Source organism: Clavelina lepadiformis, chromosome 7, assembly GCF_947623445.1.
Source record: "Clavelina lepadiformis chromosome 7, kaClaLepa1.1, whole genome shotgun sequence".
NCBI lineage: Eukaryota > Metazoa > Chordata > Ascidiacea > Aplousobranchia > Clavelinidae > Clavelina > Clavelina lepadiformis.
Window position 1 is genome coordinate 15,806,167 of NC_135246.1, and position 68,706 is coordinate 15,874,872.

The 68,706-nt window shown below is 35.0% G+C and overlaps 8 protein-coding genes and 1 long non-coding RNA gene across 12 annotated transcripts in view; 1 reads left to right on the forward strand and 8 right to left on the reverse strand.

Moving 5' to 3' along the window:
- Positions 1–610: 610 nt before the first annotated feature.
- Positions 611–20,405, reverse strand: LOC143465375 (multidrug resistance-associated protein 1-like). 3 transcript variants are annotated; one of them, XM_076963612.1, is made up of 44 exons: positions 20,266–20,405; positions 19,868–20,044; positions 19,637–19,726; positions 19,249–19,345; positions 18,990–19,154; positions 18,541–18,643; positions 15,001–16,729; positions 14,641–14,817; positions 14,335–14,460; positions 14,003–14,143; positions 13,175–13,291; positions 12,378–12,505; positions 12,127–12,255; positions 11,705–11,775; positions 11,319–11,442; positions 10,121–10,295; positions 9,230–9,350; positions 9,012–9,145; positions 8,751–8,852; positions 8,341–8,442; positions 8,102–8,248; positions 7,709–7,860; positions 7,464–7,590; positions 7,179–7,355; positions 7,045–7,113; positions 6,821–6,919; positions 6,640–6,723; positions 6,436–6,556; positions 6,070–6,172; positions 5,805–5,967; positions 5,592–5,712; positions 5,402–5,491; positions 4,990–5,140; positions 4,507–4,666; positions 4,309–4,399; positions 4,041–4,149; positions 3,715–3,841; positions 3,510–3,611; positions 3,251–3,397; positions 2,884–3,042; positions 2,454–2,620; positions 2,229–2,343; positions 2,009–2,088; positions 611–1,754 (listed from the first exon to the last, which is right to left on the reverse strand). In XM_076963612.1, the coding sequence occupies exons 7-44, from the start codon at positions 15,037–15,039 to the stop codon at positions 1,643–1,645; spliced, it is 4,659 nt and encodes a 1,552-aa protein (XP_076819727.1). In that variant the 5' UTR covers positions 15,040–16,729; positions 18,541–18,643; positions 18,990–19,154; positions 19,249–19,345; positions 19,637–19,726; positions 19,868–20,044; positions 20,266–20,405; the 3' UTR covers positions 611–1,642. The 3 variants fall into 3 exon arrangements, with proteins under 3 accessions (XP_076819727.1, XP_076819726.1, XP_076819728.1); XM_076963611.1 differs by having other exon boundaries at positions 3,996–4,149; XM_076963613.1 differs by lacking the exon at positions 15,001–16,729 and having other exon boundaries at positions 3,996–4,149.
- LOC143465379 (multidrug resistance-associated protein 1-like) lies at positions 20,401–35,869 on the reverse strand. Its single transcript, XM_076963619.1, has 38 exons — positions 35,685–35,869; positions 35,264–35,440; positions 34,976–35,101; positions 34,643–34,783; positions 34,369–34,485; positions 33,009–33,142; positions 32,780–32,908; positions 31,024–31,109; positions 30,499–30,622; positions 30,187–30,361; positions 29,500–29,620; positions 29,282–29,415; positions 29,000–29,101; positions 28,710–28,811; positions 28,456–28,602; positions 28,111–28,262; positions 27,865–27,991; positions 27,571–27,747; positions 27,406–27,474; positions 27,188–27,286; positions 27,000–27,083; positions 26,794–26,908; positions 25,978–26,080; positions 25,707–25,869; positions 25,494–25,614; positions 25,288–25,377; positions 24,910–25,060; positions 24,593–24,752; positions 24,417–24,507; positions 24,140–24,248; positions 23,882–24,008; positions 23,680–23,781; positions 23,414–23,560; positions 23,051–23,209; positions 22,653–22,819; positions 22,426–22,540; positions 22,239–22,318; positions 20,401–21,905 (listed from the first exon to the last, which is right to left on the reverse strand). The coding sequence occupies exons 1-38, from the start codon at positions 35,721–35,723 to the stop codon at positions 21,794–21,796; spliced, it is 4,674 nt and encodes a 1,557-aa protein (XP_076819734.1). The 5' UTR covers positions 35,724–35,869; the 3' UTR covers positions 20,401–21,793.
- Positions 35,870–38,730: 2,861 nt separating this feature from the next.
- LOC143464968 (uncharacterized) lies at positions 38,731–39,999 on the reverse strand. The gene is made up of 2 exons (XR_013118562.1): positions 39,855–39,999; positions 38,731–39,313 (listed from the first exon to the last, which is right to left on the reverse strand). It is a non-coding gene; the product is annotated as an uncharacterized LOC143464968 (long non-coding RNA).
- LOC143464967 (NADH dehydrogenase [ubiquinone] 1 beta subcomplex subunit 10-like) lies at positions 39,981–41,058 on the forward strand. The gene is made up of 2 exons (XM_076963055.1): positions 39,981–40,219; positions 40,345–41,058. Exon 2 carries the CDS (start codon positions 40,384–40,386, stop codon positions 40,984–40,986), a length of 603 nt encoding a protein of 200 aa, XP_076819170.1. The 5' UTR covers positions 39,981–40,219; positions 40,345–40,383; the 3' UTR covers positions 40,987–41,058.
- Positions 41,006–46,662, reverse strand: LOC143464966 (cytochrome P450 2C28-like). The gene is made up of 9 exons (XM_076963054.1): positions 45,325–46,662; positions 45,035–45,180; positions 44,803–44,905; positions 44,567–44,676; positions 43,973–44,094; positions 43,323–43,447; positions 43,037–43,181; positions 42,105–42,268; positions 41,006–41,994 (listed from the first exon to the last, which is right to left on the reverse strand). Exons 1-9 carry the CDS (start codon positions 45,613–45,615, stop codon positions 41,686–41,688), a joined length of 1,515 nt encoding a protein of 504 aa, XP_076819169.1. The 5' UTR covers positions 45,616–46,662; the 3' UTR covers positions 41,006–41,685.
- Positions 46,663–47,611: 949 nt separating this feature from the next.
- On the reverse strand, positions 47,612–49,376 carry LOC143465469 (uncharacterized). Its single transcript, XM_076963788.1, has 4 exons — positions 49,005–49,376; positions 48,569–48,663; positions 48,144–48,281; positions 47,612–47,949 (listed from the first exon to the last, which is right to left on the reverse strand). Exons 1-4 carry the CDS (start codon positions 49,063–49,065, stop codon positions 47,842–47,844), a joined length of 402 nt encoding a protein of 133 aa, XP_076819903.1. The 5' UTR covers positions 49,066–49,376; the 3' UTR covers positions 47,612–47,841.
- A 1,064-nt stretch (positions 49,377–50,440) lies between these two features.
- On the reverse strand, positions 50,441–58,285 carry LOC143466072 (uncharacterized). Of its 2 annotated transcripts, none has more exons than XM_076964676.1 (5): positions 57,738–58,285; positions 52,475–52,570; positions 52,153–52,308; positions 51,546–51,680; positions 50,441–51,366 (listed from the first exon to the last, which is right to left on the reverse strand). In XM_076964676.1, exons 2-5 carry the CDS (start codon positions 52,565–52,567, stop codon positions 50,818–50,820), a joined length of 933 nt encoding a protein of 310 aa, XP_076820791.1. In that variant the 5' UTR covers positions 52,568–52,570; positions 57,738–58,285; the 3' UTR covers positions 50,441–50,817. The 2 variants fall into 2 exon arrangements, with proteins under 2 accessions (XP_076820791.1, XP_076820790.1); XM_076964675.1 differs by lacking the exon at positions 57,738–58,285 and adding an exon at positions 53,177–53,610.
- Positions 58,286–60,473: 2,188 nt separating this feature from the next.
- On the reverse strand, positions 60,474–66,023 carry LOC143466169 (kelch-like protein 41). Its single transcript, XM_076964801.1, has 10 exons — positions 65,783–66,023; positions 65,505–65,703; positions 64,878–65,102; positions 64,481–64,627; positions 63,718–64,315; positions 63,302–63,457; positions 63,052–63,218; positions 62,630–62,824; positions 62,039–62,163; positions 60,474–61,112 (listed from the first exon to the last, which is right to left on the reverse strand). The coding sequence occupies exons 1-10, from the start codon at positions 65,935–65,937 to the stop codon at positions 60,863–60,865; spliced, it is 2,217 nt and encodes a 738-aa protein (XP_076820916.1). The 5' UTR covers positions 65,938–66,023; the 3' UTR covers positions 60,474–60,862.
- Positions 66,024–68,192: 2,169 nt separating this feature from the next.
- The window catches only part of LOC143465852 (carbohydrate sulfotransferase 5-like), a 3,924-nt gene continuing 3,410 nt past the window's right edge, over positions 68,193–68,706 (reverse strand). The window contains exon 7 of the mRNA XM_076964362.1: positions 68,193–68,706. This exon is cut by the window's right edge and continues 271 nt beyond it. Within this exon, the coding sequence (XP_076820477.1) occupies positions 68,665–68,706 (42 nt within the window). The 3' untranslated portion in view covers positions 68,193–68,664.

Consider the following 68,706-nt stretch of genomic DNA (forward strand, 5'->3'; position numbering starts at 1 on the left):
ATTTCGCCAATACAAAAGCAAAATCTTTGCACACATTCTACAATCAATGTGTTTCAAGTTGATTCATATTTCAATTACCATTATTGCTTTGAAGAACGGTGAAGGATTGATATATGATAGATAGGATTTTCGGTAAAGTAAAAAGTAGATTGTTCAAATATTAGCATATGAGCGCATGGTGTCAAATCGAGAACAGTATGTTCAAAGCACTTGCATAATTGTGGGTCTGTGGTATGGAAGATCCTTTCTATATTCTGCAAATCAAATGGAAAAACGCTAATTTTGTGTCTGAAACAACATCTGAAATATTTATTATGTTTGTGCATTACATTAGGGCAACTACGTTTGTAAATATGGACTTATCACGCTTAATATGCGGTATCCTAAAGCCAAATATCAGTGAATCCTAATCTTATACAACTCCCTAAAATAAAGTTATTAAAAATTATGACATCAGAAATGTTAGACTTACAAAGAAATCTTCACCACCACAGAAATCTTTTCAATCCATTTTGAGACAGAAAACTTGTACTTCAGCAGAAGCAGGTTTAACCCAAATTTTTAATTTTTAAACATCATTCTTAGCATAAACATGACTATTATCGAAGACCTGATTGCAAGGGAAAAAAAAACAATTTTATAACACAGATTTTGGTGTAATAACAGCGTTCACTGAATTTTATCACACATGCACAACAATAGTTCACAGCAAACAAGGCACATGGATGTTAGCCAAGTACAAGAACTGCATAACTTTAAAACACTTGTTTGACATTATTTCAAATTTAAATTAATTTACAGGCAGAACAGGTTGTAACCATTTAAAAGCCCATGAGAAAATATTCTCAGGTAGAATATATTACAGATAATACATATGTCTTTGTGGAGGACTAACAATAAATACTATAACCAACACCAATTCCTAGGCCCACCTCTTGAAAACAGTAAGATAAATTTTAGGCCTAGGTACAATAGATTCTAACCATAAAATACTAAACTTCAGCGACACATGTATAGTTTAATCTAAATATTGGTTTAACTGTGATAGCTTGCGTAGATTACATGTTATTTTCTAACTGTGCAACAAAAAAGTTTTCAGCATGAAAGGTAACTCAGTTTCTTAGTGATAAAACAGTGCATTACTTGGTGGAAATAGTTAGTACAGATTGTATAGATATGTTAGAAAAACAATTATCTTGGTCTTACATTAAGTAGAATATGAGTGTGCAATAGAATATATCAAGTATACGGTTGGCACAAATATGATTAGCAACACAAATAGTCAAGTGCAGTTGTTATTTATTATAACTTAAGACATACGATTGCAGCACTAGCACTAATAATAAACAGGAATACAGGCATAGGTGTTAGCAAACCAGCACGAAAGGTACAAAAATAGGAAAATCCAAACAGAATTTAGCTCATTAAAATAATGTATGTGTTTAAAGAAAGCAGCAAACATTGTTGCAGTGTAATAATAATCCTACGAACCTGGCAAAAAAATTAACTTCAGTGTATGGCTAGTATTAACACATACTTCACAGAATATGCCAAGAAATACAAATAATCTACAAACAAAACAACTACAACCATCCAATGCAAGCTCTATCATCATACAGATGTTCAAAATCAGAAATAAAAGTTAACTGGCCAGACCAGCAGTTTTTGCCATGGAGTAGAACATGCCTTTAGATTTCAAAAGATTCTGAGGAGTATCATATTCTGTTACTTTTCCTGCATTCAGTACCAAGACCCTGATAATTGAAAAAACAAAAACGAGTGTGACGAAATATAAAAAGGGGCCAATAAATAATAATCAGCATTTGCATGATGCTAGGTCCACTTAGAAATTTAACACAATCGGATTTGATGTTTTTGTAACTTTGTCGAGCATATGAAACTTGGCTAAGCTAAATAAATGTAAAACACGATTGTGAGAAATTTTCGTGTACCCAGCTAAAGACTCTCACGGTGTTCACTAAATCTTAACAATTCCTGTAACTTATACCTTGTGCTATCCATAATAGTATTAAGACGATGAGCAATTGTAACTGTTGTGGAATCCGCAAATTCTGAACGAATGGTGGCCTGAAAATTTCAAACATCATGCTACTGAGTTATAGCAGTTTCACTATCATTTGTTTTGATAAACACTTGACAAATTGCAAAATACAAATGAGCAGCAAGAAATGAATACAGTTGGTGATTATTTCTGTGTGACCATAAACCTGAATAAGATCATCAGTCTCCAGATCAACTGCAGCTGTAGCTTCATCAAGAACCAATATCTTGGATTTTCGCAGAAGAGCTCTCGCTAAGCAGACCAGTTGTCGCTGTCCAACACTAAGAATACAAGAATTTGGTAAAACATAGAAACTAATACATTACATGGTCTGGACCTAGATTTAGGATAACAGTAGAACAATATTTTTTGTTGACAAACGATCACAGACCTTAGATTTTCTCCGCCTCCAGCAATGTCATGTTCAAGTTTCTTTGGCAAAGTCAAAACAAAATTCTTCAGATGGGAATGTTCCAAAGCATCCCATAATTCTTCATCTGAATAACCATCAAAAGGGTCAAGATTCATCCGTAAGGTCCCACAAAACAAAACTGGATCCTGCAGCAAAAAAACATCCACTTTAATCTTTGATACAGTGAAGACCTCCCTTGTAATTAATAAAGCTGTCCTTGCTACCAGTAAAAAATAAAACATCTAAGTTTTCTCAATTAAGTGGTTAATACGCTTTCACTTAGTAAACGTAAACCAAATGTGAAATTTTGTGGAAAGAAAGCAACAACAACTTGTCCATATCCATTAACCACAGCTTGTCCTCTTACTAAAACAAATTTAGCAAGTTTAATGAAGTATCTAATTTTTACCTGTGGAATAATGGACAGCTTGGATCTGAGTGAATGCAAACCCATCTTTCCTATGTCAAGTCCATCGATAGTGATCATGCCTTCTGCTGCTTCAATGATGCGGAACAAAGCCAATGTCAGGGAAGACTTGCCTGCTCCAGTTCGACCAACTACACCGATCTTAGTTAAGCAAATCAGTAAAACTTGTGGTACCATCCAAAGAAGGTGCCATCTTCATTGTAATTAACATTACATTTAAAACCAAATGCTCCATAACTCTAAACTGCTAATTCCTTGCTTACAAATACGTATCAGCTGAAATGAGTTAAGATAACAAAAAGTTTAAAATTATTGAATTGCATCTGGAATGACTTTCAAGATGTCTTACTTTTTCACCGCCTTTGATGTCAACATTGATGCCTCGAACAACAAGATCCAGCTCATCACGATACCTTGTGCTATAGTTTACAAATTTAATTCTACCACGATCAGGCCAGCCGCTGTTTGGAAGACTGTGTTCAATTTCAAGTGGGGCCTAAATAAATTTAAGGTTTCCTATTCGCCTAGACGTAATTATTCGATCTGGCCAGTTCAGCAGTGATTGTATTGTATATAATCTCAAAAATTACCTTAAGCCACTATCTTACCTCCTGTTGTACATTTGTATACTCTTCGACTCTCTCAACAGCGACAATGTTTGTTTCAACCTCGCTGGCTGTTCTCACCATCCAATTTAATACAGATGTAATCTTCAATGACAACAAAAACTTGTTGATGACGTAAATACTCATGAAACACATTTTTTTGTAAATAGGTATTATTCATCTCCAGTAAAACGAGCATAAGGTTTACCTGCAATGAATAGGAGATGGAAAGACCAACGATACCAGCTTCGATATGCTTTCGTTGTACAACAGCAAATATGGCAGCAAACAGCACAATAAGGTTTCCAACCACTTCAAGGTGCAGAGCAAGCCACCTGAGAATTGTATATCATAAAGTGAGATTGGTCAAGCAAACTTGGCACTGTTTGAGTGCTCATGTTCAAAGGGATGTAATGTTGTGAATTAGTGAGACAGTTCAGTTAATGCAGAAAATACAAGAAAACAACTTATTATTAATGCTGCTAGTACTTCATTGCTGGAGTGTAGAAAATTGAAGAAAGAAATCTGACTTGCCGATTTGAAACAATGTTGGAATAATATGATATCTGATTTGTGTCCACTTTTGCTTCATTTTGTCTTATGAAACTTTTTTCCAATCCATAGGCTCTGATGGTGCTAGCTCCTGTTTATTACAAATCACCTTTTAAATCAGAAATAATATCCAAGTCTCCACAAATAACACCTAATTTGAGCTCACATCAACATGGGTAGTGTCAAAAGTTGTAAAACACAGGTATGGTATCAAGCAACTTGTAAGTCAAAATAATGCAAATTAGGACACCTGCGAGAGTTTCACTGAAATGCGAATAGATAGGAGATCTGCTGATCGATTCCAACCTTCTGAGCTGTCTCGATGTTCGAACGTAAAAGCGCTGCAATAAAAGTGACCACACAAGCTTCAGTTACAATAAAAGACCTAAAAAGAGATAAATAACAACGCTAAGGTATAAAAATTCAAGCTGCAGCAAATAACACAAACCTGCACAAACCAGTAGAGAATGACAACAGGAAGGGCAACAGTTGCAAATATTGGTGTGCTGTAGATAATGACAACAAAGATGGACAAAGTCATGAAAAATGTTCTTAAGAAACTACTCAAACCTCGTGGTATAACTTCATCGATTACATAAATGTCCTTGCTGTAAAAAAGTTTTTTATTAAAATAATAATTAAAATGGTTTTATACAATACAATCTTATACAATAAAAAAATAAAATAAAACCAATCAGTCCTTTGGTATGGCTGAGAGTCTACAACAACAACAACAAACGCAAACTACAACATGAGACCAGAAGTGCATAAGACGATGATCGCTTTTGCTGCAAAAAACTTTTTTTTTTGAAACAATAAGAAATGTATATAATACAAAGTAAAACAAAACATTCAAACGGTTAACAGTCTACAGCAGTAGCAAACTACAACATAATATCAGAAGAGCATCCGAAAAAGAAAATTCTATAACCTGAAACGATTCAAAATTCTACCAAGTGGAGTGGTGTCAAAAAATGACATTGGTGCTTTGAGCAAATTGTTCAGCAATTTTGAATGAAGCAAGGTTGATGCAGCAACTGATCCGTAAGTTCCAGCAAATGATGATGACAAAACAAATATGGCTGACAAAATATTCCATGCGTCAAATAATGAGTTAAATCAGACTATAGTAACTACCAGGAAAATCATTTTCGTACTATAGGTTAGCTATAACAATAAATATTCATTATTCATAGTCATCAGTCATCACACTACATTTTCTTTAGTTTATTTTGTCCCTATTATACTGTAAAATGATTCTAAACTAAAATCAGTGAAAACTTACATAGCCAAAAACAGGTCAATATACACACTGATTACCAATACTGGGTAAAACAACCTACTTTTTGATGCACCAATAACCCCATATATAGCAAGTCGGAATGAAGTTGAGTTTTGTGCTTTTGCAGAATCCTTGGCATCGTTTGTCCAGTCTAAATACAAAAAAGTCAGTTGGAAAAAAACAAAAAAGTTATTGTAAATGTTTAAATTTAAAAATGCAACATATAATACAGCAACGAATGAATTAATCACCTGCTAGCCATATACTAGAACCTATAGAAGAAGCAGTCGATAGCATGTAGGATGCAATGATGACAAATATTGAAAAAAATCCAATCGAACACATGTAAGATGTAAACACCGACGCTTTTATCTGGCAGAAAAGCGAAATTATCAAAACTGGTTCCTTTATTTATGAATACTACAGTAATTTACAAAATACAACAAGATAAACTAGAAACATACATTTCCTGTTTCTGCTGTCTCTGTGTTGATTAATTTGTTCTCAGCTTGTTTCTTCTGATCCGGCGATTTGCAAACTTGGTTTGTGTCATTCTTTATAATTGGACGATATTTGCATGTGGGTCCATAAATGGCTTGCACTGTTACTAACTTTTGGCTTAGATCTCTGCAGAAGCATTTAAAGCAAAGCAATGGAGGTATAGTTGATTGCAATATTGATTTTCTCCTTAAAATGCACAAAATGGCAAAAAAAAACCTCAAAATATACCTCTGAAATTGTCTGCTAGCTATAACAACAGCTGATCCTTCTGACCCAACAATTGGTTCTGGATCTTCATCGTCAGGCATTGTGCTTGTTGGTGAATTGGGAACTAAGATTTAAGATATTAAAAAATAATTCATATAAGTCCAAAACGAACAATAAAAACAAGAACAATGTCAATTAAAGTTTGACCAAAGAGTTTTGATGTTTAAAAAACTATTTAGCGACTGTTGGTTTAGATTTACTATTACGGTATATATTGGATATATAACAGCACATAAATAACATAGAAGTATCTATCAGTTTTATTAAAATTGAAACTGTGCTAAGTTTAAGACAGTTTTTTGGAAAGATAAAAAAACAATCACCTACCCGAAAATTTATCATCAATATCTTCATCTTCCTGTTTTTGTTTTTCTTCATTGTTTGCGTAGTTTTTCAAAAACTCAGAAAAAACACCATTTTTTTCTAACAACTCATCATAATGACCAATCTATATCCAGAATTACAAGATAGTAAATTTTGTGATAAATTATAACACCTAATAAGTAAAACAAGGCATGAAGAAAACTTTACCTCTGATATTTTTCCATCTACAAGCACAACAATAATGTCAACTTGTGGCAAGAATGAAATTCCATTTGTCACTAAAAGACGAGTCTAAACAAAAGAGCGACTTCAGGTAGAAATTACAACGATACAAATAACTTGCAGCATGACAAAACATATTTTGAAAAATTAACAAGATATATCTCACTTTTCTTTGAAGACATCCACCAGGTCCAAGAACATTGTCAAAGAGATTCTTTCCAACATGAGCATCAACAGCACTGAGTGGATCATCGAACAAGTATACCTGAAATATTGAATCAACAATATTGGTTGCTGTTGCAACTCAAGCAACTAAACTGTGTGGCAAATTACTGTAACTAATTTAACTGTAACTAATTACGTTTCAATATTAACTGTTTAAAAATATACATCTGAGTCCTGATATACAGCTCTTGCGATTGAAATCCTTTGCTTTTGACCTCCAGATAAATTGATACCCTATCAAAAACAGAAGTTACAGCCATTTTCATATGGATCCAAAAATTCTTAGAAAAAGTAGTTACCCTTTCTCCAATTTCAGTCTGGTCACTGGCTGGCAACATTTCAAAATCTTCTTTCAGTTCACAAGCTTCAACGGTATCTTGATACTTGCAAACGTCAAATGGCTTGCCAAAGAGAATGTTTTCACGCACAGTGAGATTTTGAATCCAAGCTTGTTGTGCTACATATGCTACTGAACCCTGTCGAGATAAGGACACCAAAGTTAGGGATAAAATAGCACCAGAATTGATATCATAATTTAATTTATATAGAAAAAAAGCACGTGTTATAATAGTTCGTATTCCAACCTTCACTGATACTCTTCCATTCAATTTCACCATATCTCCGAGCAAACAGTTAACCAAAGATGACTTTCCACTTCCAACTTGTCCAACAACTGCAACCAGAGATCCTTTGGGCACAGACAGATTAATGCTGAAAGTAAAGCTTTTGAGTAAAGGCACAATTTATTTTCAAGTTACATATATTGGAAAATGGACTAATATAGTACAGAATATGAGCATAAATTTAGCCTTAAAACACTCTTTTGTACTTTTTTAAAGCAGGTTCGTCATCTTTATCCCAGGTGAAGGTGCCATTTTCGATGGAAATTACAGGACCACAGGATGGTATTCTGTCCACATTATCCAGATCTAACTCTTCGTTGCATAGAAAGCGCTGGAGACGTTTTAAGCTTACATTTGCCTGTGATGCACAGTAATTGCAATAAATACTTTTTGTATCAAGGTTATGTGTTTGTCTTAACTTTGATAACAACTGTTAAACAGTAACTCAAACTTAATCATTCAAATATTAGGAAGAAAGTGAGTTAAACGATTATTTACTCATTTTAATTTAAAGAGCAATATGAACTCATCGCATATTGGTAAGATACTACTTAATATGCTAACTGAAATGAACCCTTGTTATATCAAGATTGAATCACCTGTACTAAAGATGAGATCATGATGGGAAGCATAGTCAAAGGAAATTGAAGAATGTTGAAAAGGGAAATTGACACAAAAGCTTTCTGAGCATCCAGAATATTGCCAGGGTCAGACAGGGTGTACACAGCAAATGTTGTCAACGAAACCTGAAAAAAATTCAATGGGGTTACAGAAAACAAGATTTATGATGCATTTGGAGTTAGAATCTTCATACTGTGAGAAACCAAGTGACACCTACGAGAAATGGAGCACAAGTCCACGTGAACATGGCTGCTGCATTGAGATATGCAGCACGTTTCAAAACGTTTATTTCTTTACCACGAATTGCATAAACTTTGTCCTGTAATTAAAATACAGAACTGTTTACAGCGGTTGCTTGGGAATTAGGGTTGGTTCGATAGGAACTCAAACCTAAATAGATATAGAGCCTGTGTGGAAAACGATAATTTTTGGTAAAAGCAATGTAAACAGTAACTTCGTTATGCTATGAGTTTAAACTTAGTAGAAGGCTGTTTTGAAACCTATGTTCGGCATAGTACAATAAACCAGAGCGCATACAGTTAGAAAGAAATCTGTCCTGAGTGATATTACAAATTGAAAGGAATTATTACAAAGAAAGCAAAAGAAGAAATACAAGCAAAAAGTCACCCTAAAAGAAAGCTCCCAAGCATACATTTTTAGCACTTTGATACCATTCAAGATTTCATTCATAACTTTGATTCGTTCGTCCTTGTGTTTCATTTGTTCAATCTGTAAAATAAACCAATATATCAATTAATTGTTCTTAAGCCAGCAAGTTTTAAAATTAACATTGGTAAGTAATATAAAAAGATTTGGAGAGATTTTTACATAAGACTTTTAGAAGAATTTTTATAATAGATACAACAGACGTTGAACATTTATAATTACCTGAAAGTTGTGAGCTCGGCTTGCAATGTAAGCATTAATTGGGATAAGCAGTACCATAACACCAAGCCCAGCAAGTGTGGAGGGACCCATTGTTTGCCATAGGAAATACATTGCCAGAATAATTTGGAAGGGACCTGCAAAAATGAAAACATTGACATTTCAGGAATAACGCTACAATCCCAGCTAATTGGCCGAGTTGGAAATGCACTACAACGCACCTGACCATAAAATGTTTACATATGTTGTCAAATCCATAAACCTCTGAGCATCAACAGACATTAAATTTACAACTTCGCCAACTGTGCTGTGTTTTCGAGCAGCACTGGAAAGTGTGAGAGCCTAAACATAGGTGTTAAAGTTCTCAACCTTGATTAAAATTTTGCTTTTCAAAACTATCAAAACAGAAAATATCAAAAATGATGAAATTGTAACATTGCAGTAACATTATCGATATAGTTATGATGATAAACAATGTCAATAAAAAGTTTTTTATACATTCATTATATGCACACAAACAATATATTTGACATTGCAAAATTGGATTTTGTCAGATAGATACACTGCTATCATACTTTATATCTTTATTGGCTTAACTAAGTTTTAGTTGCTTGTGTATTTTGTTGGACTGTGTTCTAATAATAGTTTCATATTATCTCGGGATCATTGAGCAATGTGCAACTACGAATACAATCTTGAGAGCGTTAATTGATGCAGGTTGACTAAAGTCAATGCATATTTAGCTTATATGACACATTTTTCATAAAGATCATGGAAGTGAATTTTATAATAAAATACTCATTTTCAATACCTGAAAATCACACTTAACGTCACTCGAGTCATAACTTAACACAGCTTACTATTAAAGAAATACACAAGTACGGGCAAGTTACAAACTTAAGAAGTTGCAGCTAAGTTGTTTATCTCAACACTCAACACTTATGAAGAGTATTTTAATTTTTAAGAAGGCTCTGTGATAAACAATATTGCCGATTTTAACTAGTAATAAAGATCTGATAAACTAAATTTATCAAACCAATGCTCAAATAAAACTTTAACATCTAACAAACTACACATTTAACAAAAAATCACAACCTCAGAACATGATATACCTTTCTGTACACCGCTGTGATGACTCCAGACCGTAACCTCATACCAACAGTAAAACAGACATGGAAGTACTGCTGAAGAATGATGCTCTTTACTATTGCAGTTAAAAATAGCAAGACAGCCAGAGAATATCCTTGCCACACTGGATTGTTGGATTTTGCGAAATTAATCATGCCACTGAGAATTAATAAGTATATTGCACGTTACATATACAGTGGAAGGTAGAGCTTTTCACTCATCATTTACAAGTTGAAAGATAAAATGATTTTACTCGAATGATTTTGAACCTATAAGTCCGCAAGTTACGTGGAAAAACCATTCAGAAAAAGGCACTCTCACTTTTTGCCTTCTCTATAGTGTGAGGGAATGGCGCTATCACAGTGGAAAATCGTCAACGCGAAGCTGATTGATTTGAAATAATTCATCATTAATTGATAGTACAGAGTTGGAATAATTGTCTTTACTAAATTGGCAAATTGCCAGCATCAGTTAGTTGAGCTAACATTATTCCACCTTCCATGTAATTGGAGTGAAAATAAATTTTTGACACTACTGTTTTGACATTACGGAATATTACCAATAGTTACTGGTACATAAAAGAACCAGGAAAGATTTGCTGTAAGCATAATCTGTAGTATTAAAAGTTGGAAACTTGTAGTATTAAACTATCACACTGTACATAAACAAAAGTTCATCGTCTTTTTTGTTGTTATCGTTTGGTTTAAATTGGTATAAGTTGGTTTTCATTGCTTTGCATTTCATCAGCATTTATTTACAAGTAAAGCAAATTTATAAATTTGAACAGACAGCTTACAAACGCATAGTTAAAATCAAGGCAAAGCAAACTGTTTATGCCAACATAAAGCAAGTAAATATAAAGAGCATAAAGTGAATATTATCAGATTTTTACATTTTTATGATTTTTAAATACTCTTCGACTGTATTCTTTAATGGTTGATGATATAATGATAACATATTTGTAAATTATACTTATTTTGATAAATCAGTGACCTTTTAGGCTTCTTAAGGATCTTCTTTTAACAAAGAGTCAATAAAATCAATGTTCCAGCAAAAAACAGGGCCCGAAATGTTCAGTGCATGCCAGACTCTGGCACTCTCAAGTTGGGGCTTATGCAACAGCCCAAGAAACAAAGTAAAACAGAATAGCAAACGTTCAACCAACATTTTATTGCAACTTACCTGAGAAGTTGTGGGCTGACAAAGGTTAAGACATCATTCAGGATTTTGAGGAAAGTACTGATCAAAAAAAAAGGACCAAAACTTTTCAGCAAAGCTTTTAAGAGAGATGGCATTCTCTTCTTTTCTACATGCATTAAAAATATAGTTATTTAAAAGGTAGCTGCAGTGAAAACAAATTGTAATATAGTTTAAAAGGGCTTTTTCTGTGGTAAACAGAAATACCAATCTTCTGAATTTTGAATTAAAAATTGAATAAAAGTGAGCTATGTAATCTCATCATAACAAAATAACAGAGAAACTTGCAACGTTTGTGCTCACAGGCAAGCATCTAGAAATAAAAGACATTACGTACTTGAACAGAAGTGGTACAAAACAGTTTGTCTTACCATCAGGTTGTTTAATAAGAACTTCGTCATCTGTGTTGTTGGGAACATTTCCTGCTTTTTGTTGCTGTTTTCTGCATATTAAAACGACAAAGGGATAATAAATTTGGCGTAAAAGTTGTTCATTGTGTAAAGTAAGCTTGCTTGCAAATATTTGGGAGCTTAGAAATTTATAACAAAATTTAAATCCAATTAAATACTTCAGTTAATTACTATTACTCAAAAGATTAAGTGGTAATATAAAGATATCTTGCACATATCTGTGAGTGGAAGGGAAAGGTCAGCATAAGGGCTAAAAAGTATAACCCTATTTAGTATGAGACATTTTATTACATAACATTACAACAATAAGAGGCATTAGAGCGACTGGTGCACAGTTTCAATGCAAACAGCTTGATCGATGCCACAATAGATAGTATACATACTTCAGCTTTGCTTTCTCTGCATTCCATATCTTAAGAAAGCGTTTGGAGACCCTCTCAGCTTTATCAACGCAATTCAGGTCCCAAAGATCACTGTCCACAAGAGGGCACTTGTAACCTTTCATGATCATTCTGATCGAAAGCAAAGTTAACGTTATGAGTAAATCAAGGTTGTACAAATAAAACGTTTAAACAGGGATGTTCGGTAAATAAAACTTAAATGACACAAAAAGAAAACAATGTGAATATATTACTTGGAAAACCATTCAAAAGTTAGCCTGGAAAGGAAACAAGACGATGACTCAGGGCATGGCAAGTTGTCTTTATACTCTTCAGGGTTATGATCAGATTGCTTACTCTCTGTTCCTTCACAATACAAATCCTATAGTACAAAAGTTTTTTTTATATTTATATTTTTTCATACACACTTTTAAAAAAAGGTGTAAGTACTTTCACCTAAAAACTGCAGATTTGCTATAATTTTTTTAGGTAAATATATTCTTTTATTATAATAGAACAATTTTTAGTAACTTTTAGTAAAACAGTTTTGTTTAATACTATTTGTTAATGATTGTGTTGCCTAAGGACATTACAACGGTATGGCCCTAGAGAGTATCAAACAAGGAACACAAGCCACATTTGTTGCAAGGCCTGTGCTCAAACCAATCAGCTGCTGAGCCAACACACTTTGCAATACAAACAGCATGCAACATAAATATTTACTTGTACCGTAATATAAATCTGCTTTAGACAGATATAACAGTGATAAATTATCACAGTATTACTACAAATAAACGTTGACTCTTGTGGAAAAAACTAATTACTATATAAATTATTTTTGGCAGCATTGGCAAGCAATATGTACATAACTATCATTCAAATCAGGCAAACCACTAAAAACATTTATTTTATGAGTTACGAACCAAGTGCATAAATTTTCTGATTTGGATAAACTGTCGCAATAATATTTTATAGATTTGATTCCTTTAAAGTAATGTCATCTTTTATACTATAGTATATAGAATAAAATTTTGTTAAGTTATCAACTTACTTTAGGTGGAAAAGCTGGTGGGTCATCAACAAAGAAGCACATCACAAAAAGTGAGAGTACACAGGCATAAGATATAAAGAAAGTGATTGCTCTGAACAATTCTCTGTCATCTAGAAGCTGAAAAATGTTGATCATTGTATTGTTACAGGCATGATACATGTCCCCCCAGTAGTACATAATGGGTAATGTTAGATATGAGAGTATCTTCTTACCACACTTTTTTGTGAGTGTAATTAACTAAATTTGAATGTGGCAAAATTTCTACATATTCTCACCACTTTTTAACGTTTAACCCATGTAGAAATATTGGAAGTGCGATGTTCTGCTCTATGGTAAGCCACTTTCCACAAATTAAGTCTGACTGGCAAATTCAATGTTTTCAAACATGCAGCAAATATATGAAAGACAATACTAAGCCATTGTTGTAAAAACAATTCACGCGGTATTACTGTTACATTGGTTTGAAAAATTTTGTATTTTAAATTACTAATTACATACAGATTTCGTATTTTTATATTACAAAATAATTTTCAATTTTAAAGTAAAATTTTAAAGAAATGGTAACAGGTTTTTAAGTTTTCTATTAAGCTGTGCAGCAGAACAAGTTCAGCTTAGTAGCTAAGACATGAGACGTGGTTAAGACGTGTGTGATAAACGTGAACTAATAAAGAAGCTCAAAGGCTAGCGATGAACGAAAAGTTTGGGATCCTATGACAACGCACTGCATATACCCAACAAAAGTAATAGTTGTGTTACATCAATTTTTCAATCCCATCATGAAAGAAATCAATTGCAAAATGTTAATTACGACAACTCTTTGCTTAATACCTTGGCATTCATCAATCTGTCAACTTGGTTTTTCAAAATAAGAGCCCAGAAGACAAGATACAAGAGCCAAAAACATGTGAGAAGACTGGAAGATTGAATTCCTTTCCTTCGATCAAAGTTTACAAAATACACTGATTTGGCCTAAAAAAATTTGTTCGGAGAACAGAAGTTGAAGTTATTTTATATTTTAATTAAAAGTATGCACTGTAACCAAACTCATGTGAAAGTTTTGTACAAGCTACAAGGTTTAATGATAATGATAATATGATAAATTTTTTGATACAGTAACACAATAAAACATATCATGTCCAAATTATATATGTAAGTAATACCATTCCTATGGCTAGCACAGCTGGAGAAATCAGATATACATAACCAAGACGAATGCCATGAGTGTATTCCCAAATTCCACGTCCTAAATTGGCCAGTGCGAGCAAGCACAGTGCAGCAGTAAATACCTATGATATTAAAGAAAATAAATAGTTGCAATGAAAGGATATTACTCATTACAAAGCAGATTGTTACCAAGATCAACAGTATACATCTATACATATGTTAACAAAATATTATGGAAACAGCTTACACAGATCGAAAAACAATATTGATTATATAAAATGTAAAATATCAAATTTAGTTACCATTCTTGCTTTGAAAAGTGGTGAAGGAACAATATATGATTGGTATGACTTCCGATAAATGAAAAAATATGCTGTTCCAAATATCAACATATAAGCACATGGTGTCAAATCAAGAACTGTATGTTCAAAACATTTGCTCAGTTGTGGATTTGTCACGTTTAAAATCGTGTTTATGTCCTGGAATTTAAAAAAGATGTTTTATTTCCAATTAAATAGACCATCAGGGTATGTTTGACAAAACCTGTTACACACATGTTACTACTGTTACATGACCTATTTTCTAAAAATATTTCCTTAATGATTATAACTATAACTTCACACATAAACGCAAAAATGGTTAATGTATGCAAAATAACTTACAAAAAAATCTTCTCCTCCACAGAAATCTTTTAAATTCATTTCGAAAACACGGATATTGTACTTCACAAAGTGTGAAATCAATGTTAACGTTCAATTGATCAAAGTTAGAATAAACATTGACACATAGAAATGCTGCCGATATGACCTAATATGAACACTATGACAGCACAAGATTGATTAACAGACACAGATAAACTTAAAACGTTATTCTTTATAAATTTTCACACCTATAGGACTGAGTTATTTTCAAGTTTGGCAAATGCTCACATTCTTAACAAAAAACCGCAAAAATCTGGGTACAAGGACCATTTGGAGTTGTGTTTTTGCTACTGTACTACTAACATATTTGTACAAAATACCACAACGGCTGAAGCTTCTACCCTGGACGCCAATTAAGTTAGTAGGGACACGTATGTCCAGGTCTTAAGGTCAAGTTTTATGCTAAAAGACTGAAGTTACCTTTACGTTTACAATTGAACTTATTAGCAGGTTTATAATGATTTGTATGTAAGGTAGTTGAGATTTGCAGTTATATTATCAAAGTGCAAGTGAAGCAATCGCTTTGTCTGTGGAAATAATTATGTTATAACCATGCTAACCAACATACATGTACAACATGTTCATCGTAATCATCGTCTATGCGAAAGCAATCAACTATTTGTTAACTCACACTCGCTTTAGCGCCTTTTGCCTGTTACTCTCATGCTCTTAATCAGGCTACTGCGAGTGTGAGGTGTTGATTAGCGGCAGGGCGAAACTACATTATGATCAACTGCGTTGTGTCTTGTTCGTTGCTTGCGCACTCGCGTCACTACAATTCGACAGCATGTGTTTTTGTCTGGCTCAATGGAATGCAGCAATTAACGGTAATTTTGTGTGCCATTGATTTTGCTCATCTCGTGGGCAACAGTTTGTAAGAATCAATTACTAGCTAAGTTGTTAAAACAAAGCAAATCGTGCGATTACGCACTGACACGGAAAGACGATGTGGATATATGCCAAGGTTGGGAAACTTGTTCAATGAAAGAGTCACTTGCAGAAAAATACAAACACCAGCCATTCGCAAAATCAGTAGTGTCAATAAAAATGCGGTAAACAATGCATGGATAATGAACAATAACGGATATTACTATTCAGCTGGAAGAGCCACAAAAAAAATGTCGGCGAACCGCAGTTTGCCCACCTTTGAATGCAAAGTGCAATGCCGTGATTTCTTCTCTCTAACTATAGTATAGTATTCCAGACACAAGAGAAATTGGTTAAATTTATCTTACCCCAGTGTGGCGTTCGGACAATTTCATAATTGCAATAATTATATATATTGGCATTGCATAAAGTTTGATTTTTCTCCAGTCTAGATAATGTAATAATGTGCAAAGCTTGTAGCGTGCTGACATAGATTGAAGTGTTTCAAGTACCTTGTTTTCGTGGTGTAATATGCGACACGTGGTTTATGGTAGCAAGGTATTGTTCTAGTATCTTTAATCACAAGCGTAGTTTCAAACCAATATGTGATATAGTAAGTGTGTCAAGTGGTTTTTTTGTACTGGTGTAAAATCGATTTGAATTCTTTGTGATGAAAAGCTTAGAATAACATGGACACATGTACACGTGTGATAGCAGTTAATTTGGCACTCGCTCATTGGTCAATATTTTAGTATATAAAACAAGTGTTGGATTTAAATCGCTCTCTTGGAAATTCTCTCTTCTCTGAGTTATTTCCCTTGTTCTGTAAAATTGAAGTTATTACTGAATTATTAAGAAAGTGGGATCATGGTGTAAATATTGCTAATTCGATACAACTGATTCGTACAATATAACAACTAAATTTTATGAAGTTGGTGTTGATTTAAGAAGCAAATGAGACAGTAAAACGCAACGGAGTCAAAGACAATCATAGGAGTCAGACAATAAAACTGAAAGACTGGGTTTGGCTTAGGCCATCCCAAAACCATTACCACACCACTCATCCCATACCAGTACAAGCTTGGTGAAATTATGATATTAATTCTCCGTAAAAATCGTCAATCTGATAACAATATCGTATCTGTTTTGCTCACACTTTGGAAACTACATTAATAATGAAGCCCGCGTGGCCAGGGACCTTTTGTCCAACGTTTGTACCAATACACACGTGACACGTCTATACGATATGGAGTGCGCTTACATCGGTAAGACTACATTCCTTATTCACGATCATCGAGCACACGCACTTACACCAAATTGGTCACCGAAAACGGTTCTAATTTATACAGAGCGCTTTCGAAAACTATTTATCATAAAAGGCAATATCCCGCATGATACTGTCCCGGGACCTATGAATCCTACAAACATTCCAGAATTATGCCAAGCTTATGGTTGGGAGTCGGAACATCGTTAAGTATGGATTTTTTATTCGGAAAAAGAAACGGGTCACATCAAAAAAAATTATGGCTCAATGTACAAAGACCAGCATCATACGGATAAAATGTAAAAACGACAACGGAAGAAAAATTCATGAAGTCCATCTACCCAAACAATCGATTCCTACCGTCACTAAATAGACCTTAAATCGATTCCATTAAAAGTCCGATAGAATATCAGTTCCGTAAAAGTATTTGGTAATTTGCAGTAATTCGTATTAAATCGAATATACAGTTAGAACTACCAAGGCTGCGCCCATGACAAAAGATAATTTCTTGCTTTATCATTATTTTATGCCCTATGTTGTTCATGTCAATGGTAATGTTTGCTATCTTCAAACTCTGCATAATGTTTGTTATACTTTTTGCCCAATATTGTTCATCTTAATTCTTAAAAATTTCGCGTTCTTTTACATGCAGCTACTTCCATACTGACAACTTATATTCTTTCAATTAAAAAAAAAAATATTTACGTCCGAAACCTGTCAGATTAACTAGCGTCAAATATGATTCCGCTTGTTGCCTTGACTGCAATAACGATTGCGGCATAAGTCACAGTGTCCTAATTAGCCCTTATTCCTACGGAATTCTCGTGCAGATCTGATGATATTATGATGTTATTAGTGCTTTATTTCGTGTGTTTAACAATAAGCGCTGAAGTATATTTTGGTTGTGTCTAGTATATGCGACCTGGTTTTGATTACTTTTGAATTACGTCATTCGTACTACAGCGCCCTGTCAGTTCTGATATTGTCTGTCGGTAATTTACAGTCTATCGAATGCAGCTTTATTCTGTGCTCTAGAAATTGTAACCGTTTCGTTGAGAACCAATAATAAATATTATTCAAGACATTGACAGTTCGGTTCTGGTACTGTTATACTTAACTAGGCTATCAGAGGTTAATGAACGCGCTATTAATGGAGCCAGATTAGCGAACAACCGATCAAGCAACAATTAACAACAGTTCACAACCCCAACAATACGCCCAGTTAGCACAACAGTATAGCTTATACAGAAGATTCGTACACTATATTATATAATATTATATTTGTATATTATCTCGTATATTATATTTGCCTAATCGTAGAGTAATCAATCCTAAATAATACGCAGAATTGTTAAAGCAATACAACTCACCTGACCAAAAAACCTTTAAGAAAATTTACGCTTTGAGCACCGAAGAACGTCAAATTTACAATTCCACCGATCGAAATTTCATTTTGCGCAGCATTAGCGTGACCTAAAAATGATCACCCTCAGTTTATATTAAGAACTAAGTAACTATCAATACTCTTGTACAAAACTGTCCAGTACAAAAGTGTTCCAATGTACTATCGATGTTACACCGGACCTTTTCCTGTTCAAAATATCAGAGTCAGAAATAGTGACACCAAATTTGTTTGTATTTTTATTGATTTATTACTTATATTTACTACCCACTGGTACAAATTAGGCGTTTCGTGAACTGTATTTTTCCTTTTGTATTGGCCTGACACCAGTTTTTTGTTCTGTGGTAAATTTGATAATAATCTTAACTTGAGTTTCACCAATTTATTAAGTACCCTCTGACATGCTATAAGGCTTACGGATTTCCCAACGGTTTTCCATCCATTGAATGTGTATTTTTCTGGGCCTATTGTTGATTGACACTTTTCTTCTCTCAGAGAGTCAATGACGAAAAGTGAAAATAATGCTTACCACGGCATTGTACCTTCGCGTAATTGCATTCTTGAGTTGATTATGATGTAAGCCTACAATCAAAATTATAAGCCAATCAAAAGAGTATGTATGTAAATTTTACGTTGGTATGATTTCGCGCCGGTACAAGGGAATCAAAATAAATACCTTATTATGCGCTACCGTTCAATTCTTTAAGCTTTATCAATGTAATTCAGGTTCCAAAAAAATGTTTTTAAGAGGACACTTGTATATGACACTTGTTCTGAATATTGGACAAAATAGCATGTTACTTTTTGCACCAATTTAAAAGTTGTAAAATTACTTTTACTAGTACTACTATATTCAAGACTTTACAAAACCACTTCAAATACAAATGTTAATAATTAATATGCAGGTATTGTTTACTGAAATAAAAAAACGTAGGATAGCAACCGCAAAATTTCCATGAAATACAATCTTGTCGTAGATAGCTTATCTCAGCTTAAAGTGCAAAGAACAACGCTACTAGGCCGCTACGATATCTAATTGTCGTTATTAAATATAATATACATACTAAACATGAATGCTGCATGTTTCCAAACCCGCCGTCTAAAGTTAGCCAGTATAGAAGCAAGTATTGTGTAACGGCAAACTGTCTAACCACCTGTGAAGTTACAAAATTCAAAACGGAGTAAATATCAACTCAACTTTACAATTTACCAATTTCGCCAATACAAAAGCAAAGCAAAATCTTAGCACAAATTCTACAATCAGTGTTGTTCAAGTTGTTTCATATTTCAATTACCATTATTGCTTTGAAGAACGGTGAAGGATTGATATATGACAGATTGGATTTTCGGTAAAGTAAAAAGTAGATTGTTCCAAATATTAGCATATGAGCGCATGGTGTCAAATCGAGAACAGTATGTTCAAAGCACTTGCATAATTATGGGTCTGTGGTATTGAAGATCTTGTCTACATTCTGCAAATCAAATGGAAAAACGCTAATTTTGTGTCTGAAACAACATCAGAAATATTTATTATGTTTGTGCATTACATTAGGGCAACTACGTTTGTAAAAATGAACTTATCACGCTTAATATAAGGTATCCTAAAACCAAATATCTGTGAATCCTAATCTTATACAACTACCTAAGATAAAGTTATTAAAAATCATAAAATCAGTAGCGTTTATTGACTTACAAAGAAATCTTCATCGCCACAGAAATCTTTTAAATCCATTTAAATTCAATTCGCATTTCAGCAGAAACAAGTTCCACGCAAATGTTTAAATTAAAAAAAAACTGATCTTAAAGAAATTTGAATATTATCGAAGACCTGATTGCAATATGAAAGAAACAGTTTAAAATAATACAGATGCATTTTAGGTCTTGGTGTAATGACAGCTTTTACTGGATTTTATCACACATGCACAACAATAGTTCACAGCAAACAAGGCACATGGATGTAAGCAAAGTACAAGAACTGCATAACTTTTACAACACTTGTTTGATGTAGTTACAAGCAAGTCATTATATTAACAGATGCTTAAGCAAAACAAGCCAAAACAATTTAACAATCACATGACAACCTACTTTCAATTGGAATATATCACAAAACAAACGTTATAATGCAGGAGTAGCCCGACATGTTATAAACAAAACTAATTACACCACTTAAAACTTACAAGCAGAAACAAATTTTCCATATCTAGGTAGAATAGATTGTAACAACAAAACAAACTTTAGTGATATTTATAGTCAAAAGAACTGGTTAATAATTAAATACAACTGTATTAGCTTGAGTGGATTACATGTTATTTTTTATCTGTGCAAGAAAAACGTTTTCAGCATGAAAGGTAATTCAGATTTTAGTGATAAAAAACGGTGTGATACTTGGTGTTTAACTATACCAGAAAATCCGAAAACATTAAGAATTGCATTCAAAGGAAAATGTGCAACTGATTACATGGAAATATATACAAATAGCATATGTTTTCTATAATGTGTGTAGTACAGATATATATATATATATGTATATAGTTATATTAAAAATATAATTGACCTGTTTCTGCCCTGCATGGAATACAGACGATTACTCCATATAGGACGATTACTCCATATAACATTTTATAATTGAAAAAGGTAATATTTTAGTATATAATATTTTATTGTATAATATACATAATACTGGATGGAACCCTGGAGATTTTCATTCCACTAGGAGAAAGTTATATAGGTTAACTGAAACAGTGAAAAACTACTCTACTAATAATCTCGTGATCGTAAATAAAATTTACACTGATTTTAGCAAAAAAAGAAAACCCTGTGTAGTAGGGGGCAAAAACTATGTATCAGGTATTTGGTTGGCACAAACCTTAGAGACACTTAACAGCCAAGAATAATTGTTATTCATTATAACTTCAATGCTTTCAAAATGTTTGACACTGTGACAGAACAGTTATAATAATCAGGAATAAAGGCATAGGTATTAACAAAAAAGAAAGTGCAGAAACGAGATATGCAAACAGGATTTAACTCAGTAAATTAATGCGTGTGTTTAATAGAAGCAACATTATTATTTCAGTGTAATAGTAGATCTCAATGTCGGTGAATGGCTAATGCTAATGCAAACTTCATAGGGTACATCAAAAAGAATGGACAAATCTAAAACTACAACCATCCAATACAAGTTCTATCATCATACAGACGTTCAAAATCAGAAATAAAAGTTAACTGGCCAGACCAGCAGTTTTTGCCATGGAGTAGAATATGCCTTTAGATTTCAAAAGATTCTGAGGAGTATCATATTCTGCTACTTTTCCTGCATCCAGTACCAAGACCCTGATAATTAAATAAAAATAGGGGATGAGTCAAAATAGGTCAACGGATAACAATTAGCATTTGCAAGAAGAGTGGATCCACAAAGAGAATTCAAGCACAGATGAATGATATGTCGTTTAACTTTATTTGAGCAGTCGAGTATATGAAACCTGGCTAAGTTATAAAAATGTAAAATATGCTTGTGTGAAATCTCAATGTGAATTCCGCTTTTGGCCATCACAGTGGCCACTAAAGTTAACAATGGCGTTAGCTCATACTTATAACTTGTATAAGCACTTATGAGCCAGAGTAGAAAGCGTTGCAGATTATATGGTTTCACAATATTAATCACACCTTGTGCTATCCATAATAGTATTAAGACGATGAGCAATTGTAAATGTTGTGGAATCCGCAAATTCTGAACGAATGGTGGCCTGAAAATTTTAAAACAACATATTACTCAGTAATATCAGTTCTGTTACTTGTTTTGCTAAATATAATAATGAATACAGTTGGCAATTATTTCTGTGTGACCAAATACCTGAATAAGATCATCAGTCTCCAGATCAACTGCAGCTGTAGCTTCATCAAGAACTAATATCTTGGATTTTCGCAGAAGAGCCCTCGCTAAGCAGACCAGTTGTCGCTGTCCAACACTAAGAATATAACAAAAGTTGGTCTAAATAAAAGTAAAATAAGATACCATGACATGATTGTAATCTATTCAGATTCAAGATAAAAAGTTTTTGTTGACAAACGATCACAGACCTTAGATTTTCTCCGCCTTCAGCAATGTCATGTTCAAGTTTCTTTGGCAAAGTCAAAACAAAATTCTTCAGATGGGAATGTTCCAAAGCATCCCATAATTCTTCATCTGAATAACCATCAAAAGGGTCAAGATTCATCCTTAAGGTCCCACAAAACAAAACTGGATCCTGCAACAAAAAATATCAAATTTTACCTAAAATAAAACTAAGGCCATGTTTATTATTATTACTAAAATTACCTTTACAACCATTAAGACTAAAAAATCTCATTTTTCCCAGTTAAATGATTTAAAGTGCTTTTACCAAAAAATATAAGCATGGTACGAAAACAATCATTGGCCACAGCTGGTCAGCTAACTCGAATAAATGTAGCAAGTTTATCAAAGTAACCAAGCTTACCTGTGGAATAATGGAAATTTTGGATCTGAGTGAATGCAAACCCATCTTTCCTATGTCAAGTCCATCGATAGTGATCATGCCTTCTGCTGCCTCAATGATGCGGAACAAAGCCAATGTCAGGGAAGACTTGCCGGCTCCAGTTCGACCGACAATACCAATCTTGAAAAACCAATAAAACTCATGACACAATACAAAGAATAAATGCCCTTACTTAAAATTGCTTTAAAAGGAACTTCACCATATCTTTCAACTGCTAATGATTTGCATATAAATACGTATCACTTGAAATGAATTTATGTTACAAGATCACAAAGTATTTAAAATTACTCTATCAACTGCTCAATGACTTTCATGATGTCTTACTTTTTCACCGCCTTTGATGTCAACATTGATGCCTCGAACGACAAGATCCAGCTCATCACGATACCTTGTGCTATAGTTTACGAATTTGATTCCACCACGATCAGGCCAGCCGCTGTGTGGACGACTGTGTTCAATTTCAAGAGGGGCCTAAATAAATTTAAGGTTACATGTTCATCTGGATGTGAGTATTAAAATGCCACACATAGATTGCAAACATGACCATAATGTTTAGTGACGTATAAAGTGACTATGAGCCACACTCTCACCTCCTGTTGTACATTTGCATATTCTTCAACTCTTTCAACAGCGACAATGTTTGTTTCAACTTCACTGGCTGTTCTCACCATCCAATTTAATATGGAAGTAATCTTTAACAATAACATAAAAATAGCAATATGAAATTGTTCATAAAACACTTGTTTTGTAAATAGGTATTATTCATCTCCAGTTAACGAGCATTAAATTTACCTGCAATGAATAGGAGATGGAAAGACCAACGATACTAGGCTCGATATTGTTTCTTTCTACTACAGCAAATATAGCAGCAAAGAGTACAATAAGGTTTCCAACCACTTCAAGGCGCAGAGCAAGCCACCTGAGAGAGTCCAATTGATTACAAACAAGTTGTATAATATCAGCCTAAACTTTGTATTGATTGATTGGCCATATATCTAAAGGTAGTGCGTTAAATTAATGAAACAATTTAAAGAATAAACTATGATTTACCGGTTAGAAACAATGTTGGGGTAATATGCCATCTGATTTGTGTCCACTTTCGTTTCGTTTTGCTTTATGAAACTTTTCTGCAATCCATAAGCTCTGATGGTGCTAGACCCTGTTTTGCACAAAACACTATTTAAATCAGTCACAACGTCCAAATCTCTATAAATAGCTTACATCAATATGAATAGGTTCAAAAGCTATAATACACAGCTATGGTACTATAGTACGCTTTAATTAGAAAAACAATACGTATGTCAGAAGCAAGCACAAATCAGGGCACCTGCGAGGGTTTCACTGAAATGTGAGTAAATAGGAGATCTGCTGATTGATTCCAACCTTTTAAGCTGTCGAGATGATCGAACGTAGAAACGCTAAAGCAAAAAAACTTGGTCACTATTGTTAAAGTTACAATCAGTATACTTGTAGAAAGCAAATCAACAGTAAAATAACACAAACCTGCACAAACCAGTAGAGAATAAGAATAGGAAGCACAACGGTAGCAAAAATCGGTGTGCTGTAGATGATGACAACAAATGTGGACAAGGTCATGAAGAATGTTCTTAAGAAACTACTCAAACTCCGTGGTACAACTTCATCAATCAGATAAATGTCTTTGCTGTGAAAGAATTTTTTTAAATAACAACCAAAGTATTCTAAAATACAAAGTAAAACAAACCATGGCCATATAGAACTTTGAAACGGCTAACAGTCTCCAGCATTAACAAACTACAACATAATAACAGAAGAGCATCTGACAAACCAAATTCTTTCACCTGAAACGATTTACAATTCTACCAAGTGGAGTGGTGTCAAAAAATGACATGGGGGCTTTGAGCAAATTACTTAGCATTTTTGAATGAAGCAAGGTTGATGCAGCAACTGATCCGTAAGTAACAGCGAATGATGAGGACAAAACAAATATAGCTGACAAAATCAAAGTGGAATTGTCAAAACAAGAGCTAAAATATCAAACTACAGCAACTATAATGACAGCTTTTGTTATATTTATACTTTGGCGATAACACTAGGTGATTTATAGTCCTTTTTCTTTTGTTCTTATTATACTGTAAAATGATTTTAAAAAAGCGAAAGCTTATACACTTAACAAAAACTCAATACACTAGTTACCAATACTGGGAAAAACAACGTACTTTTTGATGCACCAATAACCCCATATATAGCAAGTCGGAATGAAGTTGAGTTTTGTGCTTTTGCAGGATCCTTGGCATCGTTTGTCCAGTCTAAGTTCAAAAAAATACATATTAATGAGTTGAAAAAACTAAACAAGTCAAAGAATTTTTTTGAATGTTTAAGTTTAGTAATGCAACATAATGGAAGACGAATAATAATTAATCACCTGCTAGCCATATACTAGAACCTATAGAGGCAGCATTGGATAGCATGTAGGAAGCGATGATGACAAAACTTGAAAAAAATCCAATCGAACGCATGTAAGACGTAAACACCGACGCTTTTATCTGGCAGAAATTAACTGAATTTTAAAAACTGGTTTTATTATACATCTATCAAATTTACAAAGCACAGGAAACAAAATAAGTTGGGAACATACATTTCCTGTTTCTGCTGTCTCTGTGGTGATTAATTTGTTCTCAGCTTGTTTCTTCTGATCTGGCATTTTGCAAACACGGTTTGGGTCATTCTTTTTAATTGGACGATATTTGCATGTGGGTCCATACACAACTTGTTCTGTTATCGACTTTCGGCTAAGCTGTCTGTAGAACGATTCAAAGCAATGTCAAAGAGATTAGGTTGATTGCAATAACGATGTTCAATTAAAATATCCACAAAACCACAATGTCAAAATTGTCACAAATATGTACCGCTGAAATTGTCTGCTAGCAATAACAACAGCTGATCCTTCTGACCCAACAATTGCTTCAGGATCTTCATCGTCAGGTACTGCGCTTGTTGGTGAACTGGGCACTAAGAAAATGAGTCATAAATATATAACCCTTATGAATTAGGCATATGGGAGAAAAATTAAGATTTTGCTGATGTTTTTAAACTCTCCCGCAAAACTTTGAAAAACCTGTTTGAAGCAATCAGAGGGAAGCATCGTTGGTGCTGTTTTTTAGCGTGGGAATTACCCTAGCAGTTCACGTGTTTCGCGTTATGGGCCAATTGCAGAACGTAGACAAAAATTAGCACAAAAATAAGTGAAATGTGTATTTGTAGTCCTAAAATTCTGTGCCTGACTCTGAGTCTATATAACGGGAGCTTCAGGTACATAATTACAGTGATATTCACTTTTCAGCATGAGTTAGTCTCAGGCATGCATAGTTTACATGCAAAAATTTAGCAAGACCTATGCAGCGGTTTTTGAGTAATTGGGTTAAACTGCTTTGAATTTTAAAAAACATATCTTAAGGAGAGTTGAAAAAGAGAGCTTTATTATATCAAACTGTTGCAATATTAACGAACATGTTAGTTTTCAATACAATGAAGATTTCTACACTTGTCATTATTGCAACAATTTGGTAAAATAAAACAATATCTGTGCAACTACTATGGCATATTCTACATAGTACACATATTTTCACATGTGCAAAACAGAGGAACTTACCATTTACAAAAAGACCAAAATTGGGCAGACCTACTGCAAAACAGTTTGAAAAGAAGTGAATGCCAACACCTACCTGACAATGCACCATCAATATCTTCCTCCACTTGTTCTTCTTCATTGTTTGCGTAGTTCCTCAAAAACTCAGCAAAATCACCATTTTTTTCTAACAACTCATCATAATGACCAATCTATATCCAGAATTACAAGATAGTAAATTTTGAAGTTGACTTTATGAGATTTATGTTAGGCAAAGCAAGCAATACAAGTATGATATGATACCTCTGATATTTTTCCACCTACAAGTACAACGATCATATCGACTTGTGGCAAGAACGAAACTCCATGTGTGACCAGAATACGAGTCTAAATAAACATATGATAAAAAGCAAATGAAATCAATGAAGGAAATGCTTATGTGGTCTGAAAAAACATATCTTTACTAATAAACATCGATACAATTATCTCACTTTTCTTCGGAGACATCCACCAGGTCCAAGGACATTGTCAAAGAGGTTCTTTCCAACATGAGCATCAACAGCACTGAGTGGATCATCGAACAAGTATACCTGAAATATTGAATCAACAATATTGGTTGCTGTTGCTGTTCAAGCAACTAAACTGTGTGGCAAATTATTGTAACTAATTACCAAACCACGTTTCAATATTAACTGTTTAAAAATCATACATCTGAATCTTGGTATACAGCTCTTGCAATGGACACTCTTTGCTTTTGACCTCCAGATAAATTGATGCCCTATCAAGAAACATAATTTACAAGCATTTGCAAGATTTCGACATGACATTTTCACAAGTTATGACTTGAACAAAAATTTTAGTAAAAAGTAGTTACCCTTTCTCCAATTTCAGTCTGGTCACTAGCTGGCAACATTTCAAAATCTTCTTTCAGTTCACAAGCTCCAACAGTATCTTGATAATTACAAACGTCAAGTGGTTTGCCAAAGAGAATGTTTTCACGCACAGTGAGATTTTGAATCCAAGCTTGTTGTGCTACATATGCTATAGAACCCTGTGGAGAAAGATCCCAAAAGTCGTGGGTAGTTGATCAATATATTTAAAATGAACAGCACAGAAAAAGTTAGTGATTTTATTTAGGAAAATTATGCTTAAATATTTGTATTCCAACCTTCACTGATACTTTTCCATTCAATTTCTCCATATCTCCGAGCAAACAGTTAACCAAAGATGACTTTCCACTTCCAACTTGTCCAACAACCGCAACCAGAGATCCTTTGGGCACAGACAGATTAATGCTGAAAATAAAGATTTTGAGTAAACTCATTATCTCGTTTCTAGTTACATACATTGATACATAGCATAATAAAGACTGTGAGCATAACATTTAGCCTCAAAACAGTAATCTCTGTTGTACTCTTTCAAAACAGGTTCGTCATCTTTATCCCAGGTGAAGGTGCCATTTTCAATGGAAATTACAGGACCGGAAGTTGGATTTCTATCCACATTATCCAGGTCTAACTCTTCGTTGCACAGAAAGCGCTGGAGACGTTTCAAGCTTACATTTGCCTGTGATGCAAAGTAATTTCAATAAATATTGCTTGTGTCATAACCATTTGCTTGTGTTTTTTCTGAAGAAAATTGTTGAACAGTTCTGGAAATTTACTTAACCATATCGCCTGGGCTTCACGTCAGGACTGGCCATACTTAATAAAAATTCACTGAATGAAATGAACCACTGCAAATGATTTTAACAACTAACCTGTACTAAAGATGAGATCATCATGGGAAGCATAATCAGAGGAAACTGAAGAATGTTGAAAAGGGAAATCGACACAAAAGCTTTCTGAGCATCCAGAACATGGCTAGGGTCAGACAGGGTGTACACAGCAAATGTTGTCAACGAAACCTAAACGAATAATAACAGAGTTATGGAAAGCACAAAAACTTCTGATGCACTTGGGTATGGATTCTTTATGCCATGTTGTATGCTGTTCTAAATCACGTAAAACCCACCAGTAATGGAGCACAAGTCCATGTGAACATGGCCGCTGCATTGAGATACGCAGCACGTTTCAAAACATTCATTTCGTTACCACGAACTGCATAAACTTTGTCCTGCAATTAAAATCGGATTACTGCTGTTCATAGCAACCTTCTCGATCAAACAGCAGCTGCTAAGTCGATTTTGAGATATGAGACTTAAATTAACTTAGGGAATAAATTTACAAATAAATCCATCCTAAGTATTCTAACAAGGAACATTGTAAAACAACATAAGCACAAAAATACAAGCAAAAAATTACCCTAAAAGAGAGCTCCCAAGCATACATTTTTAGCACTTTGATACCATTCAAGATTTCATTCATAACTTTGATTCGTTCGTCCTTGTGTTTCATTTGTTCAATCTATGAAACAAGCAGTTATATCAAGCAGTTATTCTTAAGCAAAAAAATTGTTAACTGAATGGGACTAATTTTGATTGCTGTGAAGACAGTTTTCATTTTATTGTTATTTTTCAGAGTCTGGATAACTTGATTAAAGAATTCTTATAATAGATACAACATATGTTGAACATTTAAAATTACCTGAAGTTTGTGAGCTCGGCTTGCAATGTAACCATTAATTGGGATAAGCAGTACCATAACACCAAGCCCAGCAAGTGTGGCGGGACCCATTGTTTGCCATAGGAAATACATTGCCAGAATAATTTGGAAGGGACCTGAGAAGAATGGAACATTGACATCTCAGTGATACTATTACAATTCCTACTAAAATGTGGAGTTGGAAATGCACTAAAACCCACCTGACCATAGGATGTTTACATACGACATCAAATCCATAAACCTCTGAGCATCAACAGACATCAAATTTACAACCTCGCCAACTGTGCTGTGTTTTCGAGCAGCACTGGAAAGTGTGAGAGCCTAAACATCGGTGTGAAATTAAATAGGATTGTTTAAAATTTAGGTATCAAAAGCTACTCAAAACACAAGAATGACAGAGTTTGAAGAAACAGTATTGACGCAATCATGGAGAACCAGGAAAATAAGCTCTGCTGCTACTATACTTAAGCTCTTTGAGGTTTCTGCTTTGCTTAGTAGGGCTGTGCGGCAATTACTTGAACAATTTGCAGAAAAAAATTAGTCATTCAAAGACTCTTTCAGTGGTAGCCAAAATTTTGCTTTTAGCTGAGCTCCAACATTTCTTAAACCATAACCATAATGCTTTACCAATAGCAGTTTGCATCTTAAATTAAAATTTTATTTTTTTTGTAGTACACAAAAGCACTGATAAGTATTTTAGTATTCTGTATGAGAGAGATTAAAAGGTTTTAGGTCTGGCTCCAACCAGCTTGGGAATCTGGTGATGGCAATGGAATATGTAGTTACTGTGCAAATACATGACGTTTGTTGCAAGTGCTCCAATAAACCTTTAAGATGTTAACAAACTAATTATTTAACAAAAAACAAAATCATAGAACATGATATACCTTTCTGTACACTGCTGCAATAACTCCAGAGCGTAACCTCATACCGACAGTAAAACAGACATGGAAGTACTGCTGAAGAATGATGCTTTGAACAATCGCAGACACAAAGAGCAAGACGGCCAGAACATATCCTTGCCACACCGGATTGTCGGATTTTGTGAAAGTAATCATGCCACTATTAATAAGTATACTGCAGATTACATGCAGATATATACGGGGGTTAGAGGGAGCTTGTTAAATAATATTGAAGGGGAAAGCAAGTTGCTCAAAAAGCAAACGTCAATATCCAACCAACAGCTTATTGCAACTGACCTGAGAAGTTGTGGGCTGACAAAGGTCAAGACATCATTCAGGATTTTGAGGAAAGTACTGACCAAAAAGAAAGGACCATAACTTTTCAGCAAAGCTTTAAATAGAGATGGCATTTTCTTCTTTTCTAAAATAATTAACAAATATAAAGAATGATTTAACATGCAGATGCAAAGAAAACCTTTTATTGCCTAATTGGAGGATGCTTAACCTAGTAATCACAAAAATACTTTTTCTTTTCAAAATTTAATTGCAAATATACAAAATTATGACGTAATATGAGTGACATGAAAGTATCTTTTCTATAGGAACACTATGACATCTCAGTTTTTCAAAGAGTTTAGCATTGTATTGACAGTCTGAACAGAGATACGACAATAGCTTTGCTACACTTTGCTTATTATGATGGTTATTTTATTACCATAGTGATGTCCTTTATTTGTGTTAAAACTTGCAATGGCTGAAATCAAAATGTGTATTAACATAATATTGTCTACAAGTACTGTATTATGATGCAGTTATTCTTACCATCAGGTTGCTCAATAAGAACTTCTTCATCTGTGTTTTCAAAATGTGTGTTGTTGGGAACATTTCCTGCTTCTTGCTGCTGTTTCCTGCATATTTCAAGCAGACAAAACATAAGTCTTCAAGGCAAAAAAATTTGAATTTAGTATAATTTTTGTTTCATTGTTTTAAAAGAATTGGTTTCCATTTCTAAAGGAACTTAGTTCCACAATTATAAAATGTGGAATGGAGTAACTTGGAACTATGATAACTTTTTTGGTACTAGATTTGTTGCTAAATGGAAATGGACAATCGAATGCAGAAATTGAAATCAAAGTTTAACAACATAAAGAGGTTAAGCAAAGAAACACAAGACGGTAGTAAATACATACATACGGGCTTGCAACAATGAGTAACTCTTAGCACATGAAGCTTTTCCTCTGTTCCACTAAATCAGTAAGCAAATAACTGATAAGCATAGCTTGATTCAACAGGTGTCGACAGGAAATATTTGAAAGACCAATTTTATTTAGAGTGGATAAACAAATAAGCCATCATTCACCCATTCATTGTAAAATAGTAAGCCATGCAAACATTTTCTATTTACCACATGTGCTTACTTTGGGTTTGGTCGGCGCCGCATTAAAACACCTCGTGGGATGCTAAATAATCAGAATGAGAAAACAAAGATCGCAAGAAAATTTAAATCTTTTTGAAGGTTCAATGTATGTTATGAACTCAAACTTAAGTATGGCCATAATAAGATTTATCACACAAATTCGTGAACAGGAGTAAAAAGTCATGATATGAACTAAAAACAGTTTACAACCTAAACACTAAATAGGTATCAAATATAACATCATATTACAACGAAAAGGGACAAAACATCAATGAGTTAATAGTTATATTCACTGATTGCGTAACAATGTAATGGTAATCATGTACAGTGACAGTGATAACTCAAAACTTGAATGCTCTAACTCGAATATCACAACAAAAATTTTTCCAGAAACTTTGCACCAGAAAACAAGTTTTTCTTGGAACTTAAAACTAAATCAATCAGCACACTTGCATATGCCATGGGTCCGCAAATAGTATGTCGCAACCCAAATTTGGGTCGCGAGACCTTCCAGTCTGGGTCGTGAAAGATTTTAAACTTACCATAAATATAAGCATCGCATCTGTGTAACAATGAACTTCAGCTTTTTTAAAGCTCTAATTATTATTGCATTTTTGAGTAATTCCTACGTAACAATGCAATATGCTTTTTATTACTAGTTATGCTTTTTTTGTTACAATTATATGCTCACAAAATGCTTGGGTCGGGGGAATTTAGAACAATTTTTAAGGGTCGCGCCAAAAGGTATTTGCGGACCCCTGGCACATGCAACATTTATAACGATTATAAATATATATGTTTTCCGTGGAAAAGTTAGAAGCATTTTGCTAGTACAAGTTACTTTACACATCAGTCCATTCCCTTGCATTTTCTACGTTATGCTAAAGCTACTTGTGTTGTATTGCCAAGCTATCATTTATGCTGAGCATAAATGAGGGAATTCATCCTGGGATGTTTTTTATCTCAAAAAAAATAAGTTTTTGGAATTGACATAATGAGTTTTGATGGTCTGCTGACAAATTGCTTACACTTATTAGAAAGCGACATCCAGGTATAAAATTACCAAAAAGCTTGAACTTTTTAATAATAGTTTACGTTACGCTAAAAATTTTACAGCAATAAAAATGTGATTGCTGCCACAGTAGGTTGTATAACACATACTTGAATTTGGCCTTTTCTGCATTCCATATCTTAAGAAATCGTCTGGAGACCCTTCCAGCTTTATCAACACGATTCAGATCCCAGAGATCACTATCCACAAGAGGGCGCTTGTAACCTTTCATAATCATTCTGATGAAAAAAGAAACAGATTCATTGCTAAATATGAGAAAAACAATGTTTAAAAGAATTTGCCCATTGTAACAAAACAAAACTTGAGCCATGTATATACTTGGAAAACCATTCAAATGTTAGTCTGGAAAGGAAAGCAGACGATGATTCAGGGCATGGCTTTAACTTGTCTTTAGCTTCATTTTCAGCATCTTGACCAGGTTGTAATGCCACTGCCTCCTCACAATAAGGATCCTATAACAGGAAGGCATCCTTTTAAACATATCAATTTGATTGCTTCACAATCCACATTTGATCAAAGAAATATGATTTAATTACTTGTGATTCTTATTTCAGCAAATGAAGTTACTTTACTGAAATTTGTCGTGAAATGACTTTTTATAAACAGGAAGTTGTATGGCTGAGCATTTTGTTACATCACATGCACACACACAAATGTATAAAGCAGCCAAAGTTTACATGTAAATTTTAGTGCTAGAGTCCTACTTATAATTATTGTTAGAAATTCCTTAAATTTTTTTCATCGTGTTAATAAAACAACTCAACTGTAATTTAATATAAGGAGAAAATTTTCACTAATCATAAGACAAAACAGATAATTGCGAATTAACATGACCAGAACACACAAGTATACCTCAGAAAAAGAAAAAGCATCTTCATCCTAAAAAGAGCACATTGACTATAACATTTATTTCATTCAACTTGATAAAATGTGTAGTGATTGACAATAAAACTATAAATAGAAATCTGAACTATATACAGTTGCAACATTAAAGAAGTTACATATTTATGGAACATGTTTCTCATAAATACTTTGTCCGCACAAAACAATACTAATTAGTTTTTAACTCACACATCCACACAAACATATTTTTAAAATGTTCTCTATTTAAGCTCAACTTTGACCGACATTGCTACTTCAAACAAATTATGCAAAGTAGAAAATGAAGTCCATGCTGTGTGATATATAAAAACCATTCTTTGATATTACCAATTGACATTCACTAAATTGGAGACACGTCAGCTAACCAATCTAGCATGAATTAACTTAAATATTATAAATAAAAGTTTACAATGTTAGACAGGTTGTCACAGTGAAGTTGTCTCATTATAGATCAAATCTAGGTTAAGGACATTATCGTGGCATTATTTCTTATTGCATGAAGAACAACAATGCGAAAGTAGGTCAAATATGAAATAAAAAAAAATTATTGGCAAACTATGAATTGAATTTGTAATGGTAAGAATAGTAAGTAACCATTGAACAAAGCTTTCTTGGAATCAATTATATTAGTCAATTGCTTTGAACAGATACTTTTTTGGTCAAAGTTTGTTTTCTATTGCAGTAAAGTGATAACCAAGTTACAACACAAATAGGCTATCATGTAAATTAAACAAACACATTTATATACTTGCATAATGTAAATACTAAAATATATTAAAGTTATTAATCATTTTACTTTAGGTGGGAGAGCTGGTAGGTCGTCAACAAAGAAGCACATCACAAAAAGTGAGAGTACACAGGCATAAGATATAAAGAAAGTGATTGCTCTGAACAATTCTCCGTCATCTAGAGGCTGCAAAATGTTGATCATTGTATTGTTATAGGCAAAGCAATACTGCATGATACACTACACATACCCTAGTAATCGTAACGTTACACCAAGATTTCAATATTCTATCATTAGAAAATGAATTGCAAAATGTTAATTACGATAACTATTTGCTTAATACCTTGCTATCCAGCAATCTTTCAACTTGGCTTTTAAAAATAAGAGCCCAGAAGACAAGATACAAGAGCCAAAAACATGTGAGAAGACTGGAAGATTGAATTCCTTTCCTTCGATCAAAGTTCACAAAAAATGCTGCTTTGGCCTAAAAGGAGTTGTTCATAAAACAAAAGTTGATCATGTCTATATTTCATTTAAATGAATAGTATGCACAACTAAATTAAAGTGCAGATTTTGTAAAACAATTTATGTTAACGCTTTTGATGCAGCAAGTATATACAAGCCAAAATAATGCTAAGAAAGAAAATCACGTCAAAATTATATATGTAAGTAATACCATTCCTAAGGCTAGCACAGCTGGAGAAATCAGATATACATAACCAAGACGAATGCCATGAGTGTATTCCCAAATTCCACGTCCTAAATTGGCCAGTGCGAGCAAGCACAGTGTAATGGTAAATACCTATGATATTAAAAATAAAATATTTGCTATAAATTTAAACTGTTGACATCCATAGGTTAAGAAACAATTTATAGAGTTCAAGAAATATATCATATAGACTATACTGATTACTCATTCATCAGACTATATAATTATAAACAGTAAAATAATGAATTTAGTTACCATTCTTGCTTTGAAAAGTGGTGAAGGAACAATATATGATTGGAATGACTTCCGATAAATGAAAAAATATGCAGTCCCAAATATCAACATATAAGCACATGGTGTCAAATCAAGAACCGTATGTTCAAAACATTTGCTCAGTTGTGGATTTGTGGTATTTAAAATTGTTTTTATGTCCTGCAAGTCAAAAAAGATGCTTTATTTCTGAAATATCTGATAGGTTATGAAGTTATGTTTGCCAACACCTTAACAAGTCTTAATTTAAAGTGCTCTATAATAGGCTATATAAACTATCAATTTTAAAAATTTTCTTGAGTCTGTAGTGTTCACAAGTAACCATAAAACCTACAGCATGTGTGCCTACAACAATCAGTATAATTTTACACATAAATGCAAACGCTATTAATTTTTAAAAACTTACAAAAAAGTCTTCTCCGCCACAGAAATCTTTGAAATCCATTTTGGAAGAATAGATATTGACCTTCTTACAGTTTAAAAGTCAGTGTTAATGTTCACTTCATTAAAGTTACAGTAAACATTTACACAAATAAAAACTGTTGATATGCTCTAACCACAGGACTTGAATACTATACAAGATTGAAAAAGTTGGTAATTTAACCTTTAAATTTTGCCTAGCTAATTCATAAACATTAACGGTACCATAGTAAATTATTCATTCCCAGACTGAATGAATTTCAGGGCCTAGTATACAAGTGTACAACCACATGAAAAATGCCTTTGTATTCTAGATCGCAGCTACTCAAATTGTGACATCATCTGGTTGTGCACTTGTATACTAAACACGAATTTCACGTTTCATCTGCACTATAGACAGCAAATGTCTAGTGTACAGTTAATTTACTTAAAATTTATCTCGGGTGTGCAGCTGCCACGAACTAAGCCAATACAGACCGGCTGCAACCGACACTACCATCTTTCTTAATGGTCAACTAACTGTTACACATGCAACATACCTCAGCGGACATACCACGTGTAAGCTACGAGCAATATTGCACAACTACCTGAAATATTCACTTACTCCAGCAAGCATATTCTCATACTGGGTTCGCTAATACCGGAAGCTGATTTGTTTACACATGTCCTAGGAATAGCCTTCCAGTATAGTTATAAAAAGCGTCAAGCAAACATAAATTCTCGTTTCCTAACATCGTTTCAAGAGCATTGCTTGCTTACGTCACAGCTAATAACGATTGCACAACATATTGAAAACGACTACGCTAATGCCCATGTTGCCTGTCCGCCGTTAATCGTGAGATAGATAGGAGAAAATGCAGCAAGCTTGCCGACTTGTTTTGCTGTAGGTCAAAACATGACTCAGCAAACTCAACCGGTATGACCCTGTGGCGTAACCTTTGTAATGGATGATTGATTTCCACTGTCACCTAGGTTATCTTCCAGTGATTTCCATGTAAAGTTGAATGCGTTTTTTTATGAGTTTCAAAATGTTTACGAAAACCATATGAAAGAAAACTATTACAGCAAAAAAAACAATTTTCGAGAAATTGTGTTTTAAAATATATCTGGCTGAGGGTTTTTAAGTCACTGTACAATTGTCTCTAAATATAGAATGCATTATTATTATGACGTGAAATAATTGTGGAAAATTTGTCAACAAAACCTAGCAACTTGTTCACATTACTTCACTGAACATTTACAATTTTAAAGAGAAAATGTGCAGCGCACTAAGCAAATTGCTGAGACGGGGAATTACTGCCATACGCAATCACAATGATATTCTTGCAGTATAGTAAAAAATAATATAATAAAAATTAACTTAAGCTAAAAAAAATGAGTAAGATGAATTCGTTGTGTGTTATCTTGTGCTTTTATAGAAACGCGTAGTACTAAAGCATTTTACAGTAAAATTGAAAACACTGCAAAGGAAGATTTTCAAAATAATTAAGACTTATAAATTTCGCTTGTGTCGCTATTGGGTTCTTTATATCCATGTTTATCGTTATAGGTCTAGCCTTCATGCAAGGTTACACGCACAGCTTATCTTTGGTTATATATTGGCTCTATTACAGTGCTAAATATTGCCGGTTAGGCCAATGTCATGCGCCAGAAAATGCTGAAATTACTTAATTGTAGTCACTGTTATTTTTGGTACAGCAAGATCCCGGTTAAGTTTGGGACTTGAATCTGAGCAGTTTGTGCACTGTGCGGATTTAGCAAATATGGTGTTGTGAATACAGTGGCTATACAACAGACGTATTACTATGTAATGTATATATCAGCAAAACTGAAAACGCTAATCAATAACCATTCAAGACTGATGGATGCCTCAATTCAATTGAATTGAATTGATTTTTTTGCATGTATACAACAAACGCAGCTTGTAAATATTATGCGCAAATATGCATCAACTATAGGCCTAACAATTTATGACATGTTTAATAAATTGTGAACTTCAGTAAAGCCAATTTTTAACTTTTTTTTATAACAAATTAACATGTTTTTGATGACATGATAAACTGCTGAAAAAGTTGAATCTAGATTTTGGAATAAATTTAAGTGAATTTAAGCGGGATATTACTTTATTATTATCTTTCTTCTATTATTATGAAAAAAAACATTAAGTTAGCTTTCCTATCTTGTGGTTAATTGTGGTCTTGTAGAAGACGACAGAGTAGCAGACGTTGTTCTTTTTTCAGTTGTTTGCAACAGTATTTTCCTGTCAATACGCTTGATGTTTATCTCCTGTACATTTGCACCCACTTACCAGGACAGAGTTTTAAGGAACTATTACGTCACAATTTCTTTTTTATTACCACATATAGGCCAATTCTGCCCGTTCAGCCTTTGATGTGGCCGCTGTGAGACTAGTGGACTATGGGCTTGCAAAATGGCTGAATGTTGGGTAGAATAGGCAATAATATACCTCTTGATACCCTAGAGAGCTTTCGGACTTGTTTTGAAGATGCTGTGTTTGTACAGAAACTGCAATTATTTTTTCTCTATTTAATCTAATAGCCTATAAATTCTCCACGGTCCCATCTGCATTCCGTGGCAACTGCACACCTAAGCCAAGTAAATCAATGCTGAATAGTTTAAACTCACCCTCTCATTGGAGCCTTATATACTTCTAAGCTGCGACTTAGTGTTTTTGGTACCTGTTCAAGTGGTAGCGGCAATGGAGTCGCTACGCTATTTCCCTCGACTGAAAGATACGGCAATTTTCGACGAGAAATCGTGCGTACAAAGACACATTTTTTGCGTGATGGCATGCACTGCAGTCTCAATTCTTTCTTTATTAACTATACAATGGTGTAAAGATAAAAAGGTTGGCGTAAATGTTGATAAATCTCCTGCGTGCATGTGCCACAGTTTTCACTATGTCTACTTTGCCCCTGCCCCCCCTTTTCAAGAGCATGGTCACCGATGTTTGACTGTACTAAGGATTCCTGGCTGGTTGCGTTGCATCGATGGTATTGAGAGATGAATGCTTTTGATTAGCGCCAGGAGAGAGTGGGAGAAGTTGTAAGTTTAGTTCATTTAAGGTCTCCATCTGCATAGTGGACAAGGAATTAAGGTCATGCTATTGAGCTCACCTGCCACTTGATAATAACTCACACTTTGATAGACACTGTACTAACGACGTTTGCGTGTTATATACTTTAAGCAGCATAGACTTAGCGTTTGTGGTAATACCTTTTAAAGTGGTGGCGGCAAACGAGACGCTACAAGGTTTTGCACAAAACACAAAATAAGGATATATTCATAGTGGCGAAAACGTTAAAAGAAAAACTTTGAAGAATGTTTATAGAATCATTGAAGTGTGACGAATAAGCAATGCTGGCTACATCCATTTAGCCATATTGATCAGCCAAGCACCCAAATTTCAAGAAGAATTGATAAAAACTCATCTGACCCAAAAGATTTTCTGATAGGTTGTTCGATAAATCTATAGTTACGGGTGTTAGCCCAGATATTCGCTGGAGAAAGATTGAGTTGGTGCATACTTGGCTAGCCGTTGCACACCAGCACACTTGAGTTAGTCGGTCTGCACACCTGAGATATCGCCGAATCCTGTCATGTAATACGAACCGGTTATCAATTAATCGAATTTACCTCAATTTTTTGCACTACATTAAAAATTTACAAGTAAAACCGCTCGACATGACATAATTTATGGATCGTTTATGTCAACCTTAAAACTATTTGTTGTACCCTAGACCCCAGCCTTCATACTTTATCTCACTGAAGTCGTCAATTGACGTTTTACTTATTTGCATTCATGTTAAGGCTTTCTTTGAAAAACAATCCATAAATCATAAGGCTCTATCCATTTAAATTTAGATTACTACAAAACCTTCCCTTTTTTTCGTCAAGCTGGATCAAAAACCTTTTCGCGACTTAAAACTTGGCAATAACCCACGGCTTAAGCGCCAGTTATTGAGTTTGTGTGTTTTATCAGATGGATAGATATTTTGTATTTTTGCAGTCGTATTTGCTTTTTCACTCAAAGTTATTCGTAAATGCTTAGGCGTACATAAACAGATCGCCTGGATTGTAGCTCTTACTAAACTGTGCACATGTGCAATTGTGTATGCATCCGATTGCTGTTTACCTCATATGAATGATTTTTGATTTGTGTTCTTGCGATTCACTACTGAAGCGTGTTGGCAGCGCTATTCTATCATTGTAATGTGCACCCAGTAGTGGAATGGTTAGATCACCAAGCTTTGCAAGCAATGTTCGTTACTCAGCTTTGTTACTGTTGGGCAAGGCATTAACAACTTCGTTTCTTTTCAGTGGTCCTGTTGAACAGTTATAAATTCCCATAAATATAAATGCACAAAGATGAAATAAGGGCTCTAATTGTGAAAATTTATCACTAATTTTAAGCTGCAGAAAGTCCTTCCGCAGATTGAAAACAAATATTTCGATACTGTGCCTTCCAGCAAAGTACCCACAATCTTTGTTCCTGTTCAAGTGAGCAGTAACAGAATTGAGCTAAACCAAATTTTTAAACCTAACCAAAGAGTTCCGAGTTTGTAGTTTTAGTATTTAAAAACTGTTGCATGTTTATTACATGACCAAAGAAATATACATTTCAGGATCGTTTTAAGTGGCTTAAGTTATTGTACAACGAAAGTATGCCCGCCGAGGACAGCACAGCTGGACTTAAAAACATACCTGGTGTTCTTGGTCCAATTGAAAATCCGTTTGAACGTGAAAGAAGAAGGTTATATGCTGACCCAGTTATTGATGTTCCATTAATACAGTACAAAAGCAAGTACAATCCGATTCCCTATTTGTCTTCTGTTTTTTACTACTCATTTGATTATCCACTCCAGGTGGCTCGCAGATTTTTTGACTCCATTAGAGTCGTCAAGCCTTCCCGCTACTACCATCAAAAATTTAGGCGAGTGCCAAATATTTGGGAGTGCAGCACTGATGATGTTATCTGCATATATGAGGCTGAATGTCAATTTCGAAGAGATATGAAAATTGATCAAGAAATCCTGGAAATTGTTGATCGTCGTGTGCATGTTTGCCGAACCAGAGAAGGAGAAAATGCCGCCTTCAGATGTAAAGAGCTTTTGGAGCTACAGGAACAAGTTCAAGCAGCTTGGAAAGTCAAGTATGGTGATATTGGTACCACCATCGATGCACAGAAAGTTTTGCAGAAACAGAAAAATAGGTTTATTGAGGATCGGTATTTGGCTCGTACTAATCAAAAAGTGGCTGTACAATAGTTCTGTTCATAGATTCTCATGATGTTTAGAATGTTTTATTTTCAAGCGTGAATAAAAATTATCTCCATCCTACTGTTGTTGTGTTTAATGTCTGTCTCTGATGTTACAGATGTTGTCTAAAGGATTTGTTAATCCGAAATTCTGAGTTAATTATGCCAAAAACATATCTGACAGCACTGTTCTTTGGCACGAATTTTATGCATATAAATTAGTTTTGTTGTCCAGTTTTATTAAACTTGGATAAAATACAAGAACATACAGTCTGGCTAAATTGTAGATGTGGAACATACCAAGACTAAATTCAGTGTCTATTTGAAAATTGTACTGATGATGCCATTTAGACGAAATAGATATATGTCTAGATCTAAAATAAATGAGCTGACAGATCTGTGAACTACTCCAGCTGTTATTTTTTATGTGATACTAGAATCATAATAATAAATATTACAAATACCACACATACTGTAATTGCACACAATGACATCATTATTACTAAACATGTACTTTGTACAAAATATTGCCACATATCACCTCAAACACTAAACAAAATTCTAAATAGCATATTTAATGATTGATTTAAGTAGTTAAGTGCTAAAGTATATATATACTGTACGTAAGTATCATGTACTCATAGATAGGCATAAAACTGAAGGGATCTTATAAGACAATGTAAATGTGTTCCTCTCATTGCCAGTAAACTCAATGAGGGGACAGGACCAGTTTATAACTTTGTGGGGCACAAAGGACAGAATTAACTCCTGGCTGCAAAGACGGTAACTCTGCATCTGCTTCCACTTTAAAGTGTTGTAATACCTTGACCATTATTATGAAAATTTCCATTCTAGCAAGTTGCTCTCCTAGACACACTCTGGGTCCCATAGAAAAAGGAATAATTTTTGAGGAATGCACAAACTGTTTATTGTCATTTATGTGCCGATATGGGTCAAACACCTCAGGATTTGGCCATTCTGAAGGATCATTGTTCACTCCCCATATGTTTGCCATGACCTAACAAATCAAAGAAACAGTTACAGCTCTGTTCATTAGCTGATGGCATTTGATAATGACCTGTTATTGACAGAAAGGTAAATGTAGATAAGCCAATATGTAGCACACACCATTGTTCCTTTGGGAATGTGATAACCAAACAATTCAGCAGGCTCGGTCGTACAATGTGGGGAACCTCCAGGTGTTAGAGTTCGAAATCTTACAAGTTCTTGCAAAAAAGCACATGTGAATGGCATGTTTTCACGATGAGATACACTTGGTGTGTTTGTCCATCCTAAAATATGAAATGCAGTACTATTACCAAAATGGAAAGACTTGTGTCTCGTTCTTTAAAACACTTGTTTTGTGTTAACAAGGAAGTTTTAATTGATTTTACTCAAGTCACCATCCAAAATAGCCATAAAATGAGTATCTTGCTTATGAAAAGATATCTTGCAAAAAATTCTTTTGAATGCACAAAATATTTACATTTGTTATACAGTACATATTACATTTATGTCAAGAATATTTCATTATCACTGAGTTCTAAAAAATGCATAACAAAAAGTGGTATCTTAAATAGTGAATTTGCTCTAGATTGACTTGAGAAAAATATATACACAAACAAAACGACTCACAAAAAATGCTATGAATAAGTGAAAACTCGCAAAATTACAGGAGGTTGGAAAGACTAAACAGTAATTAATTAGCAGTCATTAATCCTAGATTCAAGAAAGAAGGCAGAGTTGAGATGAAATGCACAAACAAAAAATCGGCTAAGGTAGATTTTTAATCGATTAAACATGCTTAAAGAAAAAGACAAATAAGCCAGAAAGGATAGTGTATATTGCAATATAAACGCTACAACTGTAAAAATTAATGAAAAAAGCAATAAACACAAAAACAAAATTCTATCCCAGATATTGAAATCCCATTCTGTTTCTGAAGAGAGAGGACATTTTGGTGCACCAAAGCAATCAATTTACAAGCAGAAAATATTAAATCAATATTCAATTTAAATTTCAATCTGTAAAAAAATTTGTTAACCTTTTATTTTACTAACCAATTGCTTCTGCTATCTCCTCTTCAATTTTACTCTTGAATTCAGGATAATGAAGCAAAATCAGTAAACCCCAACAAATGGTGTTACTTGATGTTTCAGTGCCAGCAAAAAATAAATCTCTTACGTAAACTTCCAGTTGTCTATCCTATATTAATGTTACAGTTACATTTCAACTGCTTATGCTGATGAATCATTATCCAGCACATTATCAATTTTAATAAGCAATATTTCCAGGTAGGGAAAGTCACAGGTCTATAAACTGTTTTCAGAAATATACTTTTCCAACCTCAAATTGGTTGTTGCCCTTTCCAAGTCCGTGTTGTTGCTCATACAAGTAAGCATCAATAAAATCACTCAGACAGTTAGGATTGAAAGTTTCTTTGTGTTCTTTGACAATGTTTTTCATCAGTCCTGGACAAAACATTCAGTTAGCTAACGTTGCACAAAGAACTAATGGTACCTTGATTGATCAGCAATTTCTAACTTATATGTGCATAACATCTTGTTGGGTATGGTATGATAACATGTTGCCTCAGATTGAGGAAAGTTTTTGCATGGCTAAAACCCAACAGTGGTTTCTCATCACTTGAGCCGCAGTTGCTGAGTTAGCCTTTGTGCAAGGTCTGATTGTTGCACATTTTTTTTTGATTTTTTATCATATTGCCCGAATTTAGAAGTGTTCACCAGGACTACTGAACAGAAGCAAGCATCATTAATGCCTTACCCAAGAGCATTACAACGATAGCGCCACTGGGTATCGAACACGAAGCACGTCAAAAGATATTGCTTTGCAATATCCTTTTACATGTAAACAATGCCACAGTTTAAGACAATTCACTAAAAAACTAATAGTAATAGTCAACATTTATAGACGTTATTTGTTACTAAGTAATTATAATACGAGTTACAACACCAATATTCATTTATTAAACGAACCTAATATTTTTAATTGGTTTTGTTTATATCTTTCGTTAGCTCCTCTTATGAAAGGAAGAAACCTAGCCTTTGGACATATCACCAGCATTAATATCTTCCATGCATCATGTGGATCACCCATCCTAAATGTTTGTACGGTATAATTGTCATCTTGTGCTATGCAACATGCAAAAAATCATATAAATATATTGTTATTATGACATAATCCAACAGTGGGCAAACTGTGGCTGGCGAACTGCATGCAGTTCGTCAATCTTTTGTTTGTCGCTCTTCAACATTCCAATTTAATAGTGAACATTTGTTACCTCAGAATTAAACTTTGTTTTAGTTTTACTGTCCAGGTTTTCAGAGAGTAGCAAATCAAACAAAAACAGGATCTTGAGTGTTTGTAAATAATTTGTGTTATTATGTTTCTTTCAACTAAAGTCTTTTGTGGAAAACTTACTGTGTTTGTAATATTTGTATTGACACCACAAGCAGATTTAAATGCTCTCCGCTACCTGTGGTTGTCCGAATCTGGGTGTTGCATTGCACAAGTTTGCCGACCCCTGGCATAAGTAACATTAGATTGCAGCAAATACAATTTCAACTCACGATTTTTCAGTGCACAACAAGATTTCTCTGAACATAGGATCATCATATTCAAATCTACGTCCAAGTGCAACTCCACATATTATGTTTGAAGTGAGATTATAGATGTCAGCCTGTTGATAAAACACAACGACAATTTTTTTACCGTTTTGAAATTGAACGCAATAAAACTAAATCAAAAATCATTTTCCAGTTTAATATAAGATATATTTCATGTAGTTATGGTGAAAGTATCTTACCTTTATATTAACTGGTCTTCCAGAATATTTTTCCAAATGCTTTATAAAATGATCGCCTTCCCTGTTTATAATGTCTTCCATTTTTTTCTGGCCAAATCCCAGGCTAAATGTGATAAAAAGTAACAGTGTGAAACAGTGATAAAAGAAAGTGATTCAAAATAATCCAAAACTAATGATAATATTATCTTCAAAATTTCATTCGTCAAAATATATCTAATTTTTTTTTGCTCACCCACGTAAAATTTTATTGCCGAATTTCCTTTGAACTTTAAAGTCCTCTCCATAAGTTTTCAATGCTAGACCATAGTTTTGAGAAACTTGATGAAACAAAAACATATTTGGCCTTCCAGAAAACTTAGAACCTTGCTTTAAGAATGCCTAATAAATATATACCAGGCCTTTTGGTAAAATATTTTCAACTCAGTCTTGTATCTATTACCAGTAAGTATTGTATAAAGTATAGTTGTTACATAATTTCTAGAAAATGTTTTATTTAAAAATATTTTAAACATTTTTACTTACAGCTTGCACGGCTTCATAGGTGTTTAAATATATGTAATGTTGGTTTGCCAGCGGTACAGACATAACAGGGCCATAGTGATTCAAACTCCATTTTTTCACAACCTTTTCAGGATCTTTGCGAAGTTGAAACATGGAACCAAAAAATGGAATTCCAATTGGACCTGGAGGAAATCTCGAATGCGGACGCTTCAGATTCCACAAGCCATAAGTCAGGAGAAAGATCAATACAACATAAATGTCAACACTGACATAGAAGTACATGCAAATGTTTTGCATCATTTGTAAAATCATCTTTTATGTCATTCACTATTTATTGCTAATAATTAATCAATACAAAATATGCAGCCGGTGTAAGTTTAACATATCTAAACATTATTATGTGGCCCAATGCTATGCTACGTTTACGTTAGATCAAAAAACTTCTTTGCTTGCTTGTCCAGAATTTCCTTTACACTTTGGGCCCAATTCTTACTGATTTGTTCAATGGAATTAATGTGTTAAAGTAATGGGACCATGGCTGCTATGAGACCATGGGCATTTAAACTACATTTCTAAACCATATGAGTCAAGTTAAAGTTTGGCACACAAGGTTAGCTTATAGAGTACTAGACCATTTAAAAAACCAATGCTAAGCTAAAATCCGATTAAAAGCAAGAAGGATTCATAAAAAATATCTTTCCAAATAAAATAAATAAATTGTTGGATACATATTAAGTAACAGTGAGTTTTAATGCAGCCACTATCATATAAACAATGACAGACAACTGAAATTGATACCCTGCAAAATAGTGATAGGCTTTGCTATTCGGAAGCACGTTAATTTGTTTGCAGCGCTCTACGGCCAGAGTGCAGAGCATGGCCATTTTCAGCAAGATAGTGCTTGCACCAAACAACCAAAACTGGCATGTGCAGGTGCACAAAAATGTTTGGATATACTTGAAATGTGCTCTTAAGTACGCAATAGATCCTTTCTGAGTTACGGCCGCCATCTTCTATGGGTGGCAAGATTTTTTACAATCGCCTATGATACTTAACAATAGAAATTGTCGACCCACTTCGATTCTTTTTTCTATTGCAAACGTTCTGGGCAGCGGTTTGCAAAAGTTTCACTCTGGTGGGAAGCAGATGAATTTCTTTACATATTAAGAAAAAAAATATAGAAACAAGGTTGTCTTGTATTTATTTTACAGTACTTTCGATCCTCTATACTCCCTTACTGTTTGTGCTTTGAATTAGCTACTACTGTTTTTAGTTTGAAATCGTGACATAACATGACGCCCCAACAGCCTAACAGGAAGAGGCTAATGAAATCTTCGCCGTAGCCTATGTTACTTTATGATGTAATAAATCAAGCAAAAACAAAGACGAAAGACAGGAAGCTGATGAAATGAATGGGAAATGATTTAGGGAAATAACCTGACTCGCTACCGCGAATAAGCTGTAAATATGAGCATAGAGATATAATATATGATTTTCTCACTAATCTAAGCCTTCTACGGTATAAGCAACCAACTGGGTGGAGTGTAAAATACCAACACGGACATAATCAAAATGTTAAAATGAAGAAATAGTAAGGACTGAATAGGAAATTGAAAAATAAATATATCAAGGAAAGAAACGACAAACTGTATAATTTTGAACAAGAAATAAAAATTGGAATGTTCCAAAAATAATAAAGAAAGAAACAAAAGGTATGTCAACTTAAGATAATAATTAATCTTTATCTTTGGATTGAGGAAAATCTTTGTACCAATTAAACGCGATGATGATTGGTGTAATACCACGGTTACCGAGCTATAGCTTTTGTGAAAGAACGCCGATTGTCTCACATTTTTTTATGGTATTGGACGAATGTGAAACTGTTCATTAAGACCACTGACCAGGAGCAAGCATCGTTGATAGCGCGACGGGGATTGGACACAGATTGCATTATTGTAAGCCCAGCGTTCTAACCACTCGTCTACCGACAAAAGTGGTCGGCAAACATTGCGGGAGCACTTTGTGCCAGCACGTAACAACATCCACGCTGAATTAGTAGTAAGACCAACGAGTCAGTTGCTCTTTTGCAGTAAACGTATGGTTCAAAATGTACCGTTTTTACAAGATTTTCTACTCTGGCACGACAACTTTGCTACCAGTATACAGTAAACTCTGAAAAACTTTTTCTGGAAAATTGTAAGTTATTTTTTCTTTTTAGGACTGTGAGTTTGCTTTTATTTTCGACCTATTTGCTGTTGCTGACTTTCTAAAGTTAATTGGACAACAATAGTGTGAAATTACCATGAAGTAACTGCTTTTGTGTTAATATTATTTAGTTTCATATAAGTTTAACATAGATTACAAACCAGTACACAACGCTGTATATACATCAACTTACAACAGTAAAAATTGAATGTGATATTTTTCAATCATCATCCAAGGTACAAATGCATTACCAGAAACATAATTAGGCTGTTTGTAACGATTAATCATGTCGGGGAAATTGCACAAAAACGCTTTACAAAACAATTTTTGTGCTTAGGCAGATCCTTCCAAAGTGTTTGCTGGAACGCTAGATGGCGCTTCGGGGATGGTTTCCAGTGTGTTGCAGAAATCTGTTGTGCAGCAAAAGTGACAAACCTGAACCTGGACAAAAGGTAAGATTTTGAAATTGAGATAAAATGGATTGATTGAGGTAAAAGGATTTCAGGTAAAGTACATGGGACCTATAATTATTAATACCCTAGATTACAAGTTTATTTGCTTTGTGTTAGCTCACGTATAGCCTGGTAACAATATATAAACATGAAGTAGTAAAACTGTTCTGGTTGTTGTCTTACCTTGTTGATTTTGCTTGTAGGTCCGTAACATATCGCGTCGTTATTCTTAGCGTTGTTCTTGCAGGCCTCCGCTTCCTTGCAACGTTTGTACATGACCAACAAATCGCCATTTTTCACCAGTTGTGTCTCGCATGTCGTCTACAATAAATAAACAAACATTCAACAGCAATAAAGATGTGAGAACATAAACTCGGCATGCAATAGGTTCTCCAATAAAACACGTAAGTTACACGCTAAAGGCAATAAACAGTTGTTCAATCACACTTCACAACACATAGTTGTTCTGGTTTGTGAGACATCTAAGACCAATTATTCGCAAAAGTGCTCAAGTTTATCACCTTGTAACGTTTTTTTTACATATAATTAAATTGTTGTTAATACATAATCAGATCGATAGAATTAGATAAAGATGACGATAAATTAACCTCGTGTAAACCACAGTTTTGATCGGTGAAATTCGACACATCGTTAACTTTGAAACCTTGAATACATTGCAACATGCTGGCAGTATTCGTTGTTTCTAGAAATAAAATACAGCTAGTTGATGTTTTTGCTGGCGTTGTTCTATTTCTGGTAAATTATCCACGTCTTAAAATTCATTATTCTATTCAGAGTTGCTATACTTGTAGGCAAATATTGTTTCTTGAACTACAACTCAACAACTACGAAATAAGTCGACGTCATCGAAAATTTATAGATGATACAGTCTATTCAATGTAAGAAATCTATGATTAGACATTTTTTAAATACAAATATATGCAAGTTTTTAGGTTGCACAAATAACAAAGGTCATTCAAGAGTTCTAGTATACGGTAGGATTTAGCCTGTTAAATCAAAGAAATGCGAAAAAGTTTTGCTAACCTTTACCAAGAGACATTTGAATGACAACCACAAGCATGAAAACTCCACAAAGATGTTTCATTTTTTGCTGCCCGTATAACTCTAAAGTTCGCTTATACGTAATAATACGTTTATTGATTGATGCAGCAAACAAAAACCTTGATATCTGCAACCGTTTTGATGTATGTGTAATATGTCAACTTACTTTGCCTAAGTGTGCTCACTATAGAAAGCAAGACTTTTCAAGTAAACTTTATTATAAAATAAAAAATCAAAGGTTTTATCAGCATAGTTGTCAAGCCACTTTCATAACTACCAAAGACCCAATGCGTTGGCTCCTAAATGTTATAATTTGTTCTCAATTGCTTCAAATGGAGACCACCATTGGCAAACTACTTCAACCTAACCAACATCAAATGCTGTTACAACTGAGTTAAGTCGCGAAAAACCGTTTTTTTTTATATGCAACGTAGTTTTGTTATTACGTAAAGGCATGTTTAAGTTTATTGCGAACAACTTGTTATGGTTTTCAATCTTCTGTTGACACGTATATCGGGTGCATGAAACGGGACTCTTGACCCCCAGGGCAGGTTGTGTAAACCGAATCATGACCCTACATGCTTGATGCTTATTGCGTTTTTGTACAACTAATTAGGTCTTTTATCTTCGCCGGTTGTTGCTGATGCGAAAAGAGCAATTCATCCGTGGTAGTAACTCTGTCATTTCCGGAATTTATGTGTGACCCGATTTAGCACCACACAACGATCGGACCTCGGGCCTCCAATTTTGAGTTTCAGCACAATTAACGTAAGTTATGTCATCGCCTGCTAATGTTATATCGTCTGTTTTATCCTTAAAGCTGTTCATTGTCAGTGGGTTAGAGCGTTAACGACTCGTTTCTAACACGTCTTTTGATTGTTGCTTTGGTTTGCAATGAAACGAAGCAAGCACAACTTTGGGCATCGTTATTAATTCATTCATTTTATTCGTTTCAAGAGACGTATAGTGAAAGTTTAGTTGCAAGTTAATGTAGTTGTTAACCTTGTTATTGCAAACTGGTTTTTGGTTTTGTAGCATTTTTGCCAAGTTTTGCCTCACTTATCTGTTAAAACGTGCTTTTATGTTTAAAAACGCAACCAAAAATTTTTTTATGCAGTTAGGCCTACGTGGAAAGGCCTAGAAAGGCCTAACTAATAACGATTTGCATGTTGATTTTTTTTCCTTATTGATCTTTTAATCCAAACACGACCAATGCGTACAGAAGATTATGCATTTTACATAAATGCTTATTCACGTAACATTCTGCTGAATAAAAGTCTTTCCTGTGTCAATTGTAAACACTGTTGTGTACATATCAAAATACTCTTTACTTTTGCGCGGTTATCAAACAAATAAATAAATAAAGCTGTAGCAGAATAAAAACTTTCTTTTGTAATAAATAAAATTTAACCGAAACCTCACGATTGCACCCACATGATTATTTGTAAACCATTATCACAACAACATGGTATAAAAAATGAAGAACATGTTAACAAAGATGCTTAGAAAAGTCCATGATAGGTATATCAAATAAATATGAAGAAAGATTATGGCTTAAATAAATTCAAACGATTGGCAACGTATTTTTAACTTCCACGCCACAGGAACAGGTTTGATTTGAAAAATATGGTCATATTGAAACCAAAATTTCAAGCAAATCACTAAACACTTCACCACATCGAGTAACCTATACTAACGCATCAAACCTAATAAGGCCATCTTTATCAACTCAGTTACTACCGCCCTTTTAGAATGCTTGCCATTGCAGATGAATCCCAATTCAAGTGTTGTCACTTCACCTTGAAAGCTTGCGAATGTTTCGTGCAGTTGCAACTATTACGTTGCGTCCACTTTTCAGAGTCCTTCCAATGCTGCTGTGACGTCTGTGGCGAGGGGTCGCTGACGAACTTTGTGGAAGTGGCAAGCTGCCTGTGCTGGACGACGAAAATTCCATGGAACTGCTTCCCATGCTAGACACGTCACTGAATTTGCGACCTCGCAACCAATCAACTACACTTCGTCGTCTCTTGCCGGCTCTCGTTTTTTTGGGAATAGTGACGTCAACCTTCAATGAGGTCATGCTGTTAGTGTCTGATTCCGAGTAGCTTTGTGACGCGATGTTCGGCCAAGAGCTATTGCAATTGTCACTTGCATCTTCAGCAGTTTCGTCGTTACTAACGTCAGTGTCGGCGTTTTTCAGGTCACGAGTGTTGAATAAAATTTTTGGAACCACACCAGAGTCATTTTGTTGGTCGCTTGGCAATGTTGATGATGTCATAACAGAAATAAACTCGGCGAGACTGACCATTCCATCGCCGTCAAGATCCGCTTCTCGCATCATGTCCTAGAAAAAGTATTAACTACGTAAGAATCCCCGAATCGTGTGATTATCATGATTGTTCATGTTGAATGTTATAGTGCCAATGATTTTTGCTGAAGATCAAATATTGCTTTTTATCATGCTGGTCAACCGTTTGATTTTAGTTCTTGTCGTTCTTTATATAGCGCAGTTTTTGTAATTACCTGTAGGTCTTCATCCGTTACTTCATCCCCGAGTTGGTAAAGCAATCGACGTAATTCTTCCGCTGAAATAAATCCGTCACCGTCTTGGTCAAAGATACGGAATATTCGCATTACCTCGTCTTCGGAGACGCATTCCTGTTGAAAGAAAATAAAGTTCTAAAATCTATATGGGATGGAATGGAATAATGGAATAGGAAGGCGATCAGAAATTATTTGCGCATCTGTTGCTTCAGTTGTTGGCTTATCAGTCACATGTGACATGACCATATTTTCTTTTAATCTACAGGCGACATTTCCCTTTTATCGAACAGTTCCCTTCGGGATTGAAATCCAATTATTTTAAGAAAAGAGTTGGTACGTGCGAAGCGTTTTCTTTGGGAGAAAATTTCCTAGAATGCCGATCGCATAAAGCCACAAAGAGAATGAATTATTTTGCTGAAGCTGTTCTAAATGCTATTTAATCTCGGCAAATATCGTCATATATTCTTTGTGACTTCCAAATGTTATGCTTATATTACCCAAATTAAACTAGCAGAACAGCGACGGCTTACGAAATAGCAATCGATATTCCACAAATAACTGAAAACTGTAAAAAGATCGAGCTTACCGTAATTATCGATGCCATGGTGGCGAGAAATTCCGAAAATTCGATGCATTTGTCGGCAAAGTTTATTGTGTTGTATCCCACGATTCGTTGGACGAACGTAACAAGTTCTCGATCTGATAACCGAATTCCGATCGAGCAGACGACAGTCGATATATCCTGCAAAAACGTTTTGTTTGATATAGATTTTGCAAAAAATCTCTGCAAGCAGCACGTCTTTATTCAGTTTCTTTTTTTTTAACCTGAACTTAATATAGTAATTTGCATTTGCCTCTAAGTCTAAAAGATGCACAATTGAACACCCATTAACTTATAATGTACTCACTCGGACTGATATTTTCCCTGTGTTTTTCCTGTCCAGCATATGGAAAGCTTGTTGGTATTCTTCCACTAACTCTTGAGGTAGATGTTCTTCCATTGCCTGAGTTCAAATTTAATGTTAAAAGTATTAGTTAAAGCAACTTAAGCCTTGTATAACAACTATAGGCGGGTATATATCCTCTTAATTACTTTTTTATTAGGCTAAGACGTTATGTGGTAATGCGTTTGCTTATTGGGTTTGATTTTTTCTGTGCAAATGGTGCAAAGTTCATTTCAACTTTTCACAACGCTTAAGTCAATCAAAATGCATTTACTCATAGTGTTTTAATTCTTTTTCTGGAACTGCGCCTATGTTTATTTTTGATGCTAATAATGTGTGCATAACCCGTTGCTCCACTAAGCTTGTAAAGTGATTATTATTGATCGAGTGCGGCAAGACATTTCTTTGTAGTTCAGCTGGTTTTAATTTCGTACTAAATAGAGCCCTTAAGTGCGTTATTTCTTGCAGCTGCATGTAACGTTTTGTTAATCACAGTCTTGCAGTCAGTTAGTTTTGCAATTCGCAGTCAATATATGTCTCTAGTCAAAATTGAGCCTGTACCAAAAACCGATCATCTAAGAAAAGTGTAGCTACTTTCCACACGATCGTTATACATCAACAACAACTTAAAAATACTCCCATAGGAATGAATTTGTCGTTTTTTACCTCCCAAGTGGGTGCTTCGTCTTCGTTTCTGCAAATTAAGTCCCTCATTTCTTAATAGTAAGTCAATTTTTAATAATATCTGGCATCTACTTTCAACTTGTTATAAGATGTACATCTGTACATATTCTCAAGTGAATTTCTTTTTTAAATTAGCCTGTGTTTTTTTCTTTCTGCTTTTGGGTTTGACCTCTCTCGTTTCCCGTTTTTTGGACTGAGGCAATTTCGTTCTCTCGTATATTTGAATAAAGTAGCGGACGCCTGAATTCCAACGTCACATTTATGCGCTTGGAATAATTTAGAATTCAGACCACCGATATGTTGTGAAACGATAATATTGAACATTTTACATGTGGAGCAAGAAAGAAAGCTAAATTATATAACAAATTTTCTGGGTCAAACATTTTATGATATGACAAAACATTCCATGGGGCAGATTTCATGCTCGCTTTCCCATCCTGTCCTGTTCCATGTTACAACCTTGCTTATATACAATGCACATGAGTCTCCTTGGGGACTGCTATACTCCACTTTATTTCTAATACTCGTTATTTCCTCAAGCCATTGCAACTCTTATAAAGTCTGTTAAAGTTAATTTACCTATTTTTAGCATGCTGGTTACAAGTCACAAGTATAACATTTTTTTCCTAAAGAATCTATGCATTAGTGGAAAAGTGCCAAATGTTTTTTGGTAGTTTGGAATTTTTTTTAGATAATGCAGTGCACCGCAGTTAGGTCTACTTTTAAGTTTCGCAGCATTTGCTTGAATTAGTACCTTTGCGTTAAGTTGTCGCAGCTGCGTTGTAGACTTTAAATTTGCCTCCTGCCGCTTTAAATAGCATTTGTTCTTGGCCAATACGGCATTGCTTTACATGGATCACTCATTAAAATAAAATATTAATAACCTGTAAGCCGTAACGGTTAAGTCGAAAATTCCAAAACACCTTGAATAGCAGAGGTGTATTCCTGAAAAAAGAAATGGGGATTCGCTGTCAGGCAGGTGTGGTATTGTATCGAAATGTTTGTTCCAAATGTATATAAAAATGGGAATAAAATGAAACAAAGCCAGAAAAAGCAAGAAATCGCGATTCCTCGTCAAAAAAGTGGGGGGACGGCGATCCCCCTCCAACACACTGTCGCTGAATAACAAGATGATGTGAGATGTTTGCACATTATTATTTGTGTATACATTATCGCTATATTTCAAGCTACTTGCCATATTGTATTTAAGAATTTAAGGATCATGTCCTTAATAAAGTCAGTGAATTTTTTCCAAGTCGCCGGTACTGTTTCGACACATATTTTAGTCGCCATAAAATTTTCATTTGCAAGAAAATTAAATATTGCCAGCACCAACATGGCTATTTTTAATTTGTTTTTAGTGGTGGAAATTACCTCTTGGGAAGCACCACCCTATAATGCTGACAGCTATTTGCTCGTCAGAGTATTTTCATTTTGATACAACGTCATAGACAAGCAAACACATACGCGCCAAAAAGACAAGTTTTGCATATAAATTCGTCGAAGGTAAATCGTGGAATAACATCATAGATTTGCTTTAAAAATTTAAACAAAATTCAATTAAATTGAACCCATGACGTATGTTCGGCGGTTGTCGTTTTCATTGCAAATCCCTCACTTCCACGACAAGCCAAAGCTATAAACAGCTACAAGCTAATGTGTGCTGCCACTGGGTAACCGCAAATCCGTTTTTATCTCAAACCCTTAACGGCCATACATTACATACCCGCTGCCATTCGATTTGAAGTAAGGAAGATATAATAATACCTTTAGCTTAAAAAAAGACATTTACACTTGTAAAGATAGAAAATGATAATGCGTTCATATTTTGTTTCCTAAAAATGGTGGGCTAGTATACACCATATACATATTCTTTCCTATCACGCAGTTAGATTATAGGTTTTACCGGCGATGTTGATTTGAAAACATCTTTGTGAAATGGGAGTCTTTTTCTTATACTAATTATTCAATTAAAATTGTCTTATTACAGCACAATGGTCATATCCACTCAACATGCAGTAACCGTAATTTCTCATTTAAAAACAGTCTTATAAATTTTGGCGGATTATTTACGGGTATCTTCTTTTTAATGAAGCAACACACTTGAAAGAAACTGTGTGTTACAGTATTACACTACCGCACGACACTACTAAGGTTACTGCCATTGTTTGTTACAGTTTAGAACAAGGTTCAAATGAACACGACTGTGCCATGAAGGTCCAACCTGGAAGGCTACATTCTTAACGGAAGTAAAAGAAATTATTTCGCAACATCCTTGTCACAATCGACGTGACTATTTTTATCCGCCGAGACACCTTCAATCGGTGACGCAAATTACGAGCTCGCATATGTCAGTGTGTGTGTTTAAAATTCGAATGTCTTCGTTTGTGACGTCACTTATCAATTCTTTCCAATCGATCAGGTCGCGGATGCACATTCTTGGGCGCTGATTTGTAACCAAGTGGAAAAAATCCGACTAATCAACCGCGGTTTTCCACTATATGTTTCTCACGTGCGTTCGATGCTTTGGAAGCGTGAGATAACGTCATCTCATGGTAACAGCAATTGTTTTAGAGCTTTTTATTTCAACATTGGATTCAATTGCAACCCAAATATAACGTATCACTGGTAATGTTTTTCTTAATTACTGGCTAATGATACGCTCGTGGCTTTGTTTATACGCCAAAATCTAAAATTAAATTTGCTCGAAGGGTGTTGTGTAACGAGCACATCTGTACTTGTTCCATTTTTCCCACCGTCGCAAGGCTTGCTTACGTCATAATCTATGGAGCACTTATCCCACAGACGATTGAAATTGTTAGTTCCTGTCGCTTTTTTGGTAAAATGACTCTATATGCTTTTTCCTTGTTGTTTTAAGGCAATTTTTTTAGAAACAGATGTTTACAAAAAGATATTTACAAAAAATAATATGCGTAATATATCCGCTAGTTCCGATTGGAAGCCCAGTACGGAAAAATAAGGGCTATTTTTGAAAATGTGTTCATTTGCCCAAACGCCTGCGTCATATACCCATAAAAACTGCTCTGTCATTCGAGACAAGCCATGTTTAAGTAATGCTTGCTGCAAAACGACTAGCTGGGAATTACGGTATTTCCGGTCTTACAGAGGGTGCGGCCACCTGCCAACAATTACAGTATAGTAATTTACTACGATTTAGGTAATCTGTGAATAACTTTCATTATAATAAACTTATCGTCGTCTTTTGCGCATCAAAAGTCAAGGTTTTTATTGAGGGATTGGACTCCAAAAGCGAACGTCATTGGTCAACATGCAGCTCGTATAGGAACAGATGGCGGAATTTCACACGGAAAAGAGTTTACTTTAATTCCAAGGGTCATGTAACACGCAGTGCGCACGCGCAGTTCCTGTATTGCGTGACAACAGAAAACCTTAATATTTGCTTTCATATTTATATTTCGAGTATTTAATTTAGCATCTGTCTGTTTTCCAATTTCTGCTGTCGCTCATGCTTCAGAACCTGCTGAAGCTTGTAAATTGGTTTAGAGCCAATTTTGTTACTGCTGTTTACACAATGTATTCTAGCGATTGAAAAATATTTAAGCCTTCGAAAACATTCCGATTGAACAATTGAACCCGTTTAACCACTGTTTTGAAACACGACCTTGTTTTTCGAGCGAGCAATTAAATATTATATATCCTATGTCTCTTATTTGGTTAAACAATTACTGTGTGTTGTTCAGTATAATATGATGTTGATGTTGCTTGTGATAAACCATGTATTGTAGTGTCTTTCGGTAAAGCCTTTGTTTCTTGGCTTTTGCATTAACTTTTAACTTTGACGCCCTGTCGATTATGTAGTTATTATTGAGAAAGGTAAATTTCCCTATTGTGACCTCAGCACGTTGTTACATCATGACGTTTTTACGTTGCAAGTTGTTGCTCTTTGGAGTTTCACGTTTCTTTTTTGAGTTTAATTAATAATTAATGAATTGCGCCTATCAATTTCATTTGTTTATCGTATCTTTTCTTGTTTAGTCTAACCTAACGGGTTGACTGAAATGTTGTGCAAAAAATGGCTTGTTTTTTAGCTGAATCAAGTATGTGGAATTATTATTCAAGTTTTTGACGTTTTGCAACGTCATTACAGTATAGTTGTGACGTGCAAGTTACAATTTTAGTATCATTATTCAAGCATGATACGTGGCTGAACAACAAATCTTTGCTGCAATGGAAAAAATTTAATACCGAATTTAGGTAAATATTTTTCACGTGAACGTTCCATACATAAGCAACTTCTCTCATGGTTGTAATTTGATTTTGTTCTGTTTTATACGGAACGAAAATTGACTGAAAGACTAAAAATAAATCGTCTATCCGCATAGATGAGCAATTTAGTTTATTGCGTTGTAATGGAAAGCTCAGCTTTCCAAAGTCGCTACTACACAACATAAATACATACTTATCCCAACTACTATAATGAGCTTACAAATAACAAAAATGTAAAGATAACTTCCTTTAGACAGGTATCCTAATGTGGTTTAAACACGTATTTTCTACTCACTGATATGTAAACGCACAACCAATCACGAGCCCCCGGCCGGTCTCGAAAATGTTCCGAAGAGTCGCCGGCAGATCCTTCCTCCAATCAGGCAATGCGTGGTAGCTCACGTGTTTAGAGTTCTTTAATCTTGTTTGTCACGTAAACACTTTGATCTTACTTTTGAAAAGAAAAACTACTTATATTTTTTGTTTAAAAGAAAGATGAAAAACAATTATAATGTTGTTTGGTTTTCTATGGCCCGCTGGGCTTACTTTAGCTTGGTCTGCAAGCAGACTCTTCAAGAATCGTCATAATAAACAAAATGAAAGGTTATTGCCGATTCAAGCTTTATTTTTAGCGCGTTCTGTTATCCTGTTAAGGTAAAGAAAACAAAAAGAAATATTTCGAAAAATATCAACGTGTTCCGCCCAAATTCATTAGCCAATCGCGAGGCCTTAAATCAGGTTTTCCGCTCACATAGAAAAACAGACTCGGCAGAATCCTGATGCGAATTTACGTTTTCCATCACGATTGAAAAAATACACAATATTTGTTAAGCTTTCGATTGTTTTGTTTTACACTAAATACAAATACGCTTTCATTATTAGATTCTGTGTTTTGACATTTGCAAAAAAGCGTAGCAATTATAGCAGCCCGAGCTACCTCACAATAAGCAATAACACAAAAGAAGGCGGGTCCTTATTATCAAAATATCGGAATCGATAGTGGTCTAGGATTTCGAATAATGTCAACCATATGGTTGTTATTTTGACTATGGACAATACGTCAGCACAAAGGCGATAGTGGAGATAGCCAATGACCAAGATGTGTCTAAGGATAAGGGTATGAACATATTGTGCATTGCGAAATTTAGATCTTATCTTATAGCATTCGAATCTTATAGAACCTTATTTGCCATTCATTTCAAATGTTATAGCAAACCATCACAATTCCTGGCGAAGTTCTAATCTGTAAACTCATTTGGCGAATTATTATGATTTAACTTTTCAAAGGCGTCATATATGTCGTTAGGTTATTTTTTCAACACGCTTGAAGTTCGGTACTACCTTATCGGACCAACTGCTTTCTTTTGGATGTAACTGTTCAAACAACCCTTGACCATCTTGTATGTATAGCTACGTCATTAAATCGAGCACTTGTGGGTTTCCCCAAGGACAAATAAACAGACGATATAAAAAGAACTAAAACTTTCTGCACTATTTGGTTATCGAACCTTAATGCTACCTGCCATTAATTTCCATTTAATGGTAACTGCATTTCAAGACGAGTTGTAATAACCTGCAAAAACTTTCATTTGCCCAACGTCACCGGTTTTATGAGCTACGAGCAACCCGGATATAACGATAAGTTATTGCTTTCAATGGTATATTAAGTGTTTTATCGATTGCCAGTCCGCAAGTGGCTTGTTTGCTTACAGTTACATTCAGTGATCGCGATTTTTTTGTCAGCTAAAATCGATGAAAAAGTTAAAGCCTCTGAATTTTGTATACTCAGGCTGGGTACTTTGTAGTAATAAAGTTCCCTCTTATGTTTCATCGCACAGAACGATTAGAGTCGAGGGAGAATACGGTTTAGTCCACGAAGGCTGGCGGCTGCAATGTACTTGCAGACTGGATTTAGGCTATTGCTTGTAACTATAAAATCCATAGTGGGAAATGTAGCACATGCGCGCACGACATAACTTTGCACGCCGAACGTTTTTATTTCTATACGTCATGTTTCCGTTTACTTTCGCAAACAATCTATCTCAAACCTTCATTTCACTCTTGAACGCGAATATTCGCGGGCGATTTTTGTCCCCCTTGGTCAACCCAATACTTTAACGTAAAGGTTTTCACTTTTGTCCAGTATGACTTGCCATGAAATGCTGGACAAGTTTTATCAGCAACTAGAAACTTAATGAATATATTTTCGGGAATAACTTTTTACAACTGTAAACACAAATGCTGAACATTATACAGTTGGGCAAATATTTTGTAGAGGTACAGCAATTGCAATTCGGGTTTACTTCACAAAAATAACTCCAATTGTGTGCTGGTGGTAGGGAGAATATTATCTCTTGGAACCGTAAAACTTACTTTGAAAGACTGGATAAGTCGTAAAACTCAATATAGCGCAAGACAACAAGCGATTTATCAAAATATGCTTTGGACTTGTTTTTGTTCAGCCTAAGCTACATTCCGTCCAGTAATAGCAATCAAACACGATAAAACTTTTCGTCAAGCAGTGGTTTCAGGGTATAACGTCAGCGAGTCATCTCGCAGCCATGGACAAGAGATGAATGGTTCAGATGACAACCATGTTTTACTAAGTTTCCAACTCCCTCTCTGGTTGCTTCTTCCCTGACAAATAATGACCAATTTTTGATGGTTGTCGGTAATGTTGTTGTGTCAATGTCGATACCATTTGAAATCACTAAGAGATTTCCCCTGACTTTGCAATCGGTCGCTTTTTTCTCAAAATGAGTTCGATAATTATAACCGATAAGTCATCAGTCCGTTTTAACCAAAAGTTTCAATTTAAGGTAAAATTTGCATTCCTTATAGCAGCTGTTTGTCAATATTGAGTTTTTTTGTAAAACAAGTTTCATAAATCAAGAATCCTAAGTAATGAAAAGTTTTCAAGGCAATGTGAAATTAGAAACCTGTATCAGCTGTTCGTCGATAATGAGACTCAGGTTATTTAATATTTTAAACTAACTTTAAAATCAGACACCAGTCATCACGTCAGTTCAGTCCAACTTACTATATTTGTATTTGTGAAAGGCCTATTAAACATCAACCTCTTTTTGAACAGTGTACGCAATACGGACATTTTCGTCATTGCCACAACGTTGCCTGAAGAGTTTCCTTCCTTTACTTTGATTGAAATGGAAGGTTTGCGTCACGGAAATTATAAAAAGTAACAAATGCACCCACAAGCAAATAAACGTAATATAACAGTATAGAGGCGATATTGTTCTTTCAAAACGTAACCATACATGCTTTCGTTTATTGAGACAAAGGCGACAACAAAACAAGAAGGAGGTATTGAAAGAAGCGAATCCTTATAGAGGATAAAGAAATGGTAACACTAATTCTCTGATAGAAATAAAAAATAATTCAAAAAATCATTTTCACCCCAAATTAGGACTTTGCTTCCAGCTGGTCATTCTTTGAGTCTGGTGGTGTTGTGTCACATGCCTTACTTTGATCTTTTAGCTTAGCGACGCCCATTCGGACACCCGTACAGGCACAGGAGACTCCGCAGATTCCCCGTATATGACGAATAATCCGTTTCCATTGCCGTGACGTTCCAATGACGTCAACGTTATCTGTTGGTTCGAGAAGAAAAGCGTCATATTTGGGAATCGATTCGAAACTTCCTTCCGCTGTTCTAGAAAAAAAGCGACATAAATTACAATAAGGAAGTAAATCTCGCCAACACTGGAAAACCCAGTCTCACCTCAGTCTCTACAATAAACTCAACATGGATGAGATGCATGCTGTAAAAATTCCAATACGTTACGATTCCAGCCAAAATGGTGTAAAGTTCAATCTATTTCACTTCAATACATGTTTCAATCATACTTTCGCTATATGTTTTTAGTTAATGAACGACATAGATCGTTTTCATAATGGCGTCTAAATAAACTATTTTAGATCTATAGTTTGATGGTCTTTTATTAAGCCAAAGGCCAAAGCGTCGACCTAGCAACGGTTGCAAAAACAGTGGAAAAATTTTCGTTTATATTTGGGCTTATTGTTGGTGATCATGTTGCTAGCAATAAATCAAACTGTAGCCGCTATAAAATGTCTGTCTCCTATTATATTCGTCGACTGTTATGTAATATCCGGTGATTTGAGTCATTGACTCGATGCTCTATAGCCTACATGCATGCTTGTACATGCTTGATGCACAAGAAACCTACCGTTTGATTTGGCAAGCGATGTGAAAACATCGTTTGTTATTTTTCGGTCTATTGGCAGGACGGGTATGTTATCTGTTTTTCTTCGTGCCAATGCATGCGGCGAGCTATTTGAATGTATTCAATGCATTCACAAGACTCCACCACGTGATTTGGTTATAAGGGCCGGGCAACAAACAGCCCTTGGCAGCCAATATTTAAATTCGTGGTTTCGAGGTTTGTTTACAAGCAAAGCCTGAAGGGTACATGTAATTTGAGACATGTTTGCTCTTTAGGGCCATCAAGTGATAAAATTTGCCTGGCCTATCATCTCTGTCCAATAGGAATTCTGTTTAACAAGCATGCATGCGTATATGGCCACAGTTTACAGTGCAATTGATTACTTTCTTAGTACCTTTCTGTCACGTGACCTCCTACGACGCATAAATTGCCATTAAGAGTGGTAACCGTCTGCGCACATCGGTGGCCAGGAAACTCCTCTCTAAACTTCCAGCGGTTGTCGGTCCATGGGGCAAAACCCTTAAAACATTGGTTTGAAGCGTTATTCAAATGGACGACACCATTCACTTTCCTCGGAGCTGTTGCCAACCAGATTTTAACGATTTTTTGTGTTATCTTGGTTTGCATCGATCGGTGTATTGAAAACCACTTATATTTTTGATGCGGGTTGCTTGTGTCCCAGAAAATAAACCAAAACATTGTCACGTCCATAGACATTTCATACTACATACCCCGTTGAAATTTCAGTCCACGATGAGTAAAAATGTTTACAAAGGTGCTTTGGTGGTTGCAGTAACATTAACAAAACTGTCTGCGTTCCATGACAATGACTGACGTATGTCTGTTTTTTTGGCAGTTTGACCTTGCACGTATACAAGAAATATAACGAAGTACAGCAACGGATCAGTGAACTACAAACAACTTGGTTTCTACTTCTAAAATTGAATTGAACTACTAACATTGGGAAGCCATTTTACGCTTTTACCTCGACACTTGATAATAGGCCTTCGGTTCCAACACCACCGACCACGAATATGCTATCATTGCTCGGCTTGCCTCGAGTCGCGACAGGAACTTGCAGTACAGTGGCCCCTGCCAAATACCTGGGCACTTGAAGAGATGGAGCTGCCGTCCATTGCCATGTTTCCCCATCCAAGAACAAGACTTTGTTCAATATTTCCTATATCGTACAAATTCCGTTTATTTTGTTACTGTTTTGGGACTGACTATAAGGGTATAAACAGACTCTGTTTTGTTCTTATACAGCTTGTCATGCAAAACCTATTTTTAAAACAATCACAGGAACACAATCACAACAAACGTTAACCACACAAAGTATGTTGATGGTGGATCTAGTTTAACACCAAGCTATAGGTAGCTGTTCGACTATAGTAATCTAACGTTTACCCTCTCCGCAGTTTTTCCTCCGATGACGTACAACCGGTCTTTGCATGAAGCCGATCCGTGTCCATATACTGGGTTTGGCATTTCTGTGCTTTCGGACCAAATGTCGTCGTCGTAATTATACGTTTGTGTGATTGAGAGTACCCGGCCATCTGCTAATGTCTTACCACCTGCGTATAGTAAAGTGGGAATATGTTATGACCAAATGGATAGCTCTTCAATTTATGTTGTGACGACACTGATGCTATTTTACCTGTGACGTAAAGGTTAACCCCCAATTCTCCCAACCCAATCATACACCGCGGCTCTTTCAGTGAAGCCCGTTGCTTCCACGACATACGCTCTAAATCAAAGCAAAACACTTTGGAACGAATTGAGGCCACGGAAGTCGATCTGCTCACTTCGAGCCCTGCACCAATTATAATTCATTAGAATCAGATAACCCACCACTTTTATTGTTGCAGCATATGGCGTTAAACAAAGATTAGTCATACTTTAGTTTAGAATATTTTAAAGCTAAAAGCCGGTAATTTTTCTTTCAGTGTTTCCCCCACATTTTATAATTCAGCGAACTAGATTGCAACGATTTTACTCTTTTATGCAGAAACGTCGTACAAGCATATTAACACAAGGATTGGTTTTAGTTGTTCATGCGAAAGCTCATCTTACCACCAATAAGATAGATCATTCCATTCTTCGTCGCGTAAACTTCTGCGTTTTTCATGTCCGGCATCGAAGGGTCTTCTTTCGGCTCCATCTTCTTCTCATCTCCAAAGCCATACAAATAACGTCGCGACATTGGATCGAAGATGATTGTTCTTCTTCCACTCGTTAGTAAGAACACCTCGTTCGACCTCATACCGACCCGAGGAGTCACTGTAAGCGGGATTCGAACGACGCTCTCTGATGCAGCTAAAGTGATTTCGTAAAACGGGCATTCCAAAAATTTCGCGTGTGTTTGTGAAAATTCTCCTGGGTTTGAATATTTTATACTAGCCACGGAACCGCTGTTCACATTTAACTTGGCTGAAATGGGGTCCTTTGATTCGTTTTTATCACTTGTTGCGTCGTCGTTGTTGTTCTCTTCTGTGTTCCTTGTGTTAAAGTGAGCGCTGTCTTCAACTGGGCTGGATCCACCTGCACTGTCATCTGGTGTTTTCTCTTCAAGCAGCCGTGTAGCCACCGGGTGGTGTTTCAATTCCGTTTTGTATTGGAGTGCGGCTTTTACTTGAGCTTGTATATGTGGGAATAACATTATTGCCTCTTCCTGGTAAAGACAGTATACATTTGTTTCACCAACACCAATAACATCTTTGGAAAAAGGTAACATTTGACGAAGAACTTATAATATAAACTTAGATATAAATCCCGACAGTATAAAACGAATGACTAAAATATATAGTTGCGTTTGTTGTTGGGAAAAGGGTATTACTTTTGCGATACATTCTTCAAGATATTCGTCGCTTAGTAAAGCCATTCTGACGTGCGAAAAAATTTCATTTATCATGTGGCCACGATTGGTTATATCTTCAAGAAGCCAGGCCAGAGTGGCTTCGTAAACGATTTCTTCGTGTTCCACCTGCAAATGATAAAAGCATTACTTCCAAGCATGCATTGATGATAACAGAATTTAAAAAAAAAAAAAAAATTTCTTCTTTCTAGATATTTTGATCACACGATTAACTAGATCTAGTTCCAGTTTCTAGAAACTAGCAATTAAAATATTTTAAGGAAATAATTTTTTACCACAAGTATGTACAGAGAAAGTAGGAAGAACTACGTCATGCATTTTAAGCCAAACACCAAAATAGTTGAATCATTATACGTACTAGCAGGTCGTCAGATGAAAGGAAGTCGATGAGATCGTCTTTGTTTAATTTCAAGAACGCACTGGTAGCTACAACGTCGTTAAATCGTCTGGCAATGAGCGAAAAAGCTTCATTTTGTAATTCGGCACAACATAATGTCTTTGCGAAGGTATAAACTTCAAGGCTATTTTCCACGCTCAGTCTGTTCTCCATGTAACGGCGACATTTCCCGTGGAGGCCTAAAATCTAAACGTCATATTTTAGATCGAAGTGCTTAATTGTTCTATTATTCGTAGGTTAGCACAGCTTATGTTATATATCTCATAGAAGTTAACCTATGTACAGCTTTTTAGTCGAGACCAGTTTTTCTTAACTGATGCGAATTTTTCATCTTAAAGTAAATGAATAAAATCCATAGGTAAATGAAAAAAGAGGGACACAAGTTTTTATGATTATTTTCATGGCTTTTATATGTTTCTGGATGCTTAACGTTTTCGTGATATGATATTAAGGTTAAGCTATATTTTGTCTTACTTTTTATATGTTTATTGTATATTTCTTTTTTGATTCCTAGAACAAGTTGTGCTCATAAAAATGTGGACCTAAAAATGTTAAGAAATGTTTGTCTAAACCCTAAACCAAACTTACTTGTAGCATGCTGCATGCAGTCAAAAGGTCTTGAACGTTTTTGTTGTTTATGTCGATTCTGCAAGTGTACAAATAATCGACTATTGCAGAAACTGTCGAAAAATCTAACTCATTTAATTCTATTTCCGCCTTTTGCTGTTCGATGACGTTGTGTGAGAACATGGCCCGGAAATAGGGGGAACTGGCCGCCAACACCACCCTAAACAATGTTTTACAAAACTAATAAAAAACTTAATCTGCCAAGGTTACTCGGCTGCAGTTATCACATTTTACTTCACCTGTGACATGGCAGTAGCTTCTTGCCTTCCGCAACCAAGGTTACGTCAACGAGATGTCCTTGCTGCCGTAAATCATTTGCACCCCACATCAACAACCATTCTTGCTTGACGTCCTCGTTATCTGGGACTTTCCCCTGGGAGGTGCGTTCATCCATGACAGAAGTTAAGTTTATTAGTTTCAACTTGGAAATGCAAAAGTTTGACAGGCTTCTTTAATTTATAAGGTCACCGTCCAGTTTTTAACGCTGTTTTGGTATAAAACGTAAGTGTGGGTGAAAAGGTTTTCTTTCGCAAAAGCCTCTCATCTATACCTGCTCTTCAGTTTTGAGGTAAAAAGTTTTTTGCGCCGAATCACCCTCGAATACTGCTGTTTAAGTCGACTTTTTACCATAAACTAAACTTGGCCACATAACTGCGGTCAGCGCTATTGGAACAAAGTTTGCAAAAACATTGCTATTTGGGCTGACTTTAATAAAAAACTAGTAGACTTATCGTTGTTGCTAAGAAAACTACAATGCTCGCTGCAGCACTTTCTTTAAGTCTAAGACATCTAACTATATGCCAAGAAGAACATCTTTAAATATTTATGAAGCGATAATTTAATATTGCAATAGAAGACAGTCGCATTCAGATGACGTTCTTTCAAGTATTTTGTACACTCAAGTCACATTCTTTTTCGGACTACCCATTTAAAAGCCTTAATTCAATCCGAACACACATGCTTCGCTAAAAGTGCGACGTTACTGTTACAGTCAACTAAAATTAACTGACATTGTATTCAGCTATGGTGAGGAGGTGAGCTATGCGACAGCTGCGTGAAGGGTAGTGTAGATTGTAGACGCGTTGTATGAACAACTGGTTAGAAGTTTTGAAGCTGCTGGGGAAGAAGCTGGAAGGGCGTTATGTAATGTATATTAAAATGATTTGCAGATTGCAAAATATTTAACCACAGGTGCTTTAAATATAGACATCTTAAGTCAAATGAAGAAAACGGTGCTGCTTGCGCAAGCATGACGTGTATTAAACAAGGAAACTGACAAAAACCGAAAATGCTACCAAGGAACTTACGTGTAGGAACTTCCTTCGCAATACGAAAGAAATATGCGTAAAGGTACAGAACCGTACATTTTAAATAGCCTACACGGTAATGAATTGTACAGACAAGAATATGATCAATTAATTATATTATTCGGTTATGTTTTCTGAGTCTGAGGTCTTAGTGACAACATAATCAGTTTTTTGTTGCCGTTAGAAGTGTTACATTTGCGATGGAAGACGAGTTGTTGTGAATTGTTGCGCCAGCTTGCCACAACTATTTGATTTCATAAGGTGGGAAAACTTATAGTCAGTTTTACCACATTTGTTGTCTTCAGTTAATGTTTATTTCACAGTTTACGTTTCCAACGGCTGTGTCCCCAGATATACATATACATTGCTATTGATGCAATTATCATCCAGCAGTCACGTGAATGATTTCAAACTTTGTGTCTGTTAATTCTTTATCAACAGCAATAACCTTGTGTAGCTGGAGTGTTTATCATGTCCTTGTGAACTTCTTGGGTATTTTTCGACCACTTCGAAATTTAGGCGCTTCTTCCGCACCACTGATGTAGAAGTCGAGTCTGGAGCCATATTTGGACACTTCGAAATTCTACAGGTTCGACAGGTTAGCGTTTATTTTTGCATTCTTTGGATTGTGGTGAAGAAAAAAACACGAATCAAGCATGTATGTATATTTTGCAGGCAACTGGTGCAATGGACTGGTCGGTTTGCATCATTTCACGATGCCGAGCAACCGCTGAAGGACTGTTTGAAAGCATATCTTCGGCCGATGCTATAATACCGTCTAGCGCAAGTTGCTTCGTAATTGTACTGCAGTAACTATCAAGTATTTGGTCGTGAAATATCCCACGTAAACGTCGTGGTGTTCGTATGACATCCGTAGGCTTGCTTTGCAACCACTTACAGCTTCTTCCACTCACATTATACCAAGACCGCTCGTTTATTGTTTTGCAGAAATTTCTGTAAGTGCTCAATGAATTAACAGTTTTTTTGGTCAAGTTTAAGTTTAATTTCGAGCTCTGAATTCCCTTGGGATCTCGAATTAAGTGGATCAACTGCGGATAGAAGTGCTTGCCATGGCGTTTTAAATTATCGGGTTTTATCTTAAATTAAGGTGAGGGTAGTCAAACATCTAAACGTTTTCTTCACAGTGTGCACTGTGCATGCTAAATCCTGATTTTTACACCATATTTTCCAATCAGCACAAACTGCTGTACCCAATGTTGTCTATCGCCTTGTTTTGAACACTGATTTTATTAACGTCGGTTCTACATGTGCATATACGATTTCCCACTTTTACGTATAAAAACTGTTAAAATACCTTGACCATTACTACAGTAAGGGATAAAGGTATGTTGGGTTCCCATGCCCGTTTACGATAAATTCTTGACTACCTTGTCATATGAATGCCAAAGATGCGATGCCCTGGCAAAATACGTTTACTGCTTTGATAACAATCATATCTTCACGCCATCGCATAGGAATAACGCCATAGTTCCGACCTGAAGGGCACATTTCAACCAACCATCCAAAGTTTATTGAAGACTTTAACGGCATAAATACCGCATTGTGCAAAGTAATACTTAATAAAAAGTGCTGTAATGACCTCGGCTATCGGCATAGAACAAATCAAGAATAACATTAACAACCTGAAGTATTTTCGTTGCATTGCGAGCTTAAATTTGTCTTTTTGTCGTTACACAAAGTGCAAAGGTAGCTTATACGTTGCAGAAAAATATCCACCAATATTTATCGCGTTATAAATAAAAAAAAAAAAAAATTTAGAGGTCATTGCGGTTAAGTACCGAGTCACAATGACGTCAAGAAACCAATTTTAAATCAAAATTCAGAAGTTCTTTTTC

Excerpts from the sequence above, each read along its gene's own strand:
- LOC143465375 (XM_076963611.1), bottom strand. The coding sequence starts at position 15,039 with ATGAATTTAAAAGATTTCTGTGGAGGAGAAGATTTTTTT. Across the intron at positions 11,776-12,126 it reads GCAGAGAAAGCAAAGCTGAA|AAAACAGCAACAAAAAGCAG; the intron begins GTATGTATACTA and ends TTTAATATGCAG. Across the intron at positions 4,150-4,308 it reads TTTCAGTGAAACTCTCGCAG|GAGCTAGCACCATCAGAGCC; the intron begins GTGTCCTAATTT and ends TGTAATAAACAG.
- LOC143465379 (XM_076963619.1), bottom strand. The coding sequence starts at position 35,723 with ATGGATTTCAAAGATTTCTGTGGCGGAGAAGACTTTTTT. Across the intron at positions 29,621-30,186 it reads TTGCAGCAGTGTACAGAAAG|GCTCTCACACTTTCCAGTGC; the intron begins GTATATCATGTT and ends ACCGATGTTTAG. Across the intron at positions 25,870-25,977 it reads GCTAGCAGACAATTTCAGCG|ACAGCTTAGCCGAAAGTCGA; the intron begins GTACATATTTGT and ends ATCGTTCTACAG.
- LOC143464967 (XM_076963055.1), top strand. The coding sequence starts at position 40,384 with ATGCCCGCCGAGGACAGCACAGCTGGACTTAAAAACATACCTGGTGTT.
- LOC143464966 (XM_076963054.1), bottom strand. The coding sequence starts at position 45,615 with ATGATTTTACAAATGATGCAAAACATTTGCATGTACTTCTATGTCAGT. Across the intron at positions 45,181-45,324 it reads CCTATGAAGCCGTGCAAGCT|GCATTCTTAAAGCAAGGTTC; the intron begins GTAAGTAAAAAT and ends TATATTTATTAG. Across the intron at positions 44,095-44,566 it reads TTGTTGTGCACTGAAAAATC|GATGGGTGATCCACATGATG; the intron begins GTGAGTTGAAAT and ends ACAAACATTTAG.
- LOC143465469 (XM_076963788.1), bottom strand. The coding sequence starts at position 49,065 with ATGAAACATCTTTGTGGAGTTTTCATGCTTGTGGTTGTCATTCAAATG. Across the intron at positions 48,664-49,004 it reads TCAAATGTCTCTTGGTAAAG|AAACAACGAATACTGCCAGC; the intron begins GTTAGCAAAACT and ends TTTTATTTCTAG. Across the intron at positions 47,950-48,143 it reads CTACAAGCAAAATCAACAAG|GTTCAGGTTTGTCACTTTTG; the intron begins GTAAGACAACAA and ends CCTTTTGTCCAG.
- LOC143466072 (XM_076964675.1), bottom strand. The coding sequence starts at position 53,224 with ATGAGGGACTTAATTTGCAGAAACGAAGACGAAGCACCCACTTGGGAG. Across the intron at positions 52,309-52,474 it reads CAGGGAAAATATCAGTCCGA|GATATATCGACTGTCGTCTG; the intron begins GTGAGTACATTA and ends ACGTTTTTGCAG. Across the intron at positions 51,681-52,152 it reads CCATGGCATCGATAATTACG|GAATGCGTCTCCGAAGACGA; the intron begins GTAAGCTCGATC and ends TTCTTTCAACAG.
- LOC143466169 (XM_076964801.1), bottom strand. The coding sequence starts at position 65,937 with ATGGATGAACGCACCTCCCAGGGGAAAGTCCCAGATAACGAGGACGTC. Across the intron at positions 65,704-65,782 it reads AAGCTACTGCCATGTCACAG|GGTGGTGTTGGCGGCCAGTT; the intron begins GTGAAGTAAAAT and ends AACATTGTTTAG. Across the intron at positions 61,113-62,038 it reads GGAGGTCACGTGACAGAAAG|AACAGCGGAAGGAAGTTTCG; the intron begins GTACTAAGAAAG and ends CTTTTTTTCTAG.